The following is a 72,089-nucleotide window of genomic DNA, read 5'->3' on the forward strand; positions in this document are numbered from 1 at the left end:
TTCTATCTATTTTAGAGTAGATTTTGTCACCTTCCCCTTGCTTATTATTCCAAGTAAAATAGTTGCCCGAGTACTTAACATCTTCCACCTCGCATTCGGTTATACAATCTTTGAAACCAGCCAAGTTGTTGTTTTTGACTCTATCTCCCACTCTTTCTTCTAGACTCAGTATGTGTTAAAGTCTTCAAACACTTACCAAGGGCCATGTATACCCTTGTCTAATGATAACATGAATGCCCACAAAATCTCTCTTCCCTTTTCTTCATTAAAAGCATACACAAATGAGGCAAAAAACTGATTACTCCCTCTTACTATCTCAACTTCAAGGTGTATCATTTGGCTAGTACAATAGAGGATATTCACATTAATCATCAATGGATTTCAGCTTATGATGATTCGTCCCTTAGGATGCCACATATTATTCGTAGTTAGACACCAAGCCAAAAACATATTCGTATAAAGAGCTCTCAAGCTTTGGAGCTTTTATTTTTGTTTCAAGGAGACCAACCAAACCTATTTGTAGAGAAGAGATTAATTTCTTAATCTCTTTCTGTTTATTCAGGTTGTTGATCCCCCCTGACATTCCAACTCATGATTCTATCCATGGATGTTAAGGGGTCCTCCCTCCCCCCCTTCTTTAGCAACTTCTTCAACTATTTCCTCATGACTTCCCTCTTCCTCATGGAGTGCTTGAAATGCATTCGGGGATGTTACTTTTACTATTGGTATCTCATTGGCCTTCTCAGATCTCCTCCCATTCCTCAATAACTGAAAGCCTTCCTCATCCATTTCCTTCAGTGGAGCTACAGGGGGTTTATCGGCTTTCTTAGGCCTCCACTCTTGCTGTTCTTTTTTTCATGTCTTCTTACATTCTAAAGTGGAATGGCCTATTCCCAGACAATTGCGTCATTGCGATGGAATCATTCATACACCATCGAAATCTCAACCCTGTGATCAAGTTCATTCGTAAAAGAAATTTCCTCAGGGAAATGTTGATCAGTTTTTACCTCAATTAACACTCAGGCATCAGAGAGCATTTCCTTGTTTTAAGTAATCTGATCAATCTGTAAGGGCTCTCCTATTTGGCTATGTAGTTGTATCCATGTCGGGGCTGAAGAGACATTCTCTTTTCTGAAGTCTGTAGTTGGATTCCAAAGCTTCATGATGATCAGTTTCTTATCAAAAAATAAGTAGCCTCCTGCTAACACCTGGTCCCTGTATTCAAGAGCATGAAATCTAATAATAAAGACTCCATGACTTAGAAATCCAACTTTATCCACTTTGTCTGTCCAAAACCTTCAAGCAAAACCAGTAAAGGGGCCAATTGGTGGATTATCACCTAACACATAGCATACCAAAGATGAGTTTCAATAGGAAACCTCTTCCTCAATATCCTCTGCATCAATTTTTATTCCCCCGTGTTGATATCAGCCTTGTCTCCCACCACCCCAAATTTCAAACCCATGTTCTAAATTAAGTGATTAGAGTGCAACAAGTTACCTGAGTTCAATTCGGTTAATGAACCAGATTGTAGAACGGGAGGAGTGACAGATTGACCTGAACGGAGCAGCTTGGATCTCCTTTCAGATGCTTCCAAGAAATTTAAAAAATTCTCTCGTATGTCCTGAACACGGAGTGCCCTCAACAGAAAATACCTTGGAGAGACAACATCTTCGACAGGAGTTTCTTCTTCAGCCTCCGCCTCTGATTCTTCCTCTATGAAGTTAGCTTCTGCAACTCCAAGAATTTCGTCCATCGATTTCATCTTCAGGGGAGTCGCCGACGAAGAGGGACCCCATTGTTTTCCAGCCTTTCCTTCCTTCTTCCCCTGAGTTTTCTTCTTCACCTTAGCAATAGAACCCGATCTCTGAGATAGGAGTTTGCGAGGCCTCCCTCAACCCTCCATGGCACAAATATGAATTGAGGTTACAAGCCCTAGCAGAGCTCCAATCGCAGAAAAAAAGCCCTTCGTACATTTTTTTTTCTTTTATTACGTTATTAATAATAACAACTATTTTCTAGCATGATCATTTAGTAATATAAAAAAAAAAAAGGAAGGTATAAATGTAAGAAAAAAATAATACATGTTATAACTATAATTTATTGCAAAAATATGTATCTAGATATAACTTTGCCAACATAAAATGTATTTTTTGATATTTTCTTTAATTAAGTAGCTAAATTAAACATAGAAATTTAAATTTCTCTTTTATTATTCGCTATCAGACTAAAATCTAATGGTTTAATCTTTTTTAAATTAATATTTATAGTTAAATTTGTTTATTACCCATTAATGGGTAATACCCATTAAGAAGTATTCCATATATATAGTTAAAGTATAGAGTGCCTCTTTAATGTGAAGTCCAAATGCTCTGAGCATCTCCAACTCCACTCTTAATTTTTTAGCCAAATTTTAGCTAAAATAGCTAAAAAATTAAAATAGACTTCCATTTTTTTTATTTTTACTTCAATCATGCTCTCCATTTTAATTATTATTTGATTATTTTAATAATATTTTATAATTTAATATTGTTAAATATAAATTAATTTATTAAAAATATAATGATAAAATAATAATACTTTTGATTAAAATATTATCAAAAAAATTTAACAAAAAAGTAGAGAGTTCTCTATTCATTTTCTATTATAAGGAGCTATTTTTCTTTTATGGTTGGAGCTTATATTTTTAAAAGCTCAACCCTTATTTTAGCTAAAAAGTGTGTTTAGAAAACATATTAGACATACTCAAATTTAGTTAAAATTTATTATTTTAATATATATTTTTTAGTTTGTACATATTATTAAATTAATTAAAAGAAAAATCAGTTTTCTACATTTGGGAGTAAGTCTTTTAAAGATAAGCTCCAATCATACAATATATATATATATATTATTATTATTTTTTAATAGGTATTATTGGAAATTTTTTAAAAATAACTATAATTAAATGTTAATTTTTAAAAATGTTAACTTTTTTAAAACATGTGATTTTAATTCAATTATCGATAATAAAAGACAAATTAGAGTTTATGTGTTTAATTTTACTATTTAATTAAATATATATTTAAAATAAAAAAGGAAGCTTCTAAATATGGACAGCTCCTTATTGTTTTGTAACTTTTTTAATATTCTTTTAATTAAAAACCAATATTATTTTTCCAGTATTTATTAAATCAATATTTTTAACAAATTCAAATCATAAAAAGATTATTTAAACAATCAAGTTTAAATAAATGAATTAGCATAATTGGAGTAAGATTAAAAAAAAAAAAATCTCTTTTAACATTGTATGTATTTTAACTAAAATTTGAGTAAAAAAAATTTTTAAAAAAAAATCCCATAGCCATGCTCTAAAATTTCCATAAATGAAACAAAGTGACTTTATACGAATTAATTTGAATAGAGATGGAGGGCAAGAAAAAAGTTGAAACTGTTTGGCTTTACTGATTAATAACTTGTTTGGTCAAATCTCTTTTGACCTCTCTTCATCTTCTTCCTTTTTTATAAACTCATCATTATATGCTGCTGACATGCTATGCTGCCTGTCTGATTTTTTCTTTTTTTTCTTAGCAAAATCAAGATTAGTTATTTTTTTTCTAAAACATTGGGTATTGTTGAGTGTTGGTGATGATTAAGTTTCACATATTACTTGTTTAATTATACAATAATTTAGAACTAATTAATAATTATTGATGATAGGTCAATGGTCAAGCATCCCTAGAGTGTTTTCACTTTTTGAATCTTTGGAGAAATGTCTTTAGGTAGTAGTGATTATTATAGGCTCAAAAAGGTTCACTTCTTAACCTTAGAAAGCTTTTGGCTTTGAAGAAGAAGATGACCTTTTTCACAATTTGTTTCCACCTTTTGTCAATGCTATAATGAAACAACCAGAGAAAGCAAGAGAGTTCATATGTATGGTAAGTGCTTTTGGCTTTGGTCAAGTCCCTTCTTTTAAGGAGAATGATAATCTATCTAATCCCATGATTCCATCTCATGTACACATATATATACAAATAAAATTTCAAACAAATATTGTCCCACCCAACTCTAAACCCCACTATATACTTGATTTCATAGTCAATATGAATGGAACCCAACACAACATGTGCACATGCATATATATATATATACTAAAAATTGCTAGCCATAACAATAACATAGATCATTTTCATTTCCCCCAAATTTTCCAATTACACTACTCTACCATCAAAAGAAGAGATGTATTGTATATCACATATCTTTGTTCCCACTGGCTATGTATGTGGACCTAAGTATCCACCCAGCTTAGCTTTCTCTTCTCCATTATTCATAATCCCTCCAAATCCACTAAATTTTACGTCTTATACTTTATTTTCAATATAATTAATATATTCAATTTTTCTTTTTTCATTCTTTGGAGAAAATTTTGGGTGATTAGTAGGGAACAAAATTGTCTTTAAAAGTCATAATTATTGAGATAGAACCGAATCTCAACACGTAAGTAAATAGCTTAATGCAAATTTATTAGCTTGGATTGATTGGATTTTGTTATGTTACATATGTGAAATTGATTTACTAAATTCTAGTCTATAACTTTGCCTAGTAAAATAAGAATAATAAAGAAAAAGGCTATATCATTATAGCTGGCTAGTAGTGTAGTGCTACATATATGTGTGGAATATATGACTTATATAGAGAAATTAAATTTGAAATGGAACCTGGGTACGTTGGGCCAACTTTGGTTGACTTAATAAATTTTGTTCTAGAATTATGCTCCCTTTAGACAAAAACCTCCAATTACAGAATCCAACAATTAGTTTTTAGCCAAATTCCCAGTTGAAGGAATATTATTAACTTGGTTTTTTGCACATTAAACATAAATTTGTATAATAATAATAATATAATACTATGTGTGTCTTCCCGACCAGTACCACCACACATTTCCAAGTTGTATTATTCCCTAATGTTTATGCTCTTAAAAATTGAAATTGTTGGTATATAAACATTAACTTTGGAATGAGAAAAGAGGAATAAATAATAATTATTGTAATAAATAAGAGATGGATGATAAATATACATTAATGTGTCAGTTTGTAAGGTCTCAATTGGCTCAGGCAGAGTTCAAAAGATATATATATGTCTGGATTCTCCCACTCATCTCTCTTTTCAATACCAAACTTTCTTTTTCTTTTAATTTCTTTTTGTATTTTGTTTCACTGTCTATACTCAATATTCTTTATCAGAAATAATCAGAGAGAGAGAGAGGGGTTGGAATGATTTTCTTCTGTATAGACTATAGAGCCTCAAAAATAAATAAACAAAATACAAGTTTGTCACATGTATGAATATGAGATATATATAGTATAATACATCTTATCAAATCATGTCATCGATAAAACTATTCCTTCCTTTTTTTTTCGAAATGAACTATTCCTTCCTAATAATATGTCTTAATAAGTAAGAAACAGTGTCTGTCATTTCCTTTTTTCACTCAACAATAATTGTAATTTTGTTAAATTTGATTATATATGTAACCAAGCTTACACTGTATAGAGAAGACTTTGTAATATACTATAGTATATATGAAAATATCTCATAGCTCATTTGATGGACAGGACAACTTTTGTAGCATTATATCCTCTCTCTCTCTACATAAAAAAGAAGAAGTGGGAGGAATATGTGGTGTTTAAAGAGACAAAGGTCATTTTATAAGAAAAAAATAATTTACTAAGTTATTATTTTTAAAGTTTTCAGGAGTTAAACCTTCCTAAGAGGACTCATCATAACTTCTCTAAATATATATATATATAAAGAACCCAAATGTTATATTACTTTTAAATAATATAATTTATAGATTAAATATATATAATAAATTAATTAATAATATGTAAGATATGAAAATATATATTAGTTGTCATCATTTTGTAATATATAGTGAAGTTATTTGTTACTATGAGTAACCCTTACAATTATCATCAATATTAAGTGTGTAAAATGTGTTACACACTACAAAAAACTGTAACTTTTAGTGATAATTTTTTAGTGACAACATAATTTTTTTGTGACTAAATGTGACTTTTAGTCACAACAAAATGTTATTTGTGACTAAAATATAGTATTTAGTTACAAGTTGTGACTAAATTAGTTTTGGTCACAACAGGTATGGTGACTAAAATACACTCAGTCACAATAAATTGTAATTTTTGTAACTAATACTTTTAGCCACGGACCTTTTAGTCACAACATAGGAATAATAATTTATAATTAGTCACAATTTTTTCACTTTCAGTAACAAGTTTTGTTGTGACTAAAAGTAAGATTTTTTGTAGTGGCATCTTAATTTGAAATATTCTTAATGTTATAGGAGTTATGGTGTGTGTGTGTGTATGAGTTACATTTAATTTGAGTCCATAACATCTATAGGGGTTATGAGTTTGATTTTCAAATAATTATCCTAAACACTATATAAAGAGGTTTAAAGTGTTCATATTGAGATGATAATAAGTTTACTATTAAAATAACACTTAGCTAGAAAATCTGAAGGCTTGATAATTCTCAAAGTTATTTTCATGAGAGTTCTCTTAGTGTTTAGAGATAGAGGAAAATATTAAGGTTTTGGACAAAGGTGTAATACCTTGTTCAAGTCATGGTGATCCCCACTATTCTACACTCAAGATTGTGAGTGAGTGATCTTCTTTTTCTTCTTCATGTGTAATCTATTCATCTCTTCTACTTTTCATATATATAGTGTACGTGTTGTAACATTTATGTAATCAATCTCTTAGTTCTTGTATTATTTTACAATTGAGTTGTCATATATCTTGATTATCTTCCATTAATATATAAAATCTCTAACAATCAAAATCCTATTCTTTTTCAATGGAAGAGGAGATAAATCAAGATTTTGAGAATACAAGGATATATGAGAAATTTTGTGTAAAAGTCATTCATGGGTGAGCATAATGGTATATTTTATGTTTTACTATTTAAATAATAGTAATATATGTATTAATATATTTTCTTGTGTTGAGATATCAAGTTTTATATGTTAATATATATAGGATTTTTGTAAGGTGGGGAATTTAAAAAATACCCCATTTGTAGGGCATTTGCTAGTTTGTTCTAATTGGGCAACTACATTATAATATCATGGTCTTGAATGTAACATATTTAAACTATGATTGATTAAAATCTTTTGTCTTATTCGAAAAAATAATTCAATGAGTAGTGCTTGTACTTAATATTTAGTCATAATATTATCATTTTATTACACTTATGTCATTGACTAAATCATTTCACTAATTTATAAATAACTTTATATTTTGTCACATTTTTTTTACCGTTTTAAAAAATCACTACCGTATAATACATAGATTATTATAAATTCTCTTAAAAAAATTAATAGAATACACACACCAAACATGATTAATATACTATATATACAATTGTAATATAAAGAACACTATAATATAGGAGTTTCTATACCACATACTGAAATTTCTAACTTTTTTATTTTTTTACTGTGGGGCGGGTCGAGATTTTTTTCAAAAATACTGTGTATATTTTATACTGTGTACATTGTTATGTTTTCACTATTTTTCCACAGTTGTTTTTTAGTTGTTCCATTGTTGTTTTAATTGTTTTGTTTTGTTATTTTACGGTTGTTTTATAAAAAGATAGTATTTTTGTAAAAAATTCTGTGTGACAGTGTAATTATAAATTTTTGTCCAAAATTCAGTAGTTTTGTAAAATCCCTATAACATATACCTACTCATCACAAATAATAGGACCAAACAAAAGTCATACCTACTAATTAATTCTCTTTGATGAATTTGCTTACTAAGCTAAATGTTAAAAACAAATAATCTAATACTTTAAAAAATAAAACAAAACTAATCGCCATTTAAACATTACATTTAGATATATGATTATCTAAATTATAATTAAATATTATTATAGTAATAATTTAATATAATTAAATATTAATATTTGATAACAATGATCAAAATATTTATTTAGTATATTTTTTTTTCAGACGATTAGAAAATTTTTCTTCTAATTATTGTGTGTAAGAGGTGTTACACATGTTAATTTAAAATTCTTAATGATATAGGAGTTATGATGTGTGAGTTACATTTGCTCCATAACATCTATGGGGGTTATGAGTTTGAATTTCGAATGGTGATATCCTAAATACTATATAATTAATAAGGTCTAAGGTGCTCATATTGAGATGAGAAGTTTTCTATCGAAATAACACTTTGCTAGAAAACGCTAAAGCTTGATAATTTTCAAAGTTATTTCCATGAGAGTTCCTTTAGTTCTTAGAGATAGGAGAAATAAGATTTTGGACAAAGGTGTAATATTTTGTTCAAATCATAGTGATCCCCACTATTCTATAATCAAGGTTGTGAGTGAGTGTTCTTTTTATTTTTCATATTATATATATTATATAATATAGTGTAATTTATTCATCTCTTTTCCCTTTCATATATATATATATATAAACACATATACATAGTGCACGTGTTGTAACATGTATGTAATCAATCTTTTAGTCCTTGTATTATTTTACAATTGATTTGTAATATATCTTGATTATCTTCCATTGATATATAAAATCTCTAAGACCAAAAACACGCTATAACAGATGTTCTAAACTCCTTCTTTATATTAAAGTTTCTTTAAAATTTACTATTCATGCTCTACATTTGTAGAATATTATTTATTACTCTAAACACATTTTATTAATTATTTTAGGTTTTAATAATTATTTTTATATGGAAATATATGTATATATTAATATTATATATTAGTAATGAATACAATATAATAAAATTAAAAAAAAAAAAAAGGTTCTTGTGATGTATCTAATAGAATTTGATGTATGATGTAGTGTAAAAGTGTGTTGTAAAATAGAAAAAATAAAATTTTGGTGATATATTTTAAAGATAGAGTAGAGGAACTGTTGGGAGTGCTCTAACTATTGTTTTACTTGCACTTAATTAATTTTGACAAGTAAAATGTTTCAAATTACTGAACTATTAGCAAATTTAAGGTATTCTTCGGTTAATTGTCACTATAGACTGCTTATGTGTACACTCTTGTATACGTCACACGTTTATATTGGTACGCCTAATATTATTATTTCAAATTTCATTTTAAAATTAAATAAAATTATAAAAATAAAAAATAAAATATTTAAAAAATAAAAAATATTGTAAATTTTGAAATAATCTTTATAATTTTTAAATAATAATATTAAGTGTACTAATATAAACTTGTCACGTGTAAAAGAGTATACACATAAGTACTCTATGTTAGCAGTTAACTGTAAAAAAATAGATGCAACCTTAAATTTGCTAACAGTAGCTTGGAGGATTTTGCCACTAAATTTTGAGCTTAAAAATTTAAATATAAGTGGAATGATAATTAAGAGGATTTAGCTGTAATTTTTTTTACAAGCATTTAAAAGATGCTTCTTCTGTGAAATTTTCATATCATTCTTAAAAGATTTGATACTAGTTTATTTTTATTTTTATAATTTGTAGATATTCTTTTGGTGAAAAAAAATTAAATAAAATGATCATACGTTTATAGCTTTTTAGCTTTTGAAGCAGAAGCTTTGTTCTTCTAGTCTTAATTTTCTTTATTCAGACTTTAAAGTTTTATTGTTTGGTTTGGTGTAAATTTTATAGTAAATTGAATTCAAAAATTGTTTAATATTATATTTGGTTTTTTTTTTTTTTTTTTTTTTTGAAAGAGATAAGAAATCGATGTGTCGTGACAACAGAAAAATCATTGGTTCTGCATGTAATCAAGGCGAACAGGCGGTCATTCTTCATAGAACGACCCGACCTGAATCCACTTGAGAGCAAAACCTCATTCTTAAACTAATGATGCCATAATATTATATTTGGTTTAAACTTTATAATTGTATCCCAATAAACAAGGTACAAATTTACCCCAAAAGCAATATAGTAATTAAATTTGTATTGAAATTATATAAAGAAAAATATTTAAATGAATAAATAAAATGTTAAAAAGATTTTATATTTAATAAAAATCATTAGAAAAGAAAGAACCGATCTTATTTAAATAAAATTTTGGTTCGTCTTTCAAAAAAAAAAAAAAAAAAAGTTTTGGTAATTAATTACAGCGATTTGCCAAGAAAAAAGAGCAAATAACCTCACTCCTCTACTTTTATGGGCTCTATAAATTCTCCCAAATGTTTGATTCCTTTCTCTCCTCAACACGTTCACACACACACTCTCTCTCTCTAAAATCTCAAATACCCATTACCAACATTGACCCTTTGACTCTTTGAGTACCTCAAAGTTGAAAGCTTTTTCAAACCCAACTTATTCTTCTTCCAAGCTCTGAAAATGGCGATCTTGGTTCTACTTACAGCTGTTTTAGCTCTTTTATCGTGGCCTTTAGTACCAACAAATGCTAACGTAGAAGGTAACATTTTTCAATCAACCTTTACTATGAATGAAATAATACTACTTGCCTTGTATAATATTTGATTTTTTGTCTTGTGTGAACTTTATATAATATATGTATGTATGTATGTGTGTATGAACAGGAGATGCTCTGTACGCGTTGAGAAGGTCTGTTAAAGACCCAAATAATGTTTTGGAGAGTTGGGATCCAACCTTGGTGGATCCTTGTACTTGGTTCCATGTCACTTGTGATACTGATAACCGGGTTACCCGACTGTAATTCTTCTCATCTCTCCCTTTTCTTTTTCTTTTAATCCTTTTTGCTTCTTATGTTTTAATTTCAATTCTCTCATAATCTTTGCCTTATCATACTATATGATATTACATAATTTAAAAGCTAGGATGATCAATACATATTATACATGATATATTTTTGTTTAATATATATATTTGTGTGTGTGTGTGCAGAGACCTTGGAAATGCAAATATTTCAGGTAGTTTGGTGGGCGAGTTGGGGAAGCTTGAGCGTCTTCAGTATCTGTAAGTAAAATTAATATCAGAGCAGAATATTTGTATTAATTCTGTTCGTTCAAACTTGGATTTTTACTATGGCTAGCTATACATGTATAAAACAGGGCATCATTACATTATATAGCTAGCTACTTATTTGGCAACTAGCTACTGAGATACATAAACATTTAGTAATATTTTATATTACAGACACATACACTACATGTTTTTTCTTTTTATTATTATAATTATTGTTGTAACTCAATATTAAATTATTCCACAATTATTATGAAAAACTAGTTATCATTTTATTTCATGGACAATCAGATATTAGAAGTCGAAGAAGAAAATTGATTTAATTTTTTGGGTAGAAACTCACCAACCCCACCAGCCGTAACCGATGAAAATCAATTGTTTTGGCATGGAGTATTAAATATAGATGTATGTATAGTGTAGATGATGAAGCTCAAGTCAAATAATGCATTTAATAATATTAACCCCACAACCATATTGGTTTCTTCTTTTTGTTTTGCATGTGTTTACAGGGAATTGTACATGAATTCCCTGATGGGTCCTATTCCAAAGGAACTTGGAGGATTGAAAAGCCTTGTTAGCTTGGATCTTTACCATAACAACCTCTCTGGATCAATCCCATCTTCTCTCTCTAACCTTTCAAATCTCAAATTTTTGTAAGTATATAATGTTTGTTCTTTTGGGTGTAATAAATTATACAATAATATTAACCATGTACTGTACTATATATTCACTTTTCACTCATTGTGAAAGAGTTAATTAATTTAGTATGGGCTCACGTGAAACTTAATGCAGGCGATTGAATGGGAACAGATTGAGTGGAAAGATTCCAAGACAACTTACTAAGCTTGGAAATCTTAAGATCCTGTATGCCAATCTATCTATCTATCTATTATTCTTAATAATGATAATATAGATGTACTTGTGTTAGCCTAATCAATCATTATATATATATTTATATGTAGTGATGTGTCAAATAATGATTTGTGCGGTACATTTCCGACCCAGGGCTCGTTCGCCAAGTTCTCAGAGGAAAAGTACGTAAAATCAAAATCATTATTGTTACTTCTTTTTTTAAAAAAAAGTAACTTTTGGGACAATAATAATTATTAAACAAACAAATTGATTTGTTTGATATTTTTGTTACTAACTTGATCCTTGTTAAAATTGTTTGAATGTAGTTTCAAAAACAATCCAAGACTAGAAGGACCTGAGCTGATGGGATTTGTGAGATATGATATTGGAGAAAGCTGTAATTGATGTATAAATGTAGTAACAAAAGCAGCAACAAATTGTTGCTTTGCTAATAATTGTTTCCATCTAAATCTAAAGGTCACTTTTTGAAGCAAGGGCCTATAAAAAATTGAAAACAACCATCTAAAGTAAATTATGAACAGTGATGATTGGTCTCTCATCAAATCACTTTTGATGTGTCATTTACATAATAGTAGTGATTGGGCTTGGGCTTTGTGTAATGTTGATTGAGAGAATAAACCCAATTTGGAGATTTATAAGTTAAGCTTCTTCAAAATTCTAGTTTGGTCTTTTACAATGCCTAGCTATTACTATTCAACCATCTTGCTCATATTTCCCTTCCATAGCAGTCCATGTTTATTTCAAAGGATATTCAAATTGTTGTCATATAAAACATTGACAGAGCTAATATTGAATATAGGTGTGTTAAAGGAGTTCATATTTTTAATGAAACTTCAACGTGTACAACTTTAAGATCTACTTATTCATCAAAAAAACTTTAATATATAGAATAAGTCACATGATTCTTTTGATCATAAGTAGTGGTGGCCATCATATCTATCATCTTTTTCTTCTGTTTTAGCAGGAACTGACCATTTTTGTACCTGCTTGTTGGATTTCTCTGCCTCCAAATTTAAATGGTGTTATTACTTATTATTAATAATCTGTGGAATAAAATATAAGGAAAAGTTTATAGTACACCACGCTAAAGGAATGTTTCGGTAGTCTTCTATGTGATTTGGTATTTAGAAAAAAACATGTCTAATAATATTTATAGTTGTATACAATACATTATATTTATTTTTTACGATTTGTAAATTTTTAAAAATTTTAAATAGTTTACATTGTTGAAAATTATGTTTAAATATCTTGTTGTACATCTAATTGTTTTTCTTATATGTATGAGTTATTCTAAATTTTATCCACCTGACGTAGCATATCTACGTAAGTTAAAGACAGAGTACAAGTGGAGTACAGTCCTGCCAGTAGCATAATAGGGCCTCCATGCAAGATATAGCGAAATCGTCAAGCAACAATCAAATGGAGTGAAGCGAATCCTTAAGGAGTTGTACAAACATCCTTAGCTGGCCAAGAGAAGCCTATAGGCCAGCCAGAGTGAGCATATAGGCCGGTCAGGATCTGGGCACAAGCTGGCCGGCCAAAAAGTGACTTCCGGACCAAGGCAACTTTCGTTCGACTAAGGGAATCTGGCCTCTATAAGGAAACGATGTACAAAGTTGTCCTCCACTTGCCAAAGGCTGGCCTCCTCTTGGTAAAGCTGACAAGAACATGAACTGCCAGATACTGGCAGGAGCATGGCCGGCCAGCATTGACATGATAGGATTTTTTGTACAACTCTACACGTGAAATGCAAGCCACCTGCGAATTGGGCCCTTGTCAACCCAATAAAAAAGCTACGAAAATTTCTACTTTCAGGGGGAAATTAAGTCATTTGTATTTATTTATTTAATATGTAAATATCTAAGAATTCCATTGTCAGCTAGGGTTTTAAGCTTCTTATATAAATGCCTTAACTCTAGCTTAAAAAATCTAAGTCACTAAGCCTAATCCTTAGCCTCCAAATTACTCTAAGTTAAAAACCCTACTCTCTCTCTCTCTCTCTCTCTCTCTCTCTCTCTCTCTCTCTCTCTCTCTCTCTCTCTCTCTCTCTCTCTCTCTCTCTCTCTCTCTCTCTCTCTCTCTCTCTCTCTCTCTCTCTCTCTCTCTCTTTGCTACATACCCCCAAAGGCTCTCTCTCTCTCTTCCTCTCTCACACGCCTCTAAGGCTATTCATCTCTCTCTTCAAATCTGCCTACTTGATCCATGTTTTGTATCCTTATAGAGAGCTATACCAGATCCCACCTATAGTAATCTGAATAGTATTATCTCTAGGTATCAATACAACCAAAAGAGGAGTAGGTCATTACCTACTAACTTAGGGGGCTGAACCTCTATAAAAATCCTTGTCTTATTTACTTTACTGTTCTTATTGTGTAACACGTGGCAAATATCAGATTCATACGACTGTTGTCGATTGATCACTTTTCGAGGTCAACAGTTTGGTGCTTTCATTGAGAGCATAGATATCATATCTGATCAAACACCATGGTTAACACGAGAAGAACACCAATCGCACCATCTGCATCCTTGGGTCTCCCTCAAGACCCACAGATTACAGATCATGATGTTCATGTTCCAGCCACAACTGGAATCCCTATGAACACAATAGATGTGGCCAATCCTATCACCATAGTAGGCACCATAAATCTAGCAACTACAATTGGCCAGGATGGCGCGAACATCCAGGTGAACCTGAATAGTCGGTCCCTGCCTCCTAGGGAAGACCCTCCACAGGCGCCTCTAATTGAAGGAAGAATCCTTGAGGAGCACCCTCAGGAACAACAACTGGGTTTCATCCCTAGTACTATGCAGGAGAGACAAGACCATGAATTGGTGAGCCCCACGTGAGATCTCGAGTTAGCCAGACTTCGAGAGGTTGTCTGCCAAGCCGGCCTAATTGAAGAGTTACGCGTTGCTGATTGCGATGTACTCGCTCAACACAGACGTGAACTCCTTGAAGAACCACGCGCTGCTGATTGTAATATACTCGCTCAATAGAGATGCGAATTCTCGAGATGCATGGATGACCAAGAGTACATCCTTCGATCTCACTAGGAAGAGTTAGATTACCGAAATAGATAGGTCAGCGATCTGATAAGGCGGTTCAACTAGAGAACAGGTGTAAGAGGCCAAGATCTCATCAGATATCCACTTCAAGGAAGACTAGTTGATAGATCAGGGAGGGTCTATCAACAAGCTAACCAACCTACCCCTTCAGGGACTAGGACAGATCTTCCCTTGCTAGAGGGAGGACAGACCTTGCATCAAAGGTCTAACGGCAAGAACAGCCGAATCCTAGTAACCAACGCATGGGGGCCAGGGATCTCAAGTTCAGTAACAGCCCCTGCTATCCCTCCTGTGACCGGCCAGCCACCAGCAGGAGTCCCTATGGCCGGCCAGCCACCTAAAGAAGTCCCCATGGTCGGCTAGACATCTCCAGAAGTCCTCATGGCCGGCCAGAGAGGAGCACTCCCTCCCTGAGGGGAACAAATCACCCAAAGACCAATTTTCAGGTGACAAGGACCAGGAGCAGGTGGAAACACCCAAAACAATAATTTAAGGAGTGAAATTAATCACTTCAGACAGTTGGATCCACCAAACTCCAACAATGGGTGTGATCTATCCCATGTTAATGCACAAACTTCACCAGCCAGGCAAAGAAGTGTGGGCGGCCAGGCCCTACCCAGCATAGGGCTGGCTGGTCATGTACAAGTATAGACTCAAGGCTTGCTGGCCTTGGGTATACCCTCTCCTATGGTATGGCCAGCCATGCTTTGGCTCATTCGGGATTGCAACTCAATCAAAGAAGGCCAATCAATCAGGCCCCTGCAGCAATAAATCCTTTTGTGCAAGCACAGTTGGATCAAATGTGAGACATGCTCAAAGGCCTAACTGGTCCAAAACCTTCAGAACTTGAGCTAGACAGGTCAAAAAGAACACCAATCTCAGCATACATCAATGCCTTGCCCTTGCCTAAATTCAAGATGCTGACTTAGAAGATGTGCATAGAGAAAGAAGATCCCCTAGTGCACTTGAAATACTTTGAGATCCAAATAGATCTCCTATAGTATCTGGAGATGTGCAATGTCAAATCTTTCTAGCATCTCTAGCTGAAATAGCCCAACAATGGTATTTCAAGCTGGCCCTAGGAAGAATTGACTATTGGGAAGAATTCCCCTAGGAATTTTATGTTCAATTCTCTGCTTCAAGACAAATACCTACCCAATTGGAGGATCTTGTCGAAGTAAAGCAAAGACAAGATGAACCCTTGAAGGACTACATTCAATGGTTCATGGCTGAGGCCACCAAGGTCAAAGGTTTGACAAAAGAAGGTCGATATACGGCCATACTCGGAGGCATCCTACCATTGAGTGACTTCTAAAACGATATCAGAAGAATCTCAACAAACAGCGCGGAGGAGTTCCTAGAGCGAGCTGATGGCTTCATAAAGTTGGAAGAAGTTGTCTGACAAGCCCAGATAAGAGGGCATGTCAATGGTAAACAAACACAGGGCCTCATAGCGCCCCAAGCAATGCCCAACATGCCGACCAGTGCAGACAATCTTTGTTGATTCTCAAACAATGATAATGGTGGAGGCAAGCACAACAACGATGGCTTAGACCAACATAATGGCAAAAGAGGGAGATTCAACGATTCCCTTATGCCATGAAGCCCAATGGAGAAGGAGGGGAAGTGTGCATGCTTCACTCTCCTAACAAAACTCCCAAAGAAAATCATGCTCAGACATCCCAGCAGGGCAAGGCAACAGTCTGAGGGCTGGCCTCCACCTCTTTCCAGTTGCACAAGCAGGTGCTAACAACTCTGCCCAAACCTCCGGTGGCAGGACACATAGGGGTCGTCATTAGCGGACTCCATATTGTAGGCGAGACCAGCAAAGCTAGAAAGCACTATGCTCAAACACTTTGTCACGAGCCCAAAAGTGACTTCTCAACAAGCAAAGAACAAGGCTCTAAGCAAATAAAGATTGGAAAGCCCGTGATCTCTTTCTCAAAAGGAGATCCTGCCCAAGTCAGTCCCCACGCAACGATTTCCTGGTTGATACTGCATAAATTTGGAATATGGTTGTGGCAAGATACATGGTGGACAATGGAGCCTCCTTCAACATTCTTTTCAAAATCAAGACATGGAAAGACGATGTTCCAACTCCCTGACTTGGCACCCTACAATCAAGTGATGTATGGCCCCTTTGGCCAAGGCATCACACCCATCAGGTATATCAGATTACCCTTCACTGTTGGAGAAAATCCAACCACCAAAACTCTGATGGCACAGTTTGTCGTAATCGACGTTCCCTCGAATTTCAATGCCATGATAGGCTTACTAGACCTATAAAATCTAAAGGCAATAACATCCATCTACCACCTTTGCCTGAAATTCTCAACAAGGCATGAGGTAGGATGTCGAGAGGATATCGGCAATCTGCCCCTCACTATTACAACTTGACCTTGTCCAAAGCCAAGAAATAAAAGATGCATCCACCAAATCAGGAGCATACAAGTTTCATGACAGACTTAGGCCTATACTGCTACAAAGTCATGCCTTTTAGGGCTGGAGAATGCAAAGGCCACATATCAGAGGCCTGTGAATAAAATGTTCAATGATCCTATCGACCGCAACATGGAATTGTGGACGACATGCTTGTCAAGTCCAAAAAGGTTGGGGGCATATGGAGGACCTAGACGAATTTTAAAATCCTCAGCAGCTACAACATGAAGCTCAAACCCAGACAAGATCCAAGCCCTTTTAGACAAGAAGTCACCCACAACTGTCAAGGAAGTACAAAGCCAAACAAACGCATTGTTGCACTCAGCAAATTTGTGTCCAAGTCTACAGACAAATGTGTACCCTTCTTCAACATTCTCAAAAGCAACAAAAAATTCAAGTGGAGAAAGGAATGTGAAACCGTATTCCAGGAGCTGAAGAATACTCCTTGACAACAAATCCCCTGCAACAAGCATGTTTGGACCAAACTGGAAAGGTCCTCACCATGTTACAAGATAACAGTAAAGGTGCATACAAGTCTGGCGAGTACAACAAGAACTTGAAGTCAAAACTTCTACCCGAACACTGAAATAGGGAACATCTCGGTAAGTACTCTCACTAGCCAACTTGTCAATTGTTTCATTATGCAGGAACCCATAAAAGAGCTAGTACCCATTGCTTTTCAGCATGGCCTCCCATCACTCTTCAGTGATGGTCGTTGCACGGTAAGCCGCGTAGGGGGTACCCACTACGTGATTTCAAAAGCAGACACTAAGCTAAAAGCTTTTGTTTAATGTAAGATTGTGTCTAAATCACTTGCTCACAAGATTAACTTCTTAAAGTCACTCTTTCAGTTTCACATATATCCTATGGATAACACCCCAAGAAAGAACCCAGGAAAAGTCTATGAAACTTGAGGAATAACAAGTGACCAAAAGACTTTCCTGGATGGTTGCTTGGGGCACCTATAACGTACAATGCATCGAACTATCACAAAGAACTTATGTAGATAAATTTCAATGCTTATAATAAGCTACTAAACCTGCCTCTAAGTCGTTCAGGCATACTTCGGCTTGACAAAGTAAATTCAGACCTTTACATGTCAAGGCCATAAGAAGATAGCCAGGACGATCATATGTTCGTCATAAAAGGCTTTAAGGCTAAAACAACAGTAGTGTTCGAAAACAGAGGACATATAGGCTAAAGCAAGAACATGAAAGCCTTAAGGCCAAATATAAAATCGATTCACATGCATGAGGCGAAGGCCCTACAAGAACCTTATAGCTAGAAAAGAGCCGGACAAAGCTCTTATAGGGGCCACGTACCGGGCTACGGCTAAGGCAGAGTTCCTTACAGGCTTTAAGCCATGTTGAATCTTATGTTGAACATTCAACTATAATAGACTCATCATTAAGTTTCATACAAAGTTTCCAAGGAAACCACGTATGAAATTAAGGTTGTATATGCCTATAGAGCCAGATTCTTGCCGAAGTCAAAAGATAACAGAAAATTGGCTACCCACTTGGAACCAAAGCCCATGCCGGCCAAGGTTCTCAAGCCTTGAAAGGGTCAGTTAGGGTCCCATGACTCAGCCAAGAACTAGCCAGGGTCACCAAATCCAGGCATGAACAGGCTAGCTTCATAACTTGAGATAAAACCTTCTTTAAATGATTGGCAATGACCTTATATATCACCCTGTAGAGCACATTACACAAAGCTATCGATCTTAACTCCCCCATTGTCTCTAGATTCTTCTTTTTATGAATAAGAATAATATTTTTATCATTTAAACTCTCCTCTAAAACACCTATGAGAAAGAATAATTTTACTATTAAAGTAATATCAAGACCAATATTATTCTAATATTTTTTATATTTTAGGAGTCATACCATCAGGTCCTGGAGATTTATCAGGGCACGTCTAAAAAAGAGTCATTTCCTCAATTGGCTTAAACAACTCAAGATTTTTCATTCAAGAAATAGAATTCGTAACACATCTTCATCCTAATTTGTATTTGAGGCTGAGAACAACAGATTAAATAATCTGTCATCAACTCAGAGAGACCTGAATTTTAGCCCACCCAAAACCCAGCATTATTCTTCAATTTTAGCACCTAGTTATGACAACTCCAGGTTGAAGCAACAACATGGAAGTATTTACTATATTAATCTCCTTCCTTTAATCATAATTATTTAAAAGTTGCTGCCAAAATATTTCACGTTGTGTCAATATTTCTTGCAGCTTAAGACTTTTCTCTTTATATCTCAGAACAACTTTAGGATCATGACGCCCTTTTTAAGAAACTTCAATCTACCTTTACAATCCTGAACCCCTCTTTAAAATTCATGTGATATCGTTACTCCAAAGTCTAAAGATACCATTACAATATCTAATATTAGAACATATAGGAAGACTAACACAAGTAGCCCAACACTCATCAACCAAACAAAAGCAAAGGGGTTCTTATAACCAAGCATTCTCAAACTAGAAACGAGGCGCATAAAGACTAGAAACACTAACCTCCGGTCATAAGAAAATCAAACAATGAGCAATAATTGAAACTTCTAAAGTTTCAAGCTTTGCGACATCAAAACGATGAAGCCAATTTGAAGTGATCAAAGCCCTGTCCAAACGAGCCTCCAACCAACCATTAGTTTCCCTTCCCATCTCCCAAGTATACGGGTACCCAACCAAATACAAGTCTACCAAACTACACTCTTAACTACCTCATGAAAGTCCTCCGCTAGCCAATTGGGATACAGAAGATCCCATTTTTCTTCATTCTGAATCAATACATTATTAAAATCACCAATTAAACACTAAAGAAGAGAAGATGTGTCTTTAAGAGTATGAAGAATAGCTCATGTATTCCTCCTCAAAGCTCTATTAAGTTCCCCATAAATTCCAGTTAAATGATACCTCGCATTATCTTCCAGAGAAATGAACACATCAATATAATTAATAGAATAGTAAATCAAGGACACATCCTCCTTATTTTTCCAAAAGAAAGCAACACCTCCACTCCTACCAATAATATCAATGGCAACATCCCCTGCAAATAACTTTGTTCTCAAATAGTTGAGCTCATGATTTTTTTTAACCCCAATAGATTGGGATCATTTGAGTAAGTGTAGGTACTTAAGGCACATATTCTCATTTCTGCAACATTAGAACATATTCCCATTTCTCATTCTTTTGCAACATTAGAGGGCGATCATGTTCTTTGAAAGGATAATTTCTATGAAACAACTTCATATGAACAGTCCTTAGAAAGAAAAAACAAAACAAAAAAAAACTTCATATGAACAGTGGGTATGAGTGTTCAAAATGTTGATGGTGCAGTTTTTGGCTAATTTTTTTCAACCAAACACTACATGCAATTTGAGTAATTTTTTAAACTGCAACTGCACTGCATCACATAAATCTCAAAATGACCACACTAAAATTTTGTATGGTGTGGTCAGTTTACACTAGGGGTGTTCACAAAGTATCTGATCCAATCCAATCTGCACGATCCAATCCAATCCAATCCGCAAAATGCGGATATCCGCACTTGTGCGGATTGGATTGGATTGAAAAATCTAAAATCCGCACTTGTGCGGATTGGATGTTGTTTGAATTCAAAAAGTAACCGATCCAATCCAATCCGCACTTAATTATATATATATTTTTTTAAAAATATAATATATAATATATATTAATTAAAAAAAGACACTAACTTCTAATTTCTTAATCTTTTTAGTAATATATTGAGTTTGTGCATTTTATTTATTTTGTAATAAAAAATACAAAAAAAAAATAATTCTTATTCACATAGACACATATACATAAAGTTTAAATATATATATACTAGCTTATTTATTTTAGTAATAGATACATATATATATACTAGGTGATTGTTACGTGTCAAGCCACGTAGTGTTAGTTTTATTTAATATTTTAGTTTTTTATTTTAATTAATAATTAAAATAGTATAATTATTTGAACGATTTGTTTTATAAAAATAAAATATGTGTCAGTATATTTAGTAAGTAAAACATAGTTGTGTTATAATAATGTACGTTATTAATAGTAAAATGTACATTAATCTTCTAATTGAAAAAAGTTCTATTATCTCATTTCATATTTAATAATAGCTACACAACTATATATTTATAGACTTTCACATTCTTTGCAAATTACTAATAAGCACCAATAATATTTTCATATTCTAATATTTTTCAACCTTCTCCTCTTGGTGGTAAAATTAAAAATAAAACTAAAAATAAGCACAAATATATAAGGTAAATACTAATTACAGCCCATTTCATCTTTTTTTTTTAATTATTTTTTTAAGCCCAAGCCCAAAAATCTCTAAGCCAACACAATCAATCTTCTTTTATATTATCTATATTTTTCTTTTTTAAAAAATAAATAAAAAATTATTAATATTCTCCCAAGATAGGTTTGTTAGAGAGATATTTGGCTAAGATGATTTTTTTAATTTAAAAAGAGATTATTAATATTTAAAAGATTGTTTATTTAAAATATTGTTTAATTTTTTGGTTTAATTATTGGGTTTATTTTTTAACGGGAGATCAAACCTAATCGTTAAATTTAACAGAATATTCTTTTATTTTTAAGTATATTCTGTTAAACCAAGAATGTTAAACCAAGAAATGCCGTTAGATAGACACTTTTAATATATAAAGATATTAGTGTAAATCTAAAGATAAGTATATATATATATTGATATATATATATGTATATTGGTTTAATTTGTATATAAATAGAGATGGAATAGATTATTATTGGAGATTAAGAAACAATAGTTTTTTTTAATTTTTTTTCTATGAAATATTAAATAATTTATTATGAAAAAAATAACCGATCTAAAATAACCGATCCAATCCGCACTATTGCAGATTGGATTGGATTGGATTTAAACTCTTATGCGGATCGAATTGGATCCAAAATATGAAATCCGCACTTAGTGCGGATTGGATGTTGTTTGACCAAAAAAGTACGGATTAGATCGGATGAACACCCCTAGTTCACACCTATCACCAAATAATTTAATAATTATACATTTAATCAAATTTAAGAAGAAAATAAAAATTTCATACAACAAACTATTTAAGCTTTAGCAACACAATAAAAAATACAACAAAGTAATAAACTATAGGAGACAAACTACTAAAGTTTTGGCAACACAATAAACATACAACAAAATAATTGTTATAGTGAGATTCCTCTCACCTAGAAACTCGAGACCAGACTCCTATTTAAAGGACACATGTATTCAGCCTTCCAATGAAAGCTGAATTGTCCATGAGAGACTCCTCGATGTTCCAACCTCGCCCAGGATAAAACCAGCGAGATACTGTGAGTACGACCTAAGTCGAATCGCATAACTTTAACTCACATTATACAGGATGGGTCCAACTCGCATGTGTCAATACATATGCGAGTATCCTCTCTTTATTTCTGCGAAAGCATAGAGATCAACTCTCTATGATGCAATTTGGTCCCTACGATCCAATGGCCTCGATAAACCAATATAGACTCGCGTGTCTAGGTTCTATCAGCTCGACATGCGATGTCTACAAGAGGCAACTACCTAAGGGCGCGGACGTTCCAAACGTACTGATGACCCTGCGAGCTCAACAACGGAACATGAACGGTCAACTCGCAGATGCGGAAGACGCACACGTTGATAGACTTAGTAACTGTCATTCATTTATTAATGTTAACGTTGCTTGGGTTTAATTATTGCAATTCAATATGTAAATAATGGATTAACAATGAATGTGATCCTTATGTAACCGATTGGACACCTGCTTTGTATATAAAGAGGTGATCCACCATGAAATGGCACCTACGAATCCTTGGCTACAGTGGACTAAGCAGATCATAATCTGACTGAACCACTATAATTCTCTGTCTTACTGTTGTTTTCCAGTTTTTTGTTGATTGTTTTCCCATTCCCAGTCGAGTACTCGCCATTCTAGGTTGAATACTCACACTTGTCATTACCCATAAAATTCTCTTTTATATTAATAAAATAATATAATTTGGTGTTGCGAAATTCACTCGACAACATTTGGCGTCGTCTGTGGGAATCGACTAAGATTTCATTCATTTCAAAGAACAATATCATCATGGCTGGAAATCACGCCAACGGAGCTAACGAGTCCATCAACATTGGGATGATGAACGTAACATTATCTGGAGCTAGAGCGCCACCTGTGGACATCATTAATGGCGGAGTAGGGAGAAGCAATATCAGACCACTCAACCTATTCCCAGAAACGACTGACCCTCAGGTTGGGGACGCATCCACGCCACCAGCAATCATGCATTTTCCCCCCGTCACTCCGGCGGTGGTATCCGAGGGAATGATCCAGCTCACCACTGATCAATATGCTGCGATTCAGGATCAACTTCATGCACTACAGGCTGAAGTAGATGGACAAAACCGAGCCCGACGCCCTCCTCAAGTTCCTGCTATTCGCACCGATAACCCTCAGGTAACGACTTCTAGACGTCATACTAACCGTGTACGCATGGAACGAAGAACCAACCCTGAAGGTCTGGACCTGAACCATCCAACGTCTAGGGATCAATCCGCAAGGTATCCAAACCAAAGCACACAGGTTGATGAAGATCCTGAACGCCGTAATCCTCGTAGCCGACCATCAAGAGACAACGATGCAGAGTCAGCCTCTTCGTCATCGCATGGTCGCACTCCAAGCAAGTACACAAGGTCCTGCTCTGTACAGACACAACAGGGAGGACGTTATCAGGTACACCGAGGTGATCTGCGTGATCATCTCAACGCAGTTTTCAGGGCACGCTCACGCGTCCCACATAATACTGAGACACTCCGTGATCCCCATGCGGACGATCAGGGTGCCAATACTTATAATAACCCGCCTACCGCGCCGATCGCGACCACTGGGATTAATGTCCCAGTAAATCTTGCCGCAGTAGTTGAAAGTCCCACAGTTGTAGCAGCCCCGACTCCTGCGGTTGGAGGGATTGACCAAAGCATGCTTCTGCAGGCTTTGAAAATGCTCGAGCAGCAACGAAAGCCTATATATAAGTTGCATGGTACCTCGCCTTTCACTACAGAAGTGCGACAGGCTCAACTTCCAAAAGGGTTTCGTCTATCCAAATCCCTCAAATATAAAGGTACTTCTAACCCGATAGATTATCTTGAAAAATTTAATACCATAATGGAAGTGGATCAGGTACCGCAGCTCGCAAAGTGGCGCATTCTTGCGGCAACTTTCGAGGAAAATGCCCATGATTGGTTCACCCAATTACCCGAGGCATCGATATCGACGTGGGAAACCTTCGTCGACTTATTCCTCACACATTTCCAGGCCACAATGACGTATAGGCCACCTTACACGACTTTGGCCAACATCAAACAAGAACCTGGTGAGTCTTTACAAGACTATTTTAAACGCTTTAACGCAGAAGTAACAAAGGTTGAGAAGGCTCCCGAGTCTTCGCTTGTTTGCATGTTGATAACAGGTATCTTGCCGAGGACCGACTTTTGGAAGGAGCAACAGGCTCAAAGGCCCGAATCCTTAGTTGAATTCTTCGTCATGGCCGAACCTCACAAAAGAATCGAGAATTCTCTACCGGAGTTAGTGAAGGGGAAGGACAAGCGCCGGTCACCCATACCGCGGTCACGATCTCGCAGTCCACGAGGAAAGAACTCCAGGGGCCGAAGCCCAAGAAGACGCAGCCCGCGAAGACAGCGAAGTCCAAAGTTGGCCAAGTCTCCTCCAAAGAAGGAATCCTCGCTGAAAAGGAAAGGTGGACCTCGCTTCGTCAACTATACGGAACTCGCAGTCCCTCGAGACCATATCTACGCGATCGAGGAAAGAAACGGAGTCTTCAAGAAGCCACCCCCCATCAGGGGAAATCGCGACAGGAGAGACCCTAAAAAATTTTGTAAGTACCACAAGGATATTGGTCACACTACCTTAGAATGTTGGGTCTTGCAGGATGAAATCGAGGAGCTAATCCGGAGAGGGAAATTCGACAAGTATAAGAAGAGCGAGGAGAGTCGTCCCCAAGCGGATGAAAAAGGAGAAAACCAGAATGCGAGTGGCTCCAGAACACCTCGCAACATCCTGACTATAATTGGGGGACCTTATATCGCAGGGGACTCTCGCAAATTGCAAGAACGATATGCCAGAGAAGCCAAGGAGAAGCCGCTTACCAATGTGAATAATCTTAGTGAGCGGCCCGAGAAGCTGTTTAAGAAAGAATGCGACGACATCACCTTTACGGAGAGTGATGCGAGATGGGTCCATCACCCGCATTCCGATGCACTGGTGATAGTCGCCAATATTGGCGGGGATAATGTCCATCGCATACTTGTCGACAATGGAAGTTCAGTGAATCTGCTGAATTTCCAAGCATTCAAACAAATGGGATTGCAGGAGAAGGATCTGCGACCTATGACGTCGAGTATTTATGGTTTTTCGGGAGATGTCATAACAATAAAAGGAATGATCAAACTCCCAATTACTTTGGGAGCGCCGTGATGCCCAAGTTAATGGTAGATTTTGCAGTAATCGACCAGTACTCAGCGTATAACGCCGTAATTGGTCGACCAATCCTGAAAGAGATGAAGATCATAACCTCGATCTATTATCTGACAATGAAGTTCCCTACTCCCGCTGGAGTAGGTTCTGTGCGGGGATTCCAATCAGAATCGCGAGAATGTTACAACGCAGCAGTTAAACTCGCAGAGAAAAGGACGGTAAATGTTATCTACTTTTTGGAGGCACCACCTCCTCGCCAGGAGATCCTCGGAATCGAGGAAGTGCCACATATAGATGAACCAGACTTGGATCCAAGAATCCTCGATCACATCGCCGCAGCCCAAGCCGCGGAAGACACAATTGAGGTACCTATAGATCCTGTAGATAATAGCAAAGTTTTAAAAATTGGTTCTAAATTAAATTTTCAGCTGCTAGAACAATTAACGACCTTTTTAAAGCAAAATCTTGATGTTTTTGCTTGGAAACACTCAGATATGGTCGGGATATCTCCGCAAGTCATGTGTCATCGCTTGAACATTGACCCCGAGGTGCGAGGTGTCCGACAAAAGCGCCATAAAATGGACCTCGCGAGGTACCAAGCACTAAAAGAAGAAGTCGACCGCCTCCTTGCCTGCGGCTTTATACGGGAGTCGTTTTACCCCAACTGGTTAGCGAACCCCGTACTCGTGCCAAAGCCTAATGGCTCATGGCGCACATGTGTTGACTTTACAGATCTAAACAAAGCCTGTCCCAAAGACAGCTTTCCCCTTCCTAGCATTGACCAGCTCATTGATGCCACTGCAGGTCACGAACTCTTGAGTTTCATGGACGCATACTCGGGATATAATCAAATCCCGATGTATGAACCAGACCAGGAGCGTACCTCGTTCATTACTGATCGAGGACTATACTGTTACAAAGTAATGCCTTTTGGTTTAATAACCGCAGGTGCGACTTATCAAAGGCTAGTGAACATGATGTTCGCTGATCTCATTGGAAAAACCATGGAGGTATATGTTGACGATATGCTCGTGAAATCTCAACGTGCGAAGGACCATATTGCCCACTTACAGAACATGTTTGATATACTACGACGGTATAAGATGCGTTTAAATCCACTGAAATGCGTCTTTGGAGTTGGCTCTGGGAAATTCCTCGGGTTCATGGTTAATCAGCGAGGAATAGAAGCCAATCCCGCGAAGATCAGGGCATTGGTGGAAATGCCATCACCAACCAAGCCAAAGGAGGTTCAAAGCCTCACAGGTAAAGTCGCAGCTTTAAACCGCTTTATATCCAGATCTTCTGATAAGTGCAAGGAGTTTTTTCAGATTTTGAAAGGCAACAAAAAGTTCCATTGGGACGAAAAGTGCGAGCAGGCCTTTCAAGCTTTAAAAATACACTTGGGGAAACCTCCGATCTTGTCAAAGCCACTGTTCGGTGAAGTCCTATCCGTCTATTTAGTCGTGTCAGAATATGCGATTAGTTCGGTACTAATACGCGAGGACCAAGGACGCCAATACCCGGTGTATTATGTCAGTAAGCGATTACTGGATGCTGAGACGCGTTATCCCCAAATGGAGAAGTTGGCTTTCGCCTTGATAATATCTTCAAGAAAATTGCGACCTTATTTCCAGGCTCACAGCATTGAAGTTTTGACGAACTACCCATTAAGACAAGTTCTAGCGAAACCAGAAGCATCAGGGAGATTGTTAAAATGGGCGATGGAGTTGAGTCAGTTCGACATCAAGTATAAACCAAGAACTGCGATCAAGGGGCAAGCCTTGGCAGATTTTATACTTGAATTCCCCAGCACCGAGGTAGCACTCATAGAAGACAGAAGCGACATTGCTATAGCAAATAGAGAAACGTGGACATTGTACGCCGATGGAGCCTTAAATAGCGAAGGTTTTGGTAGTGGGATCTTGTTAATCAGTCCCAATAATTTCAAGGTACACGTTACTTTACGTTTTGAATTTTCTGCATCTAATAATGAAGCCGAGTATGAAGCTTTAATCGCAGGATTAAAACTCGCTCTCGAGATGAAAGTCGAGTATCTTCAGGCTTTTAGCGACTCCCAAATCGTGGTATGTCAGGTGAATGGAGAATATCTAACAAGAGGCGGGAGATTGGTTAAATACTTAGCCATTGTCTGCGAAATGATGCAAAAGTTTAAAAAAATAGTCGTGTCTCGAGTACCGCGTGCTCAAAATTCACACGCAGACGCATTGGCCCGTTTTGCCTCAACTAGAGAAGCCGAATTGCTCGATGTGATTCCGGTAGACGTATTGGCTCACCCAACTATAAATCAAGAAGTGATCATGGAAATAGATACCGTTCAGGAGATTACCTGGATGACTCCTATCCTCGCATATCTGGAAAAGGGCTCTTGCCTGATGATAAAATAGAAGCAAGAAAGTTGCGACAACGAGCTGCCCGTTATGTGATATATGACCAAAGGTTGTATCACAGGAGTTTTAGTCAACCTCTTCTCAAATGTATCAGCGGAGAGGATTGTGGTTACATACTTCGTGAGGTACACGAGGGGATTTGTGGCAATCATACCGGAGGTAACTCCCTTGCATTAAAAATCATGCGGCAAGGATATTACTGGCCAACTTTGGGACAAGATGCCCTCGCGTTTGCGAAGAAGTGTGACAGGTGTCAGCGAATAGCCACATATACCCACCAACCTTCAAGTAACCTCCATTCTATCACAAGTCCATGGCCCTTTGCAATATGGAGAATTGATCTAATCGGCGAGTTACCCAAAGGGAAAGGTGGAGTCAAATATGCGGTAGTCGCAGTAGATTACTTCACGAAGTGGGCCGAAGCCAAAGCACTCGCAACCATCACAGCAACAAAATTGCGCGAGTTTGTCTATACCTCCATCATTTGTCGCTTCGGCATTCCGCACAAACTCATCTCAGACAATGGAAGACAGTTTGATTGCAAAGAGATGCCACAACTATGCGATGATTTGGGAATCAAGAAGGCATTCTCCGCAGTTGCTTACCCGCAGAGTAATGGACAAACTGAAGTTGTTAATAAAATAATCAAGCACACCATAAAAGGGAAACTAGAAGATTGCAAAGGGGCTTGGCCAGACGAGTTACCGCAAGTCCTATGGTCTTATAATACAACTCCTCGATCTACAACTGGCAAAACACCCTTCTCACTTTCTTACGGGTGCGAGGCCATGTTGCCAGTTGAGATTGGGGCAGGTTCCCTACGCAGAGATATTTTCAACATCTCGCAGAACAACGATAAACAGCTATTCTGCCTTGATCTTTTGGAGGAAAAGCGTGACCAAGCGCACTTAAAAAATGCGGCTTACCAGCAGCGAACTGAAAGATACTTTAACTCCAAGGTGAAAGTAAAAGCCCTGCGAGCAGGAGACTTGGTCCTTAGAAGAGTAATGCCAAATACCAAAAACCCGTTACATGGGGTCTTTGGGGATAATTGGGAAGGACCATATCTCATCGCAGAAAAAATTGGTGATGCCACATACCAACTCGCAACACTCGATGGAACTGCAATTCCACGAGCTTGGAATGGCGAGAGTTTAAAATTATATTATCAATAGTACTCGTATTATTAAACTATGGTCACTCTTATACTTAGATATTTTTCATACAAAAAAAAATCATAAGTATAGAGGGGTATATATATGCCAGAATGTACTATTGATTGTTAAATTTTCAAAATTTTATCAAAAGACTTGTAAATATTTCTACTTATTACACCAAGCTGTAATTAAAGTCGCAGATATATATATTGAAAACGCGAGTACCCGTGTACTGCGAGAATGTTAAAGGATAATTATCCCCGCGAGGATATAAATTTGTCCAAAATAAAAAGAGAATTTGTCTAAGTACAAAGCGCGAGTACCCATGTACCGCATAAAAAAAAGTAAAATTAAAAAGCATAACAGTTTTAACATAGAGGAAAATCAAGCATCTGGAACAACAGGAGCAGTCTCATCCGCGACTTTGCTGATGACCTCATTCTCGGCTTCCTCAACATCCGCACCCTCGACCTCTTCAGGAAGGTTCCCTCCACCACCTTGGGTTTGAGTAGGCGACATAGCGCGAAAAGCCTCAGCCATCTCAGCGGCTTCTGCTCCGAGGATCGAGAAGTCGAAGTCTGGGACTTTGGAAAGAGTGGTGTAAATATAATCAGAAACTGCCTGATCATATTGTTTCTTCCCATTCTCTTTCTCAGTCTCCAAGTCGCGAGTCATCTCCTCGATCTTCGCCCGCGAGTTCTTGGCCTCGAGCTCAGCCTGCTCCTTAGCTTTGCAAAGTTCTTCAAGCTCTTTATCCTTTCTAGCCGCCTCTTGCTTCAGCCTCTTCATGTTCTCCTGAAGCTGGGCATTGTGCCTCCTCAGCGAGTCAGCTTCCTTCGAACCAGCAACAGCAGCTTTTATGAACAGGGTTATCGACTGCGAGGCTAACTCCACAGAGCGCGAAACAAGCTCCTCAGAAGGGATCTTCTCCGCCTTGGACATGAACTCCTCGCCCACGAACTTCTCCTGCATGGCCAGAAAGTCGCGAGCTTTGACAGTTGGCTCGATCAGGACTTTCTTCCCCTTGTCCTGCGTGGTCTTGGCCAGCTTCTTGGAAGAATCTGCGACAAGAGTAGCCACCACATCGCTCTTCCTCTTCTGGGCGACAACAGGCAAGGTCGTCGTTACTCCACCCTTCGGCTTAATCTTAAGGACGGGCGCGGACTTCAAAAAGTCATCTCTGCGAGGATAAATGAAAGATAAGTATAAATAAAACTCAAGACATCAGTTTATAACAAGAGATAAATTACCTGAGGTTGGTCGAGAAGTTTTCTTGGAGAGGCGTTTGTCTATCCGCTCTTGTTGCCTCTCAGACGGTTCTTTGTATACTGGCTCTCTTTGAAGACTTGCGTTCTCTGGAATCAGTTGGTGTTCTCGCAGCTTGGCCGTCGTACACAGTAATCGCCAGTCACGATCTTGTACCGAAAGACTCCCAAGGATTTTGACTGTTTCTCTGCGAGTTGCGTCGAGTGCCAGTCGAGCTGGTCTATTTGCGAGAACAAGAAAGAGCGAGTCAGCATAAGATCTCAAAGTAATTCAGAAAATGCCTAAGTTAAAAAACATGCGACATACTAGGTCTACGATTAAAGTCAGTTCTAATCCCAGGGACTTTAAAGACGTAGAACCACTTCGATTTCCAGTCCCCCATGTTCGACACCATTCCTTCTACTCCATTGATCTCAGAAGTCGCCCATTTGCTAAAACAGTAGAAGCCGTTATGAAGACCTACGCTTTTTATGTCGTAGAAATAGCTGAACTCTTCTACTGAGGGAGCCCTATGAACATACTCCATATACATCGCATAGAAGGCTAGGGCAGTGCGATAACTGTTCGGAGTTAGTTGAAAAGGTGATACATCGTATCGCCTGAGAATAACTGCGATGAAAGGATGGAAGGGGACCAATACCCCACATCGGAGAATGGGTATTGAGACTACCACATCCTCTGTGGGAATAATCGCAGGATTGGTAAACGGGAGATGTGCCCTCTGGGACGGTTTCGGTCGCTGAAACGCAAGTCGCAGCAGATTTAACCTCACAAAGGTGGTGAAATCTGATTTGGTAACCCTCGAGATCAGATCTTCACACGTGAAGGGCTCGTTCAGCTGAGTGTCGTCAACCGAGTCCGTCCCGCTCCCTTCCGCCTCTTCTTCATCTTCGCCTGACTCGCGAGCTGGGGCCGTCCATTCATCGTCCATCTCCTCGACCTCGACGTCAGGAGCATGCCTCGAGTGAATAAGGTAGTCGCGGGCCGACACCATGGACTCACTATCTCGAATGTCGATGGTCCCAGGCTCGGCAAGTTCCTGCACCATTCTTTCGATGTCTGCAGAAGACATCGGGCCTAGCTCTATTGGTGCGGCCTCCTCTTCTGAAATCGAGGTTGGGAGAAAGCTGTCTTCCTCCTGGTCAACTTCGCCATCGAATGCACGGCCTCCAGAGCCGAGCTGGTGGCTATCCGACAAGTCGCTCATCTGAAAGATAGAAGATCTTTTCAGCGTGATGAATGTGTGAAAAACAAACATAAGTGATCTCACCCGCATTAAAATTATAGAATCGCAGTTGCCAGAATAGTCAGCATTCTTGCGAATGCTGACCACCCAATTTGTATGCGAGTTGAAACGCGAGTAAGTCGCGCATCCTGGGCCAAGCGATATGTCTCCAGGAACGGCTGGGAGAAACTCAGTTACTCAAGGAGCATGCGTTCCCAGGCATGACCCTGAAATTACTGAGTTACTCCCACCGTTCCGAGACTACCTATCAGCCAAGGAGTACGCTCATTTGAATATCAACGCATGTTGCAAATGGCTGGGTGTATCTCAGTATCTCAAGGGGCATATAATCGCATATATGACCATTAGAATACTGAGACGCACCCACCATTTGGAATAGCTATTAATACTCTCGCAATTCAACCCACAACATATAAAATCCTAAAAAGTTAGCTAAATAGTCAAAGGTAAATAAGTTCTATCAGTGTGCGAGTATTCGAACTGTGCATCCGAATACCCACGAGTATTCAAAGTATGAAACAGCGTCTATTTAAATGGTTCTTACACAGTATGCGGTTATTCCAAATTACAGGTCATTTTTCATAAAATTACCCAGTTTTTTACCCAAAGAATATAACCTCATACATATCCCTTACAAACATGCATTTTCTAAAAGCCCCAAAATACCAAAAACCAGAATGAACACCCTTTCTCAAATACAGAAAACAAGAAATACATTGGAACTCGAAACTAACCTTTAGTTTGGCAAGTTGTTCCTGCGGTTACTCTTGATTGCTTCTGAGATTGAAGGATGCTTTAGATGAACGGTAGAAATCTGAACAAAAGGTGAGAATGGTTTTTGAAGTTTCTGTAAGGGAGAGAGGAAGTTAAGAAACAAGAGGGAAAAATAGGGAGTTTGATTCGTATCAAAGGGTTTAAATACCCATATCCCTCATTAATTGGGATTACGACACGTGGCGACTGGGATGCCTAAGGTCGCCCAATCCAACGGCCAACCATGGCCACGCCTACACGAAAACCAAGGAGTTTTAAGTGACGTGGCACCATAAATGCAATAAAAGGTAATAATTACAGCCGTCATTTTTCGAAACCCTCGATGGGACAACCGAAAGGTCACCTCCTCGTGACAACCCTTCGCCTGTCTCTCGAGTAATAGTTTCCCTCTGTGACCGCACCTGTCACATCGCAAAACTAGGGGCATGTGTTATAGTGAGATTCCTCTCACCTAGAAACTCGAGACCAGACTCCTATTTAAAGGACACGTGTATTCAGCCTTCCAATGAAAGCTGAATTGTCCATGAGAGACTCCTCGATGTTCCAACCTCGCCCAGGATAAAACCAGTGAGATACTGTGAGTACGACCTAAGTCGAATCGCATAACTTTAACTCACATTATACAGGATGGGTCCAACTCGCATGTGTCAATACATATGCGAGTATCCTCTCTTTATTTCTGCGAAAGCATAGAGATCAACTCTCTATGATGCGATTTGGTCCCTACGATCCAATGGCCTCGATAAACCGATATAGACTCGCGTGTCTAGGTTCTATCAGCTCGACATGCGATGTCTACAAGAGGCAACTACCTAAGGGCGCGGACGTTCCAAACGTACTGATGACCCTGCGAGCTCAACAACGGAACATGAACGGTCAACTCGCAGATGCGGAAGACGCACACGTTGATAGACTTAGTAACTGTCATTCATTTATTAATGTTAACGTTGCTTGGGTTTAATTATTGCAATTCAATATGTAAATAATGGATTAACAATGAATGTGATCCTTGTGTAACCGATTGGACACCTGCTTTGTATATAAAAAGGTGATCCACCATGAAATGGCACCTACGAATCCTTGGCTACAGTGGACTAAGCAGATCATAATCTGACTGAACCACTATAATTCTCTGTCTTACTGTTGTTTTCCAGTTTTTTGTTGATTGTTTTCCCATTCCCAGTCGAGTACTCGCCATTCTAGGTTGAATACTCACACTTGTCATTACCCATAAAATTCTCTTTCATATTAATAAAATAATATAATTTGGTGTTGCGAAATTCACTCGACAACAATAATGAAATTTTACTAATAATAATAATTCAACAACCTAACAAACTTTAAGCAAATACATTAAAAATACAACAAATTGAAAGGAGAGGAAAAAAAAAATGAGTGTGATAATGAAGATTGCTCTAAAATTAGAGGGCTGGGCTAGTATGGTAAAATAGAATAATTATATTTAAAATTTTGATATTTTTATAATAGTGCGGTGTAGTATTAACAGTAGAGAATAGAGATGCACTAAGTTTGAGATTTTTCTCTGCTTAAGAAAATAAAATTATGCTGGTGACAAATCCCAAATATTGAAAATATAACAATTTTTATATATAAAACATCTGTACTTATCCGGTATCATACACTATTATAATTTATAACAGGTACAATATAAAAAAGCACTTTATCTTCCCTCATATATTATTGGACCATCGCAGTTGTCTTTTCCTTTTTGTCTGTTTCACCTCATCATTACCATCCATTTCAAGACATTCAAATAGTTTTTGTTTTTTGTTTTTTCAAATATATATATATATATATACTAGCAAAAAACTACCTGCCTCTAAATTTTATGCTAGTTTTTTTTTATGTTATTTGAAAATGAGATTATTATTGAATACTAAATGCAATATATTAGTGTTTAAGAAAGCTTAATGATTTAAATATGTTCTTAAGTTAATCCAAAAATAAACTAAAAATTGATGTTCCAATACTTAAAGAAACATTACTTAAATGGGGATAAGATAAAAAAAAAATTAAAAATCAATCTCTAAATTGTTGATAATTGAAGATAGCATTAGTCTAAAAATTATAGATAAGAAAACTAATGATAGTCATTGGTGGATTTCAATCTTCATTTTCTTTGACAATAGTGTAATTTTTGTATGTTGCACTTTTCATTTTAGCCGGGTCCGCATATATCTGGATTATCTATTTTTTCTTTGATAAATTAAATATGGTAATGTCGACAAAGCGGCAGTGTTCCTGCAAACAGTGATGTATTTTCATTTAAGATGATTAGACATGGTGTGCATAATTTATTTAATTAAAAAATCAACTTATGAAAGGCATGTAAAACTATTTAATTTTTTAAAAACTACACCTCTGCAGTATATTTCATTAGTTGGGCAGCATTACACGAAAATATTTTTTCCACAATATCTGCGAACATGACAGCAGATAGGCTCTTTGTATTGTCATCAAGTTCAACATATGCTATAGCACTGTAAAATGCATAATAAGATTGTTAGTATATTTTTTTATTTTAACTTAATTTCAATAACATCATATGTTTTTTGTAATATACCGTGGTGTAGGAAATCTTTCTTGCCCGCATGTTGGCTTGTCACATATGATTTTTTCATCGCGATTTATGACATGCGTCACATGACATGTAATAAAAATTCTAGAGAGTATCAGTTATTTTTATTGCCGCCTCAATCCAAAAATATTTTTTCTAGATCCAAATCAAATGGTGTTAATAATAGTAAGATATTGTTATTCTTTTGGTTGGGCCTGCTCTCATCAATGTCACTCCACCATCAAACGTCGATTTGAGGTTTGATATCGATCAAAAGGCAGAGAAGGTGAAGTGGGCAGTGCAAATTTTGATGGTATAAGCGAATATTTAATATCAATTCAAATATTAATAGGATTTGTTTTATTATTATTTTATTATATATAAATAATATTTTATTATTTTATTAAATAAAAATAAAAAGTCACCCATGAATTTTTCATAAACCAAAAATTTCAGTTATATAGGCACACTTTATATAGAAATAGATATATCCGAGTCTGAGCTGCCGAGTTCATTTGCCCTTTTAAAAAAATATATTATTTCTATTTAATTTTAGATGAGTGTAATATATTAGTGTATGTATGATTGTATGTAATTTTGTATAAATTGTGAGAAAAACATTTGAAATGTTGTTGCAAAGTTCAAATTAAAGTTTTCACTTACATTTTTGTTCGTTTTCCTTTAGGTATATTAAAAGTTTAAATTTATTTGAAGAAATATTTTCACCAGATTGTCCATTGATTAATTTTTGTTTATTCAATTGTATACAAATAGTTATCATTATTTTTTATATATATTAAATCAAAATAAAAACACAGTATTTTTATCAAAAAAAATTGAAGGAGTGAAGGTAGCTAAATGTATACATATAGTTGAATAGAATTTTTACTTTAGTAGATATTTTTTGCTCCTAAAAGTTTTGCTAAAATTCAAATGGTAACATTCAATTGGTTAGGATTACGTATTATCGGTGTCCTCGCTACCTAGTGAAACAAAAACTCATAAATAAATAAATAAAAGTAAATAAAAATATCAGTTATATAGGATGGTATAAGCGAATATTTAATATCAGTTCAAATATTAATAGAATTTGTTTTATTATTATTTTATTATATATAAATAATATTTTATTATTTTATTAAATAAAAATAAAAATTCACCTATAAATTTCTCATAAACCAAGAATTTCAGTTATATAGGCACACTTTATATAGAATAGATATATTTTGAAAAGAAGCTATTCAAATAGTTAAACAACATTCAGGGAAAAATAAATAAATAAAATAATAGTAACATCAAGAAAAATTAGTTTTTTTAAAATATAAAATGATTATTGTTTATAGATTATAGATAGCTCGTAGTGTTGTGAATACAAAACTCCTCAATGATGGAAGTAAATTATGTAATGAGTCCATCATGTCGGATAATTAATTAATAAATTATGAAGACAAAAAGATATTTACATATTCAGCAGCAGTAGCAGTAGCAGCACCTGTACAAACTAATTAACGAGAAACGATCCTTCCCACCCAAAACTCTCCGTTGCCTAAGTTAGAACCAAAATCATGGCCACAAAATAATGGTCTCACCTGTAGCCAATTTAACACCATTACCACTTAAAGGGGGAAAAAGAAAAGCAATACAAAATAGAGAAATAATGTAATATATGATTAAATGCATTTATGGTTCACCTCAAGACTCACTTATTGATTCACAACTATTGATTATAAGAGTACTGAGTATGTAACCTAATGAGATTCCAAGAAAGACACCCTACACTAACTTTCCATCGTATAGCACCCTTAAAAGAAACACTAAATTATCCCTATTTTTTTCCAATTATTTTTTGAATGACAATACTCATCACAAGATATTAACCAAAAAATTTTGTAGCAGACTCCAAACGATATTTTCTTGGACTACCATCAATCCTAGTTAAACCCAACATGTCCCAATGCTTTTCATGAAGGTGTTGAGGCATAAAATATTTCAACCACTAAACAATATCTGACGTTTATGTTTGAGCAACATTATGCAGAAATCAAAACAGTGAAACTGAGTCAAATTACCTCTGATTTGGCCAGATTGATGAAGATCTGGAAACTGATAATTGCTAGTTGTTAGATAAGGCAAGTGGTGATAAAGGTGGAGAAACAAGATCTTCTGTGATCAGAGAGTTTTGAGGAACATCCATTGGTTTGGACACTTGTAAATCCACAACCCTAGAATCATTTGAGGGAATGGATAAACTACGAGAAACGGTTTGAGGGGGTTTTGGCAGAGGAGATTTAGTCACCATTTTTGTGGAAGAATGTACTTGAGCTCTAGACACAAGAGGGGCAGAATGACCAACCAAACCCATTGATTTTGATGACTGGAAGGAGGAACTAGCGGGAGGCCTGGGTAATTCATGAAGCTCACTAATTTTAGGTGACGACATAAAGGTAGGGGAAGCACCTGCAGAGGCTTTAGGTGGTGACGAAGAAGGTTGAAGCACTGGATTTCGTAGGAGAGGTCCAGAATATAACTGGGGATGATTCAAGGACCACTGTTTACTTGTTAACGGACCAGAAAAGGCTTGCCTTTTAATTTTTTTGGAATCAGAAGCAGAACCTTGATCATGGCGGGAAAATATATGGCCATCTAACAACGGAGGAGGTAGCTGATGTTGTGCAATATTGTTGTTGCTTTCTTTCAGTACAGACTGTAATTTTATAACTTTTGGTACATAAATGCTCTCAGCCTGCAAATCCTTTTCATACATTTTTGGTTCCAAGGGGGTTGAATGCCACAAATTCTGTTTTCGCTCGCTTAGATTTGTTATTGTAGTGTGCTTCACAGGATTAGCTGATCCAGTAGAAACCGCACTTTTTGCATCAATTGGTGTGGGTAGGACATACGAGTGGAACTTTCGTGTGAATGATGGCCGCAGCTGTCTCAATTTTTCACTAGGATCTACTTTATTCTCAGCAAAAAGTGGGGCTGATTGGCTTCCTATTTTAGCCTTGAAGGAAGCGGGATGTCTATGCAATCTAAGAAGATTGTTCTGCAAGATTTCAAAAACAAGTACGCTGTGAGATAAAAAGATCCTGGGAAAAAGATTAATTATTCTGAAATTCCAAAAAGGAATTCAACATAACGATTTTCTTGGTTCTAACCAACATGCTTGGATGAACATTGCATTCCATATGTTTGGCTAGTGAATCAGTATAAAATACTGTTGAAAATTCAAAGCAAATCGATAATGGTATTCAAAAACATCAAAACCTGTTTTTCTCTAATGCCTAGAAAAATATATCCAAACCATGTTTTTGCTATATTGTTCAAAACCTGGTCAAGCCATGAGGTTTTGAAACCCGCTGAATTGAACTTTTGTATTTTAATAGTTTAGCATTTATATACAGTTGTAATTGAATTTTGGGCTTCCGGGATAAAAATAATCAAAATTTAGAAAAATAAACAAACCTAGAAGTGAAAACGTAATTGCTTTTCTACCGGTGGTGATGGTGATTAGAGTGACTTATAAAGCTTATAAGATCTAATTTAACAACATTAGTAATCTAGCTCTATCTTAAGATACTCAGTTTACGTTATTTAAACTAATATTGAATATTTTGAAATTGTGTGTTGTTTAACTATTTGACTTTCTATGAATTAAGGTTATTTCATAGTTCTACCATTTTTATTTCATATCAATTCTAACCCCGTTTGAAACCTACATTTTCATTCAATTGAGGAAATCATCTTGAAACCTGACCTATTCTATTTAAACTAATATAGAATATTTTGAAATTGTGTGTTGTTTAACTATTTGACTTTCTATGAATTAAGGTTATTTCATAGTTCTACCATTTTTATTTCATATCAATTCTAACCCCGTTTGAAACCTACATTTTCATTCAATTGAGGAAATCATCTTGAAACCTGACCTATTCTATTTAAACCTTGGGATCAACTTTCAAAATGAAAATTCAAATTTAGTTCACAATAACCTAAGGGGGTTCAGTTATGGTAGAGACTAGGTGGATTAATAATTAAAGATATGTTGATAAATGAACAAGAATATGTGCAAACACATAAACAACATACAAACAAACTGATAACTGAAACAATAACCTAGACATATTGGAATTTACTAAGAATCCAATACAGAGTGATCCTGATCCCAATTCAATTGCTAATGGATCATATCTTTGCAAACAGAAAAGAAAATGTATCACATTCTCTTACCTTGGGATCTTCCACCTTTGCCACCTTGGGAAAAGTAAGGTCCACCTGGTCAACCTGTACCAAAATTTACATGTTTACATGAAGTCAGAATGGTTTCAATAAAATCAAAACGTCCGAAAAAAAAGAGCAAACAACAAACAACCAAAATAACTGGAGGACAACTATTTTGGATATTGTTTCGTCTTTCCCTTATGAATTGATAGAAAAGGTTTTTATGATTAATTTTGGTAATTAGACATTTAAAATTATAATTTTAATAACATTATTGTCATAATTTTCCCTGCTTGTTAAACACAAACTATTTCTGCGTTTGCTTGCTATAAATACAACAACATTATCCTCTATCTTTTGCAACCCAATATAGCTTATTCTAGCCACTAGCAACAAAAGTGTATGGCATAAAAATAATAGTAAAAAGCATGAAAGTTTTGTTTCCTTTCCCTGCATAAGATATCTCCTAAAAATTTCTAGATAAATGCTCACAAGCATATCTTGTGTGAGTGTGTGCATGCACATATCAAGATAAAACAATTGAGAACTGTGATCTTGTAAAAGTATTTTGCAAACTCTTTTTTGTTGACCAATATATGTAATTAATAAAGAGAAGAACTCTCAGCTAGTGACAGAAGTTAATATGATAACCTCCATAGAATTTCTTGATGTAGAAACATCTTGTTCCTGATCATTTTGGCCATAGTCAAAGCTCAATTCTCCATCATCATTTGAATCATAGCTACCGTCATCATCATCATCGTGATCATCATTATAGTCATCATAATCATCTAGATCATCATCTTCAAGACCAACAAAGTGGTAATCAATGTGCTGCTGTTCAGTCACATGTTTCACAAATGGCTCTACTGCCTCAAGAGACCTAAGAGCCTTCTTGAAGAAGCACAACTGTTTTGAACAGATAATAGAGCAACACAATAAGTAGGTCAGTAAAAGAATTTAAGAATGCAAAATGATGATTATGATCTGAAACTAGTACCTGAGCAGCATGATGACGAGCTGCCTGTGTTAGAAGACTTCGAGATTGTCCTTGCTTCAGAGATTTTAAGCGGAATACAAATAATGTTGCTTCCTGATCATATTCATCATGAGCCATAATCAGTTGCTGCATAGAAAAATTTTCCCTTCCACTTCTTGATCTCCCTTTTTCTCTATGTTTAGCTTTGATTTCCTCATATACTTCTCTGAAGACCATGTGATAAGACAGCATGAAACAGATGTATATGCATGTGAGTATGTTAGGTGTGTTTTAGCATGCATGCATATATACATACACATAAAATTATAACATAAAAATAAAAGGTAGAAGACTAAAACCTCTTTTCATCACATTGCCGCTTCATCTCCTGCATCAAGGAGATACATATGTTTAGAAACACTTGATGAATACACAAAGTAACAACCAAAACATGTCCGAAAAGCAGAAAGTGCAGCACCCATAACCATAACAAATAAAAAGTAACCACATATATAAATTACTACCCAAGTAAGAAAGTCCTAATAGCAAAACTGAGCCAGCAATAGAAAACAGAGAAATGGAAAGAATGAATCATTACAAATATGAAATTAAATCAACAAGGATTTACCTCAACTATCCGAAGTTCATTAAGAAGGGATTCTGATGGGACAGTGATTGTGTGGGATATATGAGAGCGCTGTGACATGAAAGAAATAAATAAGACTTATTGCAAGTGACAAGTAATGGAATCTCAGGATTACTTTACAGTAAAGCCTCACATAGCTATCAATAAGTCTCTGAACTTCATACTGCACTTTCCCTAGCATAAGCAAGACCTTGCCTGCGTGAAAATAGAAGGAGAAAATAATTAATATTTTTGCCACCAATGGTATATTAATACAGGTGAAAGAATTTACACAGAGCCACATTAATGGGAGTAACGTGTTTTGACAATACATGCTTGTTAGCATGTTTCTTGTGGAAAGAGAGACGCAAGCGATGATTCGTTTTAAGTAAATTAAAAAATAGACTAAAAAAACTGATAAAGATAATGAACGATAGCTCCCAAATGTAGAAAAACTGAACCCACAGCTCTGTAAATCATATTTGAATTTTACATAATGCAGCAGACACATTTAAATGTGCGGGAAATAAAAAGGTAAATTTTCACAGATTGAGAGAACAAAGTGTGACAAACTGTAATCTTCAGAAATATATCTGAAAGTTTTCAGCAAAGGTAAGGAAAAAAAATTGTGACAACAGAAAGTAGAATTAAAATAACACTTACCACTCTCTTCATCATCATTGAGTGCAGTTTTCTCAAGAAGACAATCACCTAACTCCCGCAATGACTCGGAGAATTCTGGAAAGAAGGAAAGACATAAGAATATAAAGAAAATAGGACATAGCATGGATGAATCTGCATTATAAATTTACTAATAGTAAGTAAAAAATGTCTTGCTTGCTCTTTGAATAGGTCATATTGACAAAATGTCATCACAGGTAACTGGCAATGCTTACATTAGTTTAGAGGACAAAATCATAAGCAAAAATCCACATGGGGAAGTGCTGGAATACCAAATAACAAAATGAAAGTCTGCATCATAGTGCTAATGAAAAATGAAAAATGACTCCCTCAGCAATCAGTTCATTAAGGATAATGTAAGTTGTCATTCAATAACAAAATCACAACAAACAACATTTCACAGAAAAATGAAACAGATAATCCAAGACAAGCAAAGGAACGAGAAGAGTATACCAAAAGCGCTGTTCGTAGTGGCTGCAGCCGCTGAAAGTAATCTATCATAGCAGTCCCTCATATCTTGCATGTCCTTCAAGAACAACATCACATCAATTATAAGAAACTATGCTTTTCCAATTATACGAACAGTCGTAAAAGACAAGAAAGTAAAGTTCTGGTATAGCAATGGAAGCACAATTCTAGCAAGACAGTTCGCCATGGTTCCAAGCTTTCAGTTTATACTTTAGATTTGTATGTATGTATAACAGTTGATACTACAGTTCTTCACCTCGATATATACATTCAGATACATACATCAAATAACAATAATCGTTACGGAAGATATAAGCCGAAAATACTCGCTCCCTAGATTGTCAAAGCCAGCCCTAGGTTTCTAATTCGAGGCAGCGTTTCATGCAAGTAAAACTCCAGACGAAAACAGATTTGTGTTTCCAAATTGTAAAAAGAAAAAAAAAATTAAAGGGGTTAAAAATGGCGTTAATTCGAATGATCTTTGTTCAGCTTGGGAAGAAGCATAGAACACAAAGAAAATAGAAAAAGAAAGGCGTACCTGAGCTGCCTGAGCAAGCTCGTCTAATTGAGAAAGAGGTCGGAGATCTCTGCGGTCTTTAGGTCCCTGCTTATTCAGTGCGAAACCTCGCAATTTTCTGAGAGACGTCTTCATCTTCGTATCTTCCTTTCTAGTTTCCACTATCCGATTCCGATGCAGAAAGCGAGGGATTATGTTAGAAATTCACAAGAAATGAATCAATTGACGACGACGATGGTGATGGTGATTGAATATTTGCAGAGAGAGAGAGAGAAAGAGCTGAATACAGAGCAAATATGAAGAGAGAGAGAGAAGAACACACTAGTATTTCTTCTTCTTCAACTCCATCCCATTCTTTGCTCTGGTCTGGTCACGTCAGGACCCCATAAAGCATATTATTATTATTATTATTATTATTATTATTATTATTGAGTAATTGTTATTTTTGATTAACATTAACAATAATTCTTGTAATAATTGGTACACTAAAATTTGAAGGGAATGAAAACGTATCGTTTACTTTTTTCTTTATTGAGTACCGTTGACCGTTATTATTTCATTGACTTTTCAAACAAAATAAAATAATATTATAGGTCGGTATTATAAGAGACTAATTTACTTTAACAATAATACATTTATTTGTGTTTTTAGCAATTTTTTAGTGTTAGGAACTAATTATAATTGGGTAAAATGCTTGTTATGTTATGTGTATATATATATATATTTAGCTACATTCAAAGTCTTCAACATCACATAGTATAATTGGTCAAGAATACACCATATATAATAGTATTGATAATACTAAATATGGTTTGAACTTTGAAGTATTACTTTACAATATTTTATGTATACATAAAAATACATAGCTAAAGCATAGATTAAGGTTTCTCATACATCCATTTTATTTTCATTTTAATTTTGCCCATAACTGCAGCACGACTGGTGTGGTGTGTTTACAGTTTATGCATGAAAACTATGAATTAAGAGACATTAAAATGAAAAGAGTTGAAGAATGATTATTAAGTGAGTGAGGTTTCTTTCTTGTACCAATATCCTTTCAAAGTTTTACCAAGAATGAAATAAGCAAATCATTGTAAAATCCATATCGAACACTTAACTTGCATAATCAAGCCATGTCGGAATTACCTTTTTTGTTTTGATGGGTTTTCACCTTTCATGCGTCAAAATTATTGGCTATTACCTATGAGAGAAGGAAAGAAAATTAAGGTGGAAAGAACTAAAAAGTTTCTCTAGGGTCAACAAAACGTGTTTCTTCATACCCCATCTATCAATTCAACACAAAGTGTAACCCTTTTCTTCTTTGTGAATATTTGTCTAATTTCCTGTGGAAATCCCCATCAAACCATCGACGAAATTGTTTCAAGACTTCTCAGCATAACAAGTAAAAACCAAACAGGAGCCTTTAGCTAAAAATTGCCCCTTTAGTTATTGGTACTTTATTGTCTCATTTGGCAGCCAAATTTCCACAGATTCCGTGTTTAAACTGAAAACTTTTCATAATTAGGAAAAACTAAAGCTATGCTTTGTAAAGTTTTGGAAATTCTATAAACATAATATAACTCATATTGATGAATATTTATGTGGGTCATCAAATCGACAAACAAATGACTAGTGTAATTTAATATTAAGTAAATAAATTTTAATTAAAATAATTAGTGTAAAGACGCCATGGAATGATGGACACTTTAAAAACTCATTAATTATAGAACCCTTAAATAAACAAATAAAAAACCCTCATTAATAGAGGATGTGCATAAGATCATAATCCAAAAGGTGACTTTCGTGTATATATCTTCAATCATTTATTTCCTCTTATTAAGAATTTTGGTCATAACAACTCTTGAATTGCCCATTCACATACAAGAGTACATCAATCAAGAGTCACCGAATAATATAACATGGAACAGAAAAATCATTGGAAGTCAAGCCAGTCACAAAACAGCATTACCCAAAACCAAATGTTTGGGAGTGAAAGTGAAGATTGGAAGAAAGCAAATAACGTTGTGAAAAAATGGCTGCCTGGGAGTAGAGTAGTTTTTCATGTTGAACTGCCCAAAAAAAGAAAAACACAAAATAGAGCCACAAGTTATCGCTCCTGTCAACATATTCTCCAAGTTATTTGACAAGCATTTCCTCCCCCTAAGAGATGTGAAGAGAAAATAATATACAGTCCCAATTTCTCCTGAAATAATTTAAACAGCAGCTGTTTACGTATGTTAGAATACAAGTTTGCTATATTCAAGAGCTAACCTAAAGTTTTGTGCGCCATAAACCCATGGACAAGTAACTCAAACTATTATATGATGTGAATAGTTTGACACTACTTACCAGGGCCAGGAGATGTTTGTGGATGGAATTGGCAAAAAAAAAAATTAAGCAGTTGCAGCCAAAGGCACAGCTCGGTAGCATGCTCTCTTTGCCGCACGTACGATATCGTCAATCTGCACAATCAAAATTCAGCAAGATGCTCAATTTAGAGCCACAATGATGAAAAAGTCTATAAAATAGCCAAATTAAGACTAACATAATCATTAGTAAGTAATCTACAAACCTGAGGAACAGCCAATCTCTCCAAGTTAGCTGCATAAGGCATTGGAACATCAGCCCCAGCAATTCTTTCCACTGGTGCATCAAGATAGCCAAAGCTCTCCTCGATAACAGATGTGCTATAAAAAAACAGAAGAGTGCAATGTATGTAAGCTTAAATATCGAGTGACAATTAATACAGAGAACAAATTTAGCAATGATGCAAACCATATTTCAGCACCGACACCGTGCTGAGGGAGTCCTTCCTCAACTGTTACAAGTCTGTTGGTTTTCCTGACTGAAGTGTTAATAGTGGCTCTATCCAGTGGCCGAATTGACCGCAAATTGATTACCTATCAAGAAAACAAGCCATTAGGCCCATTACCGTGTCTGCAACAAGGGTGGAACTATAAAAAAACAAAAGACCATGTTCTTTCAACAATAATTTACCTCAGCACTGATTCCTTCCTTGGCAAGTATCTCAGCAGCCTGAACACCATGTCATAGAATTACTCAGTGGAAGGAAAACCCAACTTAAAAAAGGCATGTCAACAATTTAAAAATACTAAAACTAACTTTCAATAAACAGAAAAAAGAAAAGTATGCATCCACACTTTGAAGTACTAAGGCAAAGCCTCACTGGCTCACTCCTAATGCTCAGTACAAATGCAAACCTCAAGACTTTAAAAGACATAATATAAAACAGTAAGCCCATCTCATTTTACAATAAAATCTCATAAATCTTATGATATTTACTACTTCACTAAAATTAGGAACCTTCATTTATAACTGCTTCAAAAAATAAACAAAAGATACTAGACATAAATTTCCAAGGAAGACCAAATAAATTTCTTACTTAGTGCCTTAGTGGTGCAATAATACCATGCAAGCCTTTCCCATACCATGTAAGTTTATTTCAAACAATAAATATTATCACACACAAAGCCAAAGGTAGCTGATGAAGATGGAATGGACAAACCTTGAGAGCATAGCCCACCATTTTGGAGAAGGCTGTAATTGTCACGTCTTTTCCTTCTCTCTCAATCTATAATCATTAAATAATATATTTTATTCAAAATTCAGCATATGAGTTATTCAAATATGGAGATAAATAAATCAACAATCAACTTTTCAAAATCAATCACCTTGGCTTTTCCAATTGGAAGGCAAAAACTAGAATCAAGAGCTTCAGCTGAAACAGGGAACGATTCACCATATCTAAAGCAGAAAAAGTAATTAAACCATTTAATAATCTTTAACATGACAAAAGACAGTCTAGCATCACAATCACCCCCCATTAATTACTTACAGCAACTCATTTTCAAGAAAAACAACGGGATCAGGGTCTCTAATGGCAGCTTTCATCAATCCTCGAGCATCTTCAGATGAATAAGGAGCTAACACTTTTAATCCAGGACAAGAGGCATACCATGATGCATAACACTACATAAATAGCATATCAATAAGTGAACTTTTCATATAGTGAGAACTGAACCCAGAAGGTACAGCAACATACAGTATACATCAAATTATTTCACAACAGGCAGAAACGCATGTGTGTAGACATACTTGAGAGTGCTGGGCCCCAACACCAGCAGCAGCCCCATTTGGTCCTCTGAAAACAATAGGTACAGAAATCTGGCCAGCGGACATATAATTTGACTTTGCTGCTGAATTGATAATGTGGTCAATTGCCTGCAAAAACAACCAAGTGAGATTTATAACAACTACAACCTAAAAAGTGGAGTATGCAGAATCATATGAAATTTCAAAATACGTTCAATTCTTTAAACTACCAGTCAAAAAAAAGTTCATTAAAATATAATCCCTTATGCCAAGCCAACCTAGTGAGATACAACAACTACAACCTAAAAAGTAGAGTACGCAGAATCATATGAAATTTCAAAATACACGTTCAATTCTTTAAACTACCATTCAAAAAAGAAGTTCATTAAAATATAGGAAAATCCCTTACGCCAAGCCAACCTAGTCAACCAATAGGGGCAGGCACACTATAAAACTTACGTTGACTTGTTCTTCAAAACCAATACAAACCAATAGTGAAAAAATTTAGGAGCATTAATCTCCTAACTGATCCTAAAAATCCCATTACACAGTTCTTAGAGGGAAAAAAATTAATTAATGAAACAAATTCATAACATTCTGTTTAGTAAGATGTATAACCCGATTCTAGCAAGCATTACGCATCACATACAAAAACAAAAACAAAAAAAGGGTAATCAACAGAATGAGAAACCCTGAGAAGAATCTTGCCTGCATTGAGAAATTAAACGTCATAAACTCTACAACAGGTCTAAGCCCATAGTAAGCAGCACCAACTCCAATTCCAGTAAACCCAGCCTGGAAAGCATACAGAAGAAAATCAGGTCATGCAAGAAGTGCAGCTACTAAAACAAGAATAATCTCCCTTCCTTATTCCAGAATAAACAAGACATTCGATTAACATAGCCTTGCTATTATTATTGTTCAAAAAACCTAAACTTGTTATTATTGAGATGAGATTCAGTGTGAGAAAGGGAAAAACATAATAACACTTTGAATAATAACCACACTCAAAAAGGTCAGCATGTCAAATAACAAAACACACCTCTGTGATTGGAGTATCAAGAACTCTGTCAGGACCATACTTGTCCAAAAGACCTTTAGTTATCTATACAAAACAAAGGAAAAAGGATCATAAATCAAGAGTCCTTAAAGAATATACCCAAAAAAAAATCATCTCTTCAATAAATAATAATATCCAACCTTGTATGCGCCTTGGTATTCCCCAACCTGCATTGACAAAAATATGACAGAAACATAAGAACAGAAAGACTGAAAGAGCAAGGAATAGCTGGGAAAATTATATCCAAATTTTCCTACCTCTTCTCCCATCAAGAAGACCTTAGGATCAGCAGACATTTCCTCATCAAGTGCAGAGTTTAAAGCATCTCTCACTGTCATCTGTGCATAATTATTGTTTCAAGACAAGAAAAACAAGTTCAGCATTTTTAAAAGGCATACCATGTCATTAAGCAGAAAGGTGGAGAATAAGAAATATAATTTGCCCATATTAGAAATATATATTGGATTTTCCATTAAAAAAAAGAAAATTGCAAAAGCATAAAAAAAATGAATCGTCAATGCAGTACCTAGTCTAAACAAGCGTATATAGAAAGAAACTCTCAACACATGAATAAGTAAGTCACTAGGCAGCTTAATATTGAATTAACACAAAACTTTGAACATGTATCACAAGTTCCTTTTGGCACTATTTGGCAGGTAAAAATAACACAGACACACACACAAAGCTCCCTTCAAATGTAATAGGCAGAGGTCTGACAATGACATTGATACTCCAAAGACAAATAAAAAAGAACGAGATTATCATAATTTACACCAAAGAAAAACCCTCATCGCACATTTGACGTGAACATGTCCACATAACCATTACCTCTTTAACAGCGGAAGAATAGTTCCTCAAAGCTGATACGGCAGGACGAATCAACTGCCGAGATTGCCCCAAAATCTGAATCGACACACAATTGGGTCACACCGAAATCACATAAACATACAGAAACCAACTACAGTTTACGTTGATGAGAAAAAACTAAAGTTGAATACCATAGCAGATGAGGTTCCAGAACCAATTTTTTGCCTTAATAACCCTAACATCTTTCTTTATTTCTTCACAAAATTCCTCCGATCACTGAAAATATGAACAAAAAATAAAAACTTCAACTCCAGATTCATTTGAAGGATTACCACTTGTGTATTTATACCTATATGAGATAACGAAATTAACTCAAACAAAAACCAAAAGTCCCATTTCACCATAGAAGTACTCACATCGATTACAGGGGAAAGGGTATGAAAAACTCAAAAGCAGATGCGAAACCAGCAATACAAATACATATAATACATATAATCAATAAATATCGATTCAGAATATATAAAGCCAAAATAGGAAAGAAGAATAAGCGAAGAACCTGATTGAAGAATTGTCAATCCAAGGGTTTGGATCAGATCGGCGAGAAGAAGAAGGAGGTTGATGTAGCCACCATACACTTTCCACACTTTGTTTCACTTTGCCTGCTTTTATTCTCTCTCTACTATTTCTTAATTCTATTTTGACCATCTCATTTTCCTTTTTTTATTATTATTTTTCTTTTGAGCAAATAATAAATACATAATATTTCTGGAAATTAATTATAAGAATTTGTTTTGTTTATGCTTTTTTTTTTTAACATGCCCAATGAAAATTGGTCTCTTTTTTACTTGTCTACATTTTAGTTTGGCTAATTATAATTTTTATCTTCCAAATTTTAATATATACTGTTGACCGAGGTTTTCGGCAACCAATAAAATAATATAAGATTAGAGAACTGTAAGAAAATTAGAGAATAATTTTTACGTGGTTGGGGCGTTAATGAGCCTTAGTCCACGAGTCTGTGTTATTTATGGATGTATTAAATACAGAGAATGTTCTTGGTGAGTATTTACTCTTCTTGCACTTATACAACCCAAGATTTTCCGACCTCATTTAATGAGCTTTGAGGGGGTATTTATAGTGTTTTTGGTGGGGTGATCCCAAGAATTATTGTACATGTGTATCTGTAAATATCCATAAAGATGGGCATTCTCAATAAATATACCATGAGTAATGCATGGTCAAATCCCTAGGTGTTGTAGGGCTTTTATGTGGAATGTCCTTATTGTCTTTTGACTGACGTGACTCTTCACAGTGTAGCCGTCAATAGACTTAAATGATCATTACTTCGCAGCTGCAGATTGAGGTTTGTACCGTCAGACTTTATTGCGTGTAGCAGTCCCAACACGTTTCCTCCCATGCGGCATTAAATGCGAAATGACTGCTCAGGGGAAGCCTGACACCTCGCGGAGATGCTTTGATGTTAATTAGGCTTCCGGGAGCATACGAGGCTCTGTATGCCTTCTCTGGGAGGCATCTCCCGGATGCTGCCTTCTTTCATAAGACTTAGCAAATAATTCATGTATCAAGATGTTTTGATCCACGTGTCCCTGTCCGGTTGGTCCACGTATATTGGGCAAAATCAGGGGCAACATTTACCCCCCAAGCCTTGTTTATTTGAAAAATAAAACAAGGCTTGTTCAAGTGCCTCCGGTTGACTCCTCGGTTTCCCGGCATGTGCTTTGGGCGCGTGAAGGTGCATTTAATGATCGCCATCAATGCAGTGATTCGCTTTTTGCAGGCGTCAATTCGTTTCATGCCTATTGATTGATACGGCGCATTAATGGTGTCAGACGGATACTCAAACATTTCCACCGCCTTAATTACGAATCAATCCAACCGTTGGTTCTTGGGAATTCGAATCGTGCGCCTCCCCAGCCGTTCAATTGGTAGGTGATGGAACCTGTTCCTCATGCACTTTTGCCTATAAAAGCCACCACCTTTCCTTCATTTGGTTACTTTCCATTTTTCGCCAGCTTTGTTCGAATTTTCCAGAGAGAAAAATCCTCAGACCAAGAAAAAACCTTCGAACACTTTGCAAATTTCTTTGCTAACCTTCACTCACTACTGTCAGTCTACATTCCCTTGTTTGATCAACAACCAAACCCCCAGTTCTAACACTTCATTGTAAGTTCCTCGCATCCCTCACTTCACTGTTTGTGTTTACGGCATGCTTTACTATCTGTTTCTTTTTCTGGGATAATGTTTGAAGTTTCTGGGAATGTATTCTCTTGAGTTTTTCCGTAGTAGGTTTAGTTTCCCTCTCTGGGGTTAGGGTTACTCTTGTTACACACTGTTTGTTATATTTTGTGAAGGACCATACATTCTTCGTGTGATGGCCTTCGAGGGCTTAGAGAAGACTTCGTTTTTCTCGATTTTCTGCCCTTTTTCTTTTCTTTTCATGCGCGATGTCACCATCTGTGAGATCTTCGCACCCGACTTTTGTCCAGGAAATCCTTTTAAGGCTTTCTTGTTGACATATGTCCGGAGGGGGCCTCTTTCCAGCGGTTAGGGGACCCCCATTCCCTTTTTTGATTTAGGGTTTGGTATGGGGCCTAATTGCTGGAATTTTAACTCTTTTTTCAGAATCAAAAATGTCTACATCTGGCTCAAAATCTTCCAAGAAGGGGGGTAAGCGTCTGGCTACCCTAGAGGACGTCATGATGGGTCCCGTTGCCCAGGAGGGGTACAAACCTCGGGCTACGGGATGGGAGGCGGCTGAACTTCATTCCACTCTAACTTGCCCTCACCAGCTGGAGAACATCGTGGAGGTGGCTGGAATTAAGCCCTCTACATCCGGGACGTACCATCGGCTGCCCCGAGATGCGGAGACGCCCAACGACAACTACGGAGGCTTCGGGGCTTGGAGCCAGACGCACCTGATGTCCAGGGCCATGCTTCCCCTTCAAGATTATTTTGTTAACTTTCTTGTATTTGTCGGCCTTGCGCCATACCAACTGATTCCCCAAGCTTACCGCCTGCTTTCAGGCTTATTTATTTTTTACTCCGTCCGGGGATGGGGCTCTCCCAGTCCGGCGGAGATTTTGTACTTTTATGAACTTGTTTCCGTCCCCAAAAAGGGGGACAAACTTAAAGACGGTTTTTATGGTTTCCGGGCCCACCCTTCAAATGATGGGGTGGTCCCCTACAATCGGCAAACTCATGTCAAGGAGTATCGCCATCGCTTCTTCTTCTCCTCCGGGTTTCGAGCCGTGGAGCACCCGGAGCTTCTCACGGAGTGGGTCAGGATTCCTCCATACGAGCGGACCGCGCCTACTCAGATTTTCCTTCAGCGGGCCCAGGTCTTTGCGACTTATGACCGGGCGGATCTCGACGTCGGAGGCTTGGTCACGAAGGAGAACTGCGGGAAGGCCAAGCTGATCCTGCCGCACCAGTCAGTGGAGGAGTCTAACCTTTCTAAGGTTATCTGTCCCAACGTGAGGGTGCCTGCCGCGGAGAAGACCTTCCGGGATGAGCTTATTGCCACCGCAAAGAAGAAGTACCATGAGTATCTCTACCGGAAGGCCCAGGAGAAGGCTTATTCCAAGGCTCAGGCGGCTTCCGGGAGGCCCCTTCGCGTTGGGAGCCCGGTCGAGAGGAGAAGCTAGGCGATTGCCGGGAGGTCCCTGTTGGAATTTATTTTACCAGGATCTTAGATCTACTCACAAGTATGTTTATTAACACCCTAAATATGAACTTTCTAAAACGATGAAATAAACACATATAAAGTTTAGGAAACCTTACATTGGGTGCAGCGGAATAATTTGACTCCTTCCGTTCAGATATCTAGCCCTTGATTCCTTTCTGTAGCAGAGCATTATCAATATCTGAACCTGGATCTCTTTCTCTGAATCTTTGATGCTGAAACTCCTTTTGCTGAAGGTCTTTCTTCACGATCTTCCTCACTATGATTGAGGTATCACTTGCTGTGTGTGGGCACTACTCATACACTAAGGATTTCGAAATTCAAGAGGAAGAGAGAGAGTGTGGGTTCGGCCAAAGATAGGGAGAGAGAAGGCTCAGTTTTTTCTGAATCAGAAGTGTCAGAAAAAGAGTGTAGAAATTTAGTGTAAATTTCCTGAAGCCTTCACTATCTATTTATAGCATTCCACTAGGGTTAGGTTTGAATTATTTGGCATTAAAATAATGAAAATATCAGAGGGAAAACCCTACAAAAGTGGCCGGCCCTATACATGTGGATTTGGGCCTCACTTTTTGCAATTTTGCAGTTTTATCTTTTCTGCATCTGATTTTCTCAAAAACGCCAATTTTCTAATTCAACCATTTAAATGCCAATTCTAACTATTTAATAAATATAAATAATTATTAAATAATATTTTCATTTATCATATTTATTAATTGAACCATACAAAGTATCATAATTAACAAATATGCCCCTATATACTCTTTCTTTACAATTTTGCCCTTACTTAGTGAAAAATTCACAAATAGACATAGTCTAATTTGAGAATTATAATTGATTAATCAAAACCAATTACATGAGTCTTACAAGCAATATTATCTCAACTAGTGCGGGGACCATGGGTCTATATAACCGAGCTTCCAATAAGTAGATCAAGAATTTAGCACTTAAATTCACTAACTTATTAATTCTTCGTTAAATCCACGCATAGAACTTAGAATTGCACTCTCAGTATATAGAATGCTCTATATGTTCCACCATATAGACACATCATTAGTTATCCATTGTTATAATCCTAATTTGATCAATGATCCTCTATATGAATGATCTACACTGTAAAGGGATTAGATTACCGTTACACCCTACAATGTATTTATTCCTTAAAACACTTGACCCCGTATAAATGATATTTCAGCTTATGTGAAATGAGTACTCCCCCATTTATGTTCGTTTGGTCAAGCTCGAAGGAGATCATCCTTTGCTTACTATTCGCCAGATAGAAGCTATAGATTCCATGTTTATGATAGCACTCCCACTCAATTGCACTACCGTGTTCCCAAAATGTACGTTTCACCCTGACCTAAAAGTAGGCTTAACTAACAAATAAAAGAACATGAATAGCCTTTCAAGATTGAGCCTAATCATATCAGGATTAAGATCATTTGATCTAGGATCAACTAGGCGATATTGACTTGAATAGATATTACGGTAAGTTTAATAAATCTAAGTCAAAGTTCAATATCGGTCCCTTCCGATGCATACTCCATGCATCCAACCTGAGCCTTACTTTAACCAATGCTCTGGAAAGAACATAGCATTTCTCCAAATGCAAGTAAACTCTGTTGTAGATTATCATATCAGTAAAACCCTATGTCTGATAAATCTAGGAAACTTTATTCACATAGTCATGTTTACTTTCCAATGTGTTGACAGCACAATAAACAGGATCAAGTATGTGAAAAGGGTTTCAGATGAATTTATACATTATGTACATATAATCATGAAATAAATCATGTGAACCGTGCAACATTAAATGTTATTTCTGACCTATATTAATAAGTAAATCTGATTATATTGAAATGAGTTTTATTTAGGGCATGGTGCGAAAGATGTATAGAACTTTCCTTAGACTGAATAAGTACCTTTCCTGCAGCTTTAACATTCAGTCCCTTTCTTGTAGACCTAGAGACTTCAGATAGGTTTTTACACTTCTCCAAAATCACTATTCCACCCCCAGAGTAACCACCATCTTATCAGAAAGATTTTCTAGCACAAAGGCAAATTTCAAAATCTGATGTGGTGTAGTCTAAGAGTTTTAAACACACTCTTATAGACTAACATATAGTTCCTAATCTTAATCTTAAGATTTACTTGATTGTCTTCCAATGTTCTTCTCTTGGATTAATCTGATACCTACTCATTACTCCCACTCAACAGCAGGTGTTTGGTCTAAGGCATACAAAAGCATATCTAAGACCTCTCACTGTTGATTTAAGAAATTCTTTCATGGCTTTATCTTTTCTAGAATAGTTAAGACTTTTCCTTAGATAAATAAAATCTATACCTAAGAAGTTGTGAAGCTTCTATAGATTGCCATTAGAAAGAAAATGCTTCAGCATCTTACTAAAGTAAGTCGCTTGCATTAGAGTAAGTAATTACTAGGTATACCATAAGCCATAGGTTTAGATAAACTCAAACCTATAATACTAGGAACAGGAAGTTTGTTAAGTCCATTGAATGGACTTATAAACGAAAATTTCCTTTTATGTCCTTGTAATAGAAAACTTTAGGTTACTCCATGTGAATGGATTAAACCATAGTTCTATTGGCTTTCTTCTTAGTTTCTTATCTTGACAATCCATTACTTATTTAAACTCACAATGGATTTTAATCATTATTGTCTCCCAAGTCATAAGAAGGTGAGTTCCTAGAAACTCTCCCACTACGACAAGGTACCGTGAATTATGTCGAAGAAAACTAAATGGTATTAATCTCTTCGGTTGTGACAAGACAACAGAGGCAGTGGGATCATCATATGTAAGATGATAGAACACTTTTGGAATCAAGAATTAAATATCTCCTTTATTTGCTACTTGTTTTCAGACTTAGTCATTATCTTAGAAAAGTAGTATTTGTTTGAACAAACACTTTCTTATCTATTGACAATGGGATGGTCCACCCCTAATCACTTAGAATAGCTAACAAACCATGGTTAACAGTTCTAGCTTTTCTTAAGATTTTGATTAGGTCATCCATGAATCTAGTAATGATTTACATTAAGTATACAACCATTACATCATTCTGAAATTGTATTACCATAGAAGGAATTAGGCAACGAGTAGTAACTAATCATCAACATGCAACTCAAAATTTCTGGGGAGGTAAGTTTGGATATAATTCAAAAATCAATTTAATGATCTTTGAACTGCATATCTACTAACTATTTCTCCACCCCTATCAGTTCGCAAGATCTTTAACCACTTACCTTAATGGTTTTAACCATTGCTAGAAATTAATGAAATTTTTCAAATATTTTAAATTTCTTGCTAAAAGGTATAATCTAGAGTTATCGTTTTAAGAATACAACGAAAAACTCATATCCACCCCTGAATGTACATCCATCTGCGAATGAGATGAACTACTTTCAGTGGATATAGGCATATTAACTCTTTGCAGAGATTAATCTTGTCAGATCTACTATGAACAAGATACAAATGCCATAGATTAATGAAAAATGTGGTTTAGTCTTTTGAGGACATAGGTTTAGTTACATCAAAGAGTTCTTAGAATACTGTAAGTGGATCCTGGTCACAGAATACCTAACTCATATTCCATACAGTTTTAATCCATTAATAGAAGATGGATATTAAATACTTGAGAAAGTGTAACTGTATTGTATTCTGGAATTAGAAATATAAGAAAATTTCTATTTGGAATCTAAAATTAAAGTCAAAGACTTAAATTTATACCAAATATAATGAGTAATTCTATCTTGGACCACCACTACTAATACAAACTCTAAGTCAGATTTGCCCATACAAGTAGGAGATTTCTAAGATTGAGGATTTATATCAATTGGGAATAGAATTTCGGGATTATAATCATATACATCATTTAATTTCTTAAGAGAAAATATAATGACATGAAATGATTTATAGACCATTCATCCAATGATATATTATTGAGCTAATTCGAAATGAATAAGCTAAAAGGAATTAGGATAATTTCGTTTATAAATAAGAATCCAACGATGCTTCGATTAGGGAAAGACAAAGTAATCTTATTTATGTAATCTTCTTGTTTCATATTGTAAAAATACTAGTCTAAGGTGTCATCAATTGATGAACAGCTAGATGTTGCATATACAATATTTATCTTTCGAGATCTTACACTATTATTTATGTCTAATGGTGAAAATCCATTAGGGATTTATCTCATTAGAAAAACAAACATGTTAGACCAACAATGAAGATTCGAAATTAAACTACAACTTAATAACAGAAAATAACATGGTTCAATATAAATTCATACACAATTCAGAAATTATAAACATATAGCAAGTAGGAATGACTAGTGAAAATACTAAAACATACAATCCTAAATAATTTCCAAGGTTTTTCAACAAACTGATACAGTGTCCCGTTTAGGCGAGAGTCAAAGCATCATTCATTGAATAGAGTTGTCAACTCATCTAAAATGATAACCATTCTAGCAACCTTTTATTCGATCAAGATTGGAATTCAGCGTTGTCCCGTTTAGGCGAGAGTCAAGGCAATTCTATCTTGTGAGCTTCCACCATTGTTTCATAATTTGCAAGTCAAGTATGGTCGCCACCATTAGGGTGATCTATACCATACAAAACACTTACAAACTACTTATCATTCGAGATTAAACGGTGCGAAATTGCTAATGAACGTTCCTCCATTAGGGAGGATTACTCACTAAAACAAACGCGGTGTAAAACCCACAATGGAGATCGAATGTCTTTTAATTAAAAGCTCATTATTTAAAAAAGAGTTGTATTTTCTTTGATTCTCTTTATTTATTCTATTTATTTTAAATATATATTTATTTAATTAAAATTTCCAATTTAGAATGAAAAATTCTAAATATAAATTTTAATTTAATATTTATAAATTTTACTTAGATGGATATGAAAATAATATGAATTATTTCCATCTTAGTAATAATTTCCAATAAATATTTAGAAAAATATTCAATTTAAGTTGTTACAAAATTAATTTAAATTAATTTACAACTCAAATTTAATTTTCTATAAATATATATTGCATTTCGAAAAATTAAAGTATTTAAGAATACAATTTTCGAAAAATGCATATTAAAATAAAAAATAAATCCTGGAAAAATTATTCTAATTTAATGTTGGCCCAAAATTAATTAATAAAATTAATTTACAACAAAAAATATAATTTTCCTATTTAATTAAATATATATAAGAAAAATTTCAAATATTTAAGTATGATGATGAAAATCAACTTAAATATTAATTTTCTATTTAATTAAATACACTAGAAAAATATTTCAAGCAAAAATATCATCTATCTAGATTTTCCTTTGACTAATTAATTCAATTTCTAATAATATACTTTAATTCAATTTATTTTAAATTAATCAATAAATGAAAAAATCATTGATTTAAGTTGATCCAAGAATTAATTAAAATAAATAATTAATTTACAACTTAATCTATTTTTCAAGATAAAATTCGAAATTCCAGCATTTAAGAAATGCAATTTCAAAATTTGATTAATAAAATAAAGAAAAATATATTTTGAAAATTATTTAAATTTAATTGAAAAAATAAATTTCAACTAAAATAATTTTTCTATTTAATTAAGTGTCATGAAAAAGAAATATTTAAGTATCATGATGAAAATCAACTTAGATATTTAATTTTCAAATTAATTAAATGTATTAAATTCAAGAAATAAATAATTAAGTGTAGAGAAGGCTTAATTATTAATCTCTAGTTTAATACTAGGAAAAAATAAATTGTACCAAAATTAATTATTTAAATAATTAACTTCACAATGTATTATATTTTCCTATTTAATATTAGAAATAATAAGTAGTCTAGAAATAACTATCTAGAAAATATCTTATTTGACTAAGTATTTTTTCACAAAATTTGAAAAAATATCTAATTTAAGTTGTATTAAAAAAAAATCTAGAACTTAAATATTTTCAAATTTAAATTTAATTAAATATCAAAAATTAAGTTGTAACCACTTAATTTGAAAATATTCCATTTTAAGTTAATATTCGAAAGGATATTAACTTAAAAAATATCTAAAGAATCTCAATAACCAATGCCTAAAATTTCTCAACTTAATTTTGAAATTTGAAATTCAAAAGATATTCAGATTTATGTTGGTTAGTTGTAGATAACTAAATTTCAACTTAAATAGGAATATTTAATGAAAAATTTAAATTAAGCTCCAGAAAGAATCTAGATGGTTATAATTCTATATTTAATTAAATACAAGAAAATACATATAGTTTAGCTTAGAATAAAAAATTCTTTAAACTATAATTTTCTTAAATTAATTTTAAAATAAATGAAATTAATTATGTTGCTAATCAATTTTATTAGGTTAAACTAGTTTAATTAACCTAGTACAGTTATTCAAATCAGGCAAATGGCCTTCACAATTGGGGTGGTTCATGTGAGGGGGTGCTGGGTTCAGTATGTCGTACCCACTACTATGGCTCCCAACTCTCACACAAGGCCCAAAAGAGAGGAATTTAACCTTAATAAGAACAACTGTTATTAATTGAATAGGCCCAAAAACTAAATGGGCCTAAATAAATTCTATCAAGAACTATGATAATTTATTTTAGCAACAATAACCTATATGCATCTATAATCAAATTAAACACATAGGCTCACACAGACACACTTTGGATGGGTCCTATCATGTTGCTAGGTCATACACAGATGAAAGAAGATTGTAAATATACCTGTTACAAATTATTTACTTGACCAAGGGAGTCATCAGATCATTAGATCTGGCAAAAAGTAATCATGGCTATTTGCAATCAAGTAATAATAGGTTTTGAAAACTTACAAACAAGCTAAAACACATACTCCTGCAACAAGGTTAGTTGGATAGTTGGATGTAGGATTTATTTAATTTTAAATTAAATAATTAATTTGAAATTAAATAATTAATTAAATAAAAAATAATTTTTGAAAATTTAAAAAAAATTGAAAATTCAAAATTTAAAAAAAAAAATTAAATTTTAAATTAAACCTACAATTTTGAAAAATAGGTTTCAACCAACCTAAATATCATTTCAAAATTTGCTAACTACTTTTAAATATTTAGTGTTATTTTATAAATAAAAATTAAATAAAAAATTAAAAAAGATAAATAAATATCTTTTTCAGATTTAAAATGTAATTTAAATAAATAAAATAACAAAATTTAAAAGTTAGCAAAATATCTTACATCTATTTAAAATTACATGATTATAGTTATCTTATTTTAAATTTAAATAAGGTCAAATTATTTTTTAAAAAAATTAATTAAAAAAATTTAAATATCTGACCTTAAATTTAAAAATAAGATAAGATTTAATCAAATTTAAAAATAAGATAGATTATTAAGCAAAAAAGATAGATACTAACTATTTTTAAAATCAAATTACACTAATATCTTGAATTAAATTTAAAAAACATTAAATTAATTCATAATGATAATTAGAATTGAATTAGGAATAGTAATAGTATAAATATAGAACTGCACAAAAAATCGGAAGTTAATTCCGTGAAAAAGCATGAAAAATCGAAGAAAACGAAAAAATTGTGAGCTGTACGGACAGTTTTCACGATCGCAGGAAAATTTCAGCACAACTTCGATTTTTTTGAATCTTCAAAAAATCATAACTAATTCAAATTAAATCGAAATTGAGTTCTGTAAAAAAGTAACTTGCTTAATTTTTTCCATACTATCCAATAAAAATAATTCCAGAAACAGATATTCAATTATTTTTAACGAAAATTCACAAACACCAATCAATCATCAAATAACACTCAATATAACATGATACCATCCAAAAACAAGCAAACAATCGTTTTAAAATCCAAATTTCTTGCAAGTAAATCAATTAACATGGCTTTGATACCAGTTGTTGGAATTTATTTTACCAGGATCTTAGATCTACTCACAAGTATGTTTATTAACACCCTAAATATGAACTTTCTAAAACGATAAAATAAACACATATAAAGTTTAGGAAACCTTACATTGGGTGCAGCGGAATAATTTGACTCCTTCCGTTCAGATATCTAGCCCTTGATTCCTTTCTGTAGCAGAGCATTATCAATATCTGAACCTGGATCTCTTTCTCTGAATCTTTGATGCTGAAACTCCTTTTGCTGAAGGTCTTTCTTCACGATCTTCCTCACTATGATTGAGGTATCACTTGCTGTGTGTGGGCACTACTCATACACTAAGGATTTCGAAATTCAAGAGGAAGAGAGAGAGTGTGGGTTCGGCCAAAGATAGGGAGAGAGAAGGCTCAGTTTTTTCTGAATCAGAAGTGTTAGAAAAAGAGTGTAGAAATTTAGTGTAAATTTCCTGAAGCCTTCACTATCTATTTATAGCATTCCACTAGGGTTAGGTTTGAATTATTTGGCATTAAAATAATGAAAATATCAGAGGGAAAACCCTACAAAAGTGGCCGGCCCTATACATGTGGATTTGGGCCTCACTTTTTGCAATTTTGCAGTTTTATCTTTTCTGCATCTGATTTTCTCAAAAACGCCAATTCTCTAATTCAACCATTTAAATGCCAATTCTAACTATTTAATAACTATAAATGAAAAACCGTGTTTTTGCAAATGTCAGTTGTATATAAGAAAATATAAAAACTGTAAGCGTTTGCAGCAGCAGAAAGTAATTCGCTACAAAGAAAACCGAACAGTGTAATATAAAATATTTGCAGAAAAATAAATAACTTGACACAAGAGATTTATACGTGGTATCAGTGTTCTCACGAACACTCCTAGTCCACGGGGCCACGCCCAGAGAATGAAATCAATTAATAAAGTATCAAAATTACAAAGACAATTGACTTAAACAAGTTTAGACTCCCTCTAAAGTATTGCCGCAATCCTTTGTAATCCACTTTATGAATCTGACTTCTTGAAACACCTTCAAGCCCGAACTCCCTTCGTCTTTGAAGTGTGAGTGCTTACTTCCTCCCGAAGTAAGGCTTTAGCAAGTCTTCTCCCGAAGACCAAGTGCTTACTTCCTCCCGAAGTAAGGCTTTATCAAGTCTTCTCCCGAAGACCAATCTCTTGTTCAGTCAAGTAGTTCTTCACAACCTCTAGGATAGAGTAAGAACAGAAATAGAACAACTAGAACCTAGGTGAACAACTAGGCTCTCACAAAACAAAGAAACACTCTCTTCTCACAAAAGATAAATGCAAAAAATGAATAATGGAAGAGGTAATTCGAATGGTTGCTCTCTAGGCTCTATTTATAGATCATAGAAACCAAAGAGGCAACCACAAGATCGAATTAGCAGCTGTACAAAGACTTTCCAAAAACAAACACGATCTGCTACATCAGATTCGGTTGCTGACGAAGCAAATCTGCCCAGAACCGGGAAACTTACTAAAATCGGGTCCGATCTTCTTTCAAAGCTTGATTCCTGCCAAAAACAGATTAGATATTCTGATTGTATCAAGATACAATCGAAATTAATAAGGAAAAGGCAATAATCAACGTTTCCCTTAAAAGGACAACTTTCCAAAAGAGAATTCCTTCTCTTTTGAGAAGTTTTCAACAAAGGAAAGTTCAGCTGAAAGTGCAACTTTCCAAACAAGGAAAATGGCAACTTATAACCGAATAAAAGAGGTAAGATTTCGAAAATGAATGCATAGCAATCTTACCATAAAAAGGAAAAATTATTTTGTCACCTAACTTGCCAAAAAAGGACTTTACAATCTCCCCCTTTGGCACTTTAGATGAACAAAATAATTTTTACCATAAAGTACCTGCAATGCAAAGTTAGCAAGAGCAAACAATACTACTCCCCCTGAGTAACACAATCGAATATCACAATAAAAACAAAGAGCATGCTAACTTTAAACAATAAGTTCACAAGTACTAACAAACCACAACTCCCCCTGAAAAAAAGGGTCCAGAGTTGGGCAACAAAAACCAAAAAATATCTCTCCCCCTTTTTGTTTATCGGAGTGCCAAAGTAAACAAAGAACAAAAATAGACCAAAGTTTAAGTAAAAAGAAACAAACTATAACACTTTAATTTTTGGAGAGTTTAATCAAGGTGGACAGTTGCCTGGACATGTCATGCTGGACATCAGCCATTGCTTCAAGACGAGTGTACACATTCTGAAGTTCAGACTTGACTTCCGGGAGCTGCGGCAGCGAGCCCGAACTTGCACCGGTGAAGCGACGGCGGCACCAGCCTTTGGCCGTTTTTGGAACACACCATCAAAATATTCAGAAGGTTGGAATGTAGGGCCAGTGATGGGAGGCTCAAGAGTTTCATGTGCTTGGGCCACAGTCTTCTGAGAGGATAAAACCTTATAGATGAGATTTGGAAATACAAGTTTGAAGGTTGGCTTTTTACCTCTTCGAAAGGAGACAATCTGGTTGAGAATATGAGAGGCTAGATCAATGGAAGTTCCAGAGGTGATGCGGTATAGGAGTGTAGCCACTTCTTGAGACACCACGGTCTTGTTCGAATTTGGAACCCAATTGCTTAGTGCAAACCGCATAAGGGAAGCATGAGCAAAAGTGAGGTGAGTAATTCGAAGACTCACCCCTGGTTTCAATTCTGAACGAGCACCAGTGAGTTCAGAGTGCATCAAGTCACGATCCATGGACATCACAGCATTGGATACATTCTCAGGCAATTGCAGAGCCTGAGCAATGTCCTTTTCAGAAAATGAGAACCAGTGACCCCTAACATACACTCTTCTATACAGTCTAGAGTTCTCATCAAGGAAATCATCAGTAAGATTAGCATAAAACTCTTTAATAATGTTAGCAATGAATCCAATAAAACCAGTAAGAGTGTGTTCCCATTGATGAAATTGAATGAACTTTACAATACCATATACACGATGGGCATGCAAATCATAATTCCTCTCACTTTCAAACTTACGAGTTGCATAATGATTCCAGTCACGCTCATTGTCTCGATAGTAAAAAGTTGGACAGCCAGAGATAGAGGAAGGGATATTACCAGATGGAGGATCTTCCATGGGCTGCTTGCCTTTGGCAGCAGCAGAGGCCTTTGCTGAAGGCGTTTTTGAACGAGGAGGCTCTGGCTCGAGTTCTGTGTCTTCACTGTCCTTCTCAGTATGCAGAGATACTGATTTGTCTGAAGAGACTTCCATTGGATCCTCTTCTTCTGAACTGGAACTCGAGGAAGCCGAGGGAGGATTAGTCTTGAGTTTCTTCTTGGCTGGAGGAGCAGTCTTCTCTCGAGATTGAGAGGCTTGAAGTTCTTTCTCAGCCGAGGCTTGCTGGGCTCGAGTTCGAGTGGAAGGGCCTGTTGGAGAGGTGCCAGCCATTGATGCAGCAGGAGGAGGAACAGCCAATGGAGGAGGAGATTCCTTCGAGGATTCAGAAGAGGAAGTCCAGGTGCGATAGGGCCTTACCGATTTGCGAGCTACTTGCTTGGGTGGACGTTTTGGCTTCACGGCTTGAGATTCACGGCGGGAAGCGATGAATCTCCGTGCTTTGCAACGGCGGGAGAAGGAACCGAGGCGGCAGGGGGAGCAGAAGGAGTTGGAACGGTTTCTTCTAATTTTTTAGAGTGCCCTAGATTCTTGGTTCTCACCATTTTGAAACTGAAAGAGAAGATGAATAGTGTCTGACAAAGAAACAAGAAGAAGGTTCGGGTAGGTGGTGAAATAAGTGACAAAATTTGGTTTATATAACCTTGGAATCAAAACAAGAAAAAGGAAACCAATTTTGAAAATTCAAATGATAACCGCCAGCCCATGAACCAAAAGAGGAAACCGCCCACTTCTCAACTCCTTTCCCCTTTCCCTTTTTTTTAAAAAAATAAAAGGAAACTAGAAATGCCAACAAATTTTTCCAAAAATAAAGCAATCTTTCAAGAATAAAGACACATTACCATATAAAGATTAATCTTTACTTGGAAAAATATCATAATAAATCAAAGAAAGAATGAATGTTGATACTTACCATTTATGCACAAGATTTTCCTTGACCCATGAAGCAAGTCACACGCCTCCTTTTTTTTTTATTTTTTTTTTTTACAATAAAACCGAAAATAAAAAAAATAATGTGTACAGTGAGTATATGTGATTCGAATCAAGCAGAGAAATCAAATATCATTGACAATTGACAAAGTAGATTACATGTTATGCTTTCAAGGAAAATAACTAATTAGAATCTCATGAAATGATCATACTTAATTGATGTTGAGGAAAAAGATATGCATGTTACTGAGAATTGTGAACCAGGATTATTAATTTAATTTTAATAGAGGAGACTTACAGAGTTGAACACACTTGTCAGACATAAGTGTGTGCAGTGAAAATAGGATCATTGTCCTTGGCATGATTTTTCATTTTCGCCTTTTTCAAATTGATCCCGCAACTGGATGCTTTCACACCATACTGAAGGTAGCCCTTTTCTATGGTAGTGCATCCTCATCATAGTTGCTAATTACAATGTTCCAGCTTACTCATCAGATGGCTTTCACACCTCAGTATGGGTAGCTCTATTCCAGCAAGGGGCCTGACAAGAATGAAACAAAAATTGCTCAACTCTGTATAAGAACATTATTTAATCCTAGACACAAATAAAGAGTAACATGAATCTTTTAACACAACATCACAAAGTATGATCAGACTGAGATCCTAACTAATTATATTCCAAAAGCATAAACATGTTTTGTCAAAATACAATGAGAGAAGATTAAGAGCTAAAGAAGAATCACATAACACTATTGTACACGAATTATGAACAGATAAAATTAAACAATGCAAACTCCCAAAGATTTTCTGAGGGAGTCAAAGCGACTTGCATCTAGGGCCTTGGTGAAAATATCAGCTAATTGTTTTTCAGTATCAACATATTCTAATTGCAATGATTTATTTTCAACAAGTTCCCTAATAAAGTGGTGTCTTATGTCAATGTGCTTTGTTCTAGAGTGTTGAACAGGATTTTTGGAAATATTTATGGCACTAGTATTGTCACAAAAAATAGTCAAAACACCCAAATCAAACCCATAATCAATCAACATTTGTTTCAACCACAATAGTTGAGTGCAACAACTGCCAGCAGCTATGTACTCAGCTTCGGCAGTGGATAAGGAGATGGAATTCTGTTTCTTGCTATGCCAAGATACTAGATTATTCCCAAGGAAGAAGCACCCTCCACTTGTGCTCTTTCGATCATCAGCATTTCCTGCCCAATCTGCATCACTAAAACAAGCAAGATTTGAATTGGTATCTTTTGAGTACCAAATTCCATAATCAGGAGTGCTATTAACATATCTAATAATCCTTTTTACAGCTGATACATGAGATTCCATAGGATTACTTTGATATCTAGCACACACTCCCACACTGTAACAGATATCAGGACGACTAGCAGTTAAATACAAAAGACTTCCAATCATGCTACGATAGAGTGTAGTGTCTACCTTTACTCCATTCTCATCTTTTGTTAATTTCAGTGTGGTGCTCATAGGAGTACTTACTTGCTTAGGCGATTCAAGGCCAAATTTCTTGACCAGGTTCTTAGCATACTTGCTTTGAGATACAAATGTACCTCCTTCCATTTGTCTCACTTGAAGACCCAGAAAGAAATTAAGCTCACCAACCATGCTCATTTCAAATTCACTTTTCATTTGATCAACAAATACCTGCACTTCATGGTTAGATGTAGAACCAAAAACTATATCATCAACATAAATTTGAGCAATGATAAAATCAGATTTTATATGTTTGATGAAAAGAGTTTTATCCACACTACCTCTGTGATAGCCATGAGAAAGTAAAAATTGAGTCAACCTTTCATACCAAGCTCGAGGAGCTTGTTTCAGACCATACAAAGCTTTTTCAAGTTTGTATACATGGTCTGGAAATTGAGGATCTTCGAATCCTTTTGGTTGCTCAACATAAACTTCCTCATTCAAAATACCATTTAGGAAGGCAGATTTCACATCCATTTGAAACAATTTAATATTCAGAATACAAGCAATACACAAAAGTAAACGAATTGATTCTAACCTTGCAACAGGAGCAAAAGTTTCATCAAAATCAATACCTTCTACCTGTGTGTATCCTTGTGCCACCAAACGAGCCTTGTTTCTCACAATTGTACCGAACTCATCACTTTTATTTTTAAATAACCACTTTGTTCCAATAACATTTATACCTTTTGGTCTTCGGACCAAAATCCATACCTTGTTGCGAACAAATTGGTTGAGTTCCTCTTGCATTGCATTGAGCCATTCCTCAAAGGTCATGGCTTCCTTCACATTTTTCGGTTCATATTGAGAAACAAAGCAAAGAAAGCTGATTAAATTAATATACCTTCTGCGAGTTACCATGCTTTCTTCAGGATTTCCAAGGATGAGATCTTTTGGATGATTCAGTTTGACTCTGGTGCTTGGTTCTTTCTGAATAGAGTCAGTGATGATGTTTGGATGAGTCAAGATAGACGGTTCTGGTTCTCCAGTTTTAGTTGCAGCAGCAGATTCGTCATTTGCAGCATCAGCAATGGGTTCTGCTGCATCAGGATCTGTTGTTACAACTTTTGGAGGAGTATCCATGAGACTATCTATCTTGGCTTCTGTGGAAAACTCTGAAAAATCTCTAAAATCATCAACAACCACATTAGCTGATTCCAAAACAGTTTGAGTTCTCATGTTATAAACACGATAAGCTCTACTGTTTAAGGAATATCCAATAAACACACCAACATCACTTTTAGCATCAAATTTACCAATATGCTCACGATCTCTATAGACATAACACACACATCCAAAAACATGAAAATGACTTACATTGGGGCGCTTACCTTTCCAGATTTCATAAGATGTTTTTGAGGTACCTGGACGAATAAACACTCTGTTTATTATGTAGCAAGCAGTGTTAATAGCTTCAGCCCATAAGCGCTTTGTCAATTTCTTGCTATTTAACATCACTCTTGCCATTTCCTGCAAAGTTCGATTCTTCCTCTCAACAACTCCATTTTGTTGAGGAGTTTTGGGAGCTGAAAATTCATGAGTTATACCCGTAGACTTGCAAAAATCATCATACACGAATTTTCAAACTCCTTACCATGATCACTTCGAATTCGAACAATTTTCCCAATATTACAACCTTTCTCAACTCTTAATCTCAGACAAAGAGTTTTAAAGGCATCAAAAGTGTCAGATTTTTCTCTTAAGAAATCTACCCAAGTAAAACGAGAGAAATCATCAACACACACAAAGATATATCGTTTACCATTCAAACTTTCAACTTGGATTGGACCCATAAGATCCATGTGAAGCAATTCCAATACCTTTGAGGTATTGATATCAAACACTGGCTTGTGAGTGATTTTTAATTGCTTCCCAAGTTGACACGGTTCACACTTACCTTCACTTTCCTTACCAAGCTTGGGAAGACCTCGAACAATACCTGCATTTGACAATTTTTTCAGGTTTTTAAAATTAATATGCCCAAGCTTGGCATGCCACAGCTAGGTGGTGTTGTTGATAGCTGAGTGACAAGTAAACACAGGGGTTAGAGTGTAACAGTTATCATTGGATCGAAATCCTTGCAAGATACATTCATTGTCATCATTCATAACATAACAATGATCACTATCAAAAGAAACAGTAAACCCTTGATCACAGATTTGACTGATGCTAAGTAAATTAGCCCTCAGTCCTTCAACTAACATCACATTTTTCAGTCTAGGTAACCCTTCAAAATTTAGAGTTCCCATACCAACAACTTTTCCTGATAAGCCATTACCAAAAGTGACTTCTCCACATTGCATAGGCCGTATGTTAGTCAAGAAATCCTTGTCACCTGTCATATGTCTAGAGCAACCACCGTCAAAATACCACATTTGAGATGCGACGGTTTATCAGAAAAACCAGCTAGACACTTCTTTTTCACCCATATTTGTTTCAAACCTTTATGTTTCTTTTGAGATTTTTTCCAATTATCAAAATAATTTGTTTTAAACAAGTTGTTCAATGTGAAACATTTAGGTCTGATATGTCCTTTTCTACCACAAAAATGACAAATGGGAACAAATCTTTTTACCTGAGATCTTACCCTTTTCGAAAATCCTGGAGATTTTGCAGCGTCAGAAAAGCCGTTCTTCTTGCCACAGCCGTGAAACCGTTACGGCGAGTTTGTAGCCTCATGGTGATTCGTTGGAACACTAGATTTTACAAACTTCGTGACCAGAACTTTCCATTCCATTAGAACCAAGGCCTGCAAAACCTCTCTGACCTGCATTCTGAGCTATTTCAAAAATAGAAGATCCAGGATTAAGCATTTGAACATTTTTCTTAAAGTTTTCAAGTTCCTTCTTCAATAGAGAGATTTTTTCATCTTTATCACAAACACTTGTCTCATATTCTTTTATTTTCAACTCACACATTTCAATCTGATGAGACAATTTTTTATTCAATTTATTCAACTCTCTATTTTCAGAAGCAACCTGAATCCATTTTTCATACATGACTTTGTATGATTCAGCAAGAGATTCTTCACAGATTTCAGACTCATCTGAATCTGATTCCTCTTGTTTGGTGGTATTATTCAGACATACCAATCTATCTTTCACCTGTGAATCACACAACACATTAGTCATAACAGAGGTTAGGGCAACATTTTCAGCAATATCTTCATCACTTTCGGTTTCATCATCACTCCAAGTGACATTGAAACTTTTCTTATTCTTTTTCAAAGTGTTTGCACACTCAGATTGAATATGCCCAAAACCTTCACATTCCCTGCACTGAATTCCCTTTTTGTTAGAGACAGATGGTTTAATGAAAGCATTACCTTTTGAACCTTTCGAAATATTCTTTTTATTTCCCATCTTTTTCATATATTTCTGAAAATTCTTAGTTAATAAAGCAATCTCATCATCACATTCACTATCAGAATTTTCATTATTAGCAACTTTCAAAGCAATACTCTTACCTTTATCAGCAATGGATTTGGGTTTGTCCTTTTGTTTAATCTCGTTGATTTAATTCAAAAGTACGTAAGGAACCCATCAATTCTTCCACTTTCATAGTGCTAAAATCTTTAGCTTCCTCCATTGCCAAAAGTTTCGTATCAAACCTTTCAGGAAGAACTCTAACAATTTTTCTCACAAGAACAGAGTCATCAAGCTTTTCTCCAAGAGCAAAATATTCATTAGCAATGTCAGATAATTTTTCATAGAATTCAGTTAAAGTTTCATTATCAGACATTCTAAGCTCATCAAATTTAGTTTGAAGCATGATAAATCTAGATCTTTTCACATCAGAAGTTCCTTCAAACTGAGTTTGAAGAATCTCCCAAGCTTCCTTAGCAGAAACACAAGATGATATAAGTTTAATGTAACCCTCACCTACACCATTAAAGATAGCATGCAAGGCTTTGCTATTGTAGGCAGATAGTTTATCATCTTCAATAGACCATTCCAGTTCAGATTTTATAATAGTATTACCTGAAGAATCTGTCTCAACCGGAGGAGACCAACCCGATAGAACCAGTCTCCACGCCGTCTCATCTTGAGATTTGATGAAGGCTCTCATTCTAACTTTCCAGTAAGGATAGTTAGAGTCATTAAGCAATGGTGGTCTAGAAATAGAACTTCCTTCTGCAAAAAATGACATTCTAACAAAAACGTTATAGGACCACACTAAGAGTTTAGTGTCCCGCTCTGATACCAATTGAAAAACCGTGTTTTTGCAAATGTCAGTTGTATATAAGAAAATATGAAAAGCGTAAGCGTTTGCAAGGCAGAAGTAATTTCGTACAAAGAAAACCGAATGTGCGTAATATAAAATATTTGCGAAAAATAAATAACTTGACACAAGAGATTTATACGTGGTATCAGTGTTCTCACGAACACTCCTAGTCCACGGGGCCACGCCCAGAGAATGAAATCAATTAATAAAGTATCAAAATTACAAAGACAATTGACTTAAACAAGTTTAGACTCCCTCTAAAGTATTGCCGCAATCCTTTGTAATCCACTTTATGAATCTGACTTCTTGAAACACCTTCAAGCCCGAACTCCCTTCGTCTTTGAAGTGTGAGTGCTTACTTCCTCCCGAAGTAAGGCTTTAGCAAGTCTTCTCCCGAAGACCAAGTGCTTACTTCCTCCCGAAGTAAGGCTTTATCAAGTCTTCTCCCGAAGACCAATCTCTTGTTCAGTCAAGTAGTTCTTCACAACCTCTAGGATAGAGTAAGAACAGAAATAGAACAACTAGAACCTAGGTGAACAACTAGGCTCTCACAAAACAAAGAAACACTCTCTTCTCACAAAAGATAAATGCAAAAAATGAATAATGGAAGAGGTAATTCGAATGGTTGCTCTCTAGGCTCTATTTATAGATCATAGAAACCAAAGAGGCAACCACAAGATCGAATTAGCAGCTGTACAAAGACTTTCCAAAAACAAACACGATCTGCTACATCAGATTCGGTTGCTGACGAAGCAAATCTGCCCAGAACCGGGAAACTTACTAAAATCGGGTCCGATCTTCTTTCAAAGCTTGATTCCTGCCAAAAACAGATTAGATATTCTGATTGTATCAAGATACAATCGAAATTAATAAGGAAAAGGCAATAATCAACGTTTCCCTTAAAAGGACAACTTTCCAAAAGAGAATTCCTTCTCTTTTGAGAAGTTTTCAACAAAGGAAAGTTCAGCTGAAAGTGCAACTTTCCAAACAAAGAAAATGGCAACTTATAACCGAATAAAAGAGGTAAGATTTCGAAAATGAATGCATAGCAATCTTACCATAAAAAGGAAAAATTATTTTGTCACCTAACTTGCCAAAAAAGGACTTTACAATAAATAATTATTAAATAATATTGTCATTTATCATATTTATTAATTGAACCATACAAAGTATCATAATTAACAAATATGCCCCTATATACTCTTTCTTTACAATTTTGCCCTTACTTAGTGAAAAATTCACAAATAGACATAGTCTAATTTGAGAATTATAATTGATTAATCAAAACCAATTACATGAGTCTTACAAGCAATATTATCTCAACTAGTGCGGGGACCGTGGGTCTATATAACCGAGCTTCCAATAAGTAGATCAAGAATTTAGCACTAAAATTCACTAACTTATTAATTCTTTGTTAAATCCACGCATAGAACTTAGAATTGCACTCTCAGTATATAGAATGCTCTATATGTTCCACCATATAGACACATCATTAGTTATCCATTGTTATAATCCCAATTTGATCAATGATCCTCTATATGAATGATCTACACTGTAAAGGGATTAGATTACCGTTACACCCTACAATGTATTTATTCCTTAAAACACTTGACCCCGTATAAATGATATTTCAGCTTATGTGAAATGAGTACTCCACCATTTATGTTCGTTTGGTCAAGCTCGAAGGAGATCATCCTTTGCTTACTATTCGCCAGATAGAAGCTATAGATTCCATGTTTATGATAGCACTCCCACTCAATTGCACTACCGTGTTCCCAAAATGTACGTTTCACCCTGACCTAAAAGTAGGCTTAACGAACAAATCAAAGAACACGAATAGCCTTTCAAGATTGAGCCTAA

At 35.3% G+C, this 72,089-nt stretch overlaps 3 protein-coding genes across 10 annotated transcripts; 1 reads left to right on the plus strand and 2 right to left on the minus strand.

Moving 5' to 3' along the window:
• The first annotated feature begins 10,065 nt into the window (after positions 1-10,065).
• Positions 10,066-12,498, plus strand: LOC115696217 (leucine-rich repeat protein 1). 2 transcript variants are annotated; one of them, XM_030623120.2, is made up of 7 exons: positions 10,066-10,443; positions 10,568-10,700; positions 10,893-10,964; positions 11,480-11,623; positions 11,763-11,834; positions 11,933-12,004; positions 12,149-12,498. In XM_030623120.2, the coding sequence occupies exons 1-7, from the start codon at positions 10,365-10,367 to the stop codon at positions 12,225-12,227; spliced, it is 651 nt and encodes a 216-aa protein (XP_030478980.1). In that variant the 5' UTR covers positions 10,066-10,364; the 3' UTR covers positions 12,228-12,498. The 2 variants fall into 2 exon arrangements, with proteins under 2 accessions (XP_030478980.1, XP_060969249.1); XM_061113266.1 differs by having other exon boundaries at positions 10,202-10,443; positions 11,976-12,004.
• Positions 12,499-36,610: 24,112 nt separating this feature from the next.
• LOC115702229 (uncharacterized protein At2g33490) lies at positions 36,611-43,198 on the minus strand. The gene is made up of 11 exons (XM_030629680.2): positions 42,833-43,198; positions 42,280-42,352; positions 41,809-41,883; positions 41,300-41,361; positions 41,149-41,217; positions 40,880-40,908; positions 40,542-40,746; positions 40,193-40,450; positions 39,551-39,604; positions 37,390-38,366; positions 36,611-36,909 (listed from the first exon to the last, which is right to left on the minus strand). The coding sequence occupies exons 1-10, from the start codon at positions 42,944-42,946 to the stop codon at positions 37,434-37,436; spliced, it is 1,872 nt and encodes a 623-aa protein (XP_030485540.1). The 5' UTR covers positions 42,947-43,198; the 3' UTR covers positions 36,611-36,909; positions 37,390-37,433.
• Positions 43,199-44,621: 1,423 nt separating this feature from the next.
• Positions 44,622-49,511, minus strand: LOC115702228 (pyruvate dehydrogenase E1 component subunit beta-1, mitochondrial). 7 transcript variants are annotated; one of them, XR_009687257.1, is made up of 16 exons: positions 49,348-49,506; positions 48,983-49,067; positions 48,813-48,887; positions 48,242-48,322; positions 48,125-48,151; positions 47,967-48,029; positions 47,633-47,719; positions 46,928-47,053; positions 46,668-46,801; positions 46,504-46,576; positions 46,338-46,403; positions 45,809-45,847; positions 45,587-45,711; positions 45,384-45,498; positions 45,083-45,273; positions 44,622-44,880 (listed from the first exon to the last, which is right to left on the minus strand). XR_009687257.1 is itself a non-coding variant. In XM_030629675.2 (16 exons), the coding sequence occupies exons 2-15, from the start codon at positions 49,031-49,033 to the stop codon at positions 45,205-45,207; spliced, it is 1,131 nt and encodes a 376-aa protein (XP_030485535.1). In that variant the 5' UTR covers positions 49,034-49,067; positions 49,348-49,511; the 3' UTR covers positions 44,622-45,014; positions 45,161-45,204. The 7 variants fall into 7 exon arrangements, 6 of the variants coding, with proteins under 6 accessions (XP_030485535.1, XP_030485539.1, XP_030485536.1 ...); XM_030629675.2 differs by having other exon boundaries at positions 44,622-45,014; positions 45,161-45,273; positions 49,348-49,511; XM_030629679.2 differs by having other exon boundaries at positions 45,161-45,273.
• Between the last annotated feature and the right edge of the window lie 22,578 nt (positions 49,512-72,089).

Source organism: Cannabis sativa, chromosome 4, assembly GCF_029168945.1.
Source record: "Cannabis sativa cultivar Pink pepper isolate KNU-18-1 chromosome 4, ASM2916894v1, whole genome shotgun sequence".
In the NCBI taxonomy this organism is placed as follows: Eukaryota; Viridiplantae; Streptophyta; class Magnoliopsida; order Rosales; family Cannabaceae; genus Cannabis; species Cannabis sativa.

What these genes read in the sequence shown, in the direction of transcription:
- LOC115696217 (XM_030623120.2), top strand. Translation starts at nt 10,365, where the DNA reads ATGGCGATCTTGGTTCTACTTACAGCTGTTTTAGCTCTTTTATCGTGG. An exon ending in AACAAATGCTAACGTAGAAG is followed by an intron (nt 10,444 to 10,567) that starts GTAACATTTTTC and finishes GTGTATGAACAG; the next exon opens with GAGATGCTCTGTACGCGTTG. An exon ending in GCCAAGTTCTCAGAGGAAAA is followed by an intron (nt 12,005 to 12,148) that starts GTACGTAAAATC and finishes GTTTGAATGTAG; the next exon opens with TTTCAAAAACAATCCAAGAC.
- LOC115702229 (XM_030629680.2), bottom strand. Translation starts at nt 42,946, where the DNA reads ATGAAGACGTCTCTCAGAAAATTGCGAGGTTTCGCACTGAATAAGCAG. An exon ending in ATGAACTTCGGATAGTTGAG is followed by an intron (nt 40,909 to 41,148) that starts GTAAATCCTTGT and finishes TCCTTGATGCAG; the next exon opens with GAGATGAAGCGGCAATGTGA. An exon ending in CAAAGGTGGAAGATCCCAAG is followed by an intron (nt 38,367 to 39,550) that starts GTAAGAGAATGT and finishes GAAATCTTGCAG; the next exon opens with AACAATCTTCTTAGATTGCA.
- LOC115702228 (XM_030629675.2), bottom strand. Translation starts at nt 49,033, where the DNA reads ATGTTAGGGTTATTAAGGCAAAAAATTGGTTCTGGAACCTCATCTGCT. An exon ending in TTGATACTCCAATCACAGAG is followed by an intron (nt 47,720 to 47,966) that starts GTGTGTTTTGTT and finishes TATGCTTTCCAG; the next exon opens with GCTGGGTTTACTGGAATTGG. An exon ending in AGAGATTGGCTGTTCCTCAG is followed by an intron (nt 45,274 to 45,383) that starts GTTTGTAGATTA and finishes TTGATTGTGCAG; the next exon opens with ATTGACGATATCGTACGTGC.